The sequence below is a fragment of the Anoplophora glabripennis genome, unplaced genomic scaffold (assembly GCF_000390285.2).
Source record: "Anoplophora glabripennis isolate ALB-LARVAE unplaced genomic scaffold, Agla_2.0 scaffold413, whole genome shotgun sequence".
Classification (NCBI taxonomy): domain Eukaryota; kingdom Metazoa; phylum Arthropoda; class Insecta; order Coleoptera; family Cerambycidae; genus Anoplophora; species Anoplophora glabripennis.
In genome coordinates this window covers 150,903-222,991 of record NW_019416581.1, presented here as the reverse complement: position 1 = coordinate 222,991, position 72,089 = coordinate 150,903, and the positions used below count along the sequence as shown (strand labels likewise).

General features: G+C 31.3%; 8 protein-coding genes across 9 annotated transcripts; 7 read left to right on the top strand and 1 right to left on the bottom strand.

Annotated features, from left to right (window-relative positions):
- Nucleotides 1-23,825: 23,825 nt before the first annotated feature.
- On the bottom strand, nt 23,826-24,248 carry LOC108909086 (cecropin-C type 1-like). The gene is made up of 2 exons (XM_018713321.1): nt 24,106-24,248; nt 23,826-23,953 (listed from the first exon to the last, which is right to left on the bottom strand). The coding sequence occupies exons 1-2, from the start codon at nt 24,193-24,195 to the stop codon at nt 23,861-23,863; spliced, it is 183 nt and encodes a 60-aa protein (XP_018568837.1). The 5' UTR covers nt 24,196-24,248; the 3' UTR covers nt 23,826-23,860.
- A 6,170-nt stretch (nt 24,249-30,418) lies between these two features.
- On the top strand, nt 30,419-31,032 carry LOC108909085 (cecropin-C-like). The gene is made up of 2 exons (XM_018713319.2): nt 30,419-30,568; nt 30,878-31,032. Exons 1-2 carry the CDS (start codon nt 30,479-30,481, stop codon nt 30,968-30,970), a joined length of 183 nt encoding a protein of 60 aa, XP_018568835.1. The 5' UTR covers nt 30,419-30,478; the 3' UTR covers nt 30,971-31,032.
- A 1,035-nt stretch (nt 31,033-32,067) lies between these two features.
- On the top strand, nt 32,068-32,674 carry LOC111691745 (cecropin-C-like). The gene is made up of 2 exons (XM_023455007.1): nt 32,068-32,210; nt 32,520-32,674. The coding sequence occupies exons 1-2, from the start codon at nt 32,121-32,123 to the stop codon at nt 32,610-32,612; spliced, it is 183 nt and encodes a 60-aa protein (XP_023310775.1). The 5' UTR covers nt 32,068-32,120; the 3' UTR covers nt 32,613-32,674.
- Nucleotides 32,675-36,492: 3,818 nt separating this feature from the next.
- On the top strand, nt 36,493-37,033 carry LOC111691744 (cecropin-C-like). The gene is made up of 2 exons (XM_023455006.1): nt 36,493-36,618; nt 36,881-37,033. Exons 1-2 carry the CDS (start codon nt 36,529-36,531, stop codon nt 36,971-36,973), a joined length of 183 nt encoding a protein of 60 aa, XP_023310774.1. The 5' UTR covers nt 36,493-36,528; the 3' UTR covers nt 36,974-37,033.
- A 3,897-nt stretch (nt 37,034-40,930) lies between these two features.
- On the top strand, nt 40,931-41,410 carry LOC108909087 (cecropin-C-like). Its single transcript, XM_018713322.2, has 2 exons — nt 40,931-41,047; nt 41,309-41,410. The coding sequence occupies exons 1-2, from the start codon at nt 40,958-40,960 to the stop codon at nt 41,399-41,401; spliced, it is 183 nt and encodes a 60-aa protein (XP_018568838.1). The 5' UTR covers nt 40,931-40,957; the 3' UTR covers nt 41,402-41,410.
- A 4,388-nt stretch (nt 41,411-45,798) lies between these two features.
- LOC108909089 (cecropin-B-like) lies at nt 45,799-46,352 on the top strand. Its single transcript, XM_018713324.2, has 2 exons — nt 45,799-45,910; nt 46,190-46,352. The coding sequence occupies exons 1-2, from the start codon at nt 45,821-45,823 to the stop codon at nt 46,283-46,285; spliced, it is 186 nt and encodes a 61-aa protein (XP_018568840.1). The 5' UTR covers nt 45,799-45,820; the 3' UTR covers nt 46,286-46,352.
- Nucleotides 46,353-53,361: 7,009 nt separating this feature from the next.
- LOC108909073 (septin-7-like) lies at nt 53,362-54,801 on the top strand. The gene has a single exon (XM_018713307.1). It carries the CDS (start codon nt 53,362-53,364, stop codon nt 54,799-54,801), a length of 1,440 nt encoding a protein of 479 aa, XP_018568823.1.
- Nucleotides 54,802-60,121: 5,320 nt separating this feature from the next.
- LOC108909080 lies at nt 60,122-65,908 on the top strand. Of its 2 annotated transcripts, none has more exons than XM_018713315.2 (2): nt 60,122-60,278; nt 65,369-65,908. In XM_018713315.2, the coding sequence occupies exons 1-2, from the start codon at nt 60,192-60,194 to the stop codon at nt 65,798-65,800; spliced, it is 519 nt and encodes a 172-aa protein (XP_018568831.1). In that variant the 5' UTR covers nt 60,122-60,191; the 3' UTR covers nt 65,801-65,908. The 2 variants fall into 2 exon arrangements, with proteins under 2 accessions (XP_018568831.1, XP_018568830.1); XM_018713314.2 differs by lacking the exon at nt 60,122-60,278 and adding an exon at nt 62,305-62,461.
- Nucleotides 65,909-72,089: the final 6,181 nt, after the last annotated feature.

Here is a 72,089-nt window from a genome sequence, read left to right as displayed (position 1 = left end):
TTAAAACGAGGGCCATCTCGGAGCCATTTGGAGTGTACTTAAGAAAATGAGCATTATGTTTATGTTTTTGAAATCCCGAATGTTGTTTGTGTGCGAATATAACAGATTTAATTTTAACAATGAGCACATTCATTTGTCACATTACGCCGGGTTCTCTCCCCTAATCTCGCATCGCCTTAGCCTAATTTCCAAGCCTGGGGTCTGAAACGCAATGGTAATCTAGTTTATGGTTATTCCTTGGCAGATGGTGTTAAATATTTATGCAACCAAATTTCATGGCCTTGATAAATATCTGCGTTTTAAATTGGAGAGGAGGATTATTCTTGTTGCACAAAAAAATAAGGTGAAATTTACTCCGGTATTGATTTTTCTCTTATTCTGATCTTACCATTTTTACTTGATTTTGGTATTGAACTAATCCGTGGTAATTGTAAAAATCATTAGGTATAACATTACTTGGACAAAAACCGAAGCAAAACACAGGAACGATATGTCAATTAATATAGAGACTGTAAATAAATAACTACGAATAAATTATTTCTACCCCTTACAACCGAAGTGGAAGACCAAGCAATTATGCATAGAATGTATTTTCGACAGTAGGTATAGGAAAAATGGCCAAAAAACTATCGAGCAGGTGATAAGGTATGAAATTGTTGTTGTGGCTTATCAAGTAAGAAAAAAATGTATACATTAAAGAAGTTTCAGTAATATTTACTTATTTAATTTTTTTCCGACACATGTCTTATTAAAAGTAACAAAAACATAGGTAATTGAAATTGAATGAAAAATTAATCAACCTACCCTTCCATTAAAAAAAAGTTGGCAATTGCTGCAACCCCCCACATAATTAAAAAATAGAAAAACCTCTTTGTAATATGCTCCATTGAAAATATAAATTGACTTGTTTCTGGAATTTTGCCACAAACCTTTATTTATTATGTTACAGAATTTGTTCCAGTTAAAGGTTCCACTCTGTATTATCTGTAGACGTATTCCATATATATGCACCCTGAAAGTGGTGAAATAGATGTTCGCGAAAATAGAGTTAAGAAAGGAGACCCATAAATCAGGAATAGTCAGACACAATTCATTTTTTACGACCAAATGACCTTTTCATCCCCAAGCTGACGTTACTTCCAACACATGCGTCAGACCAATTTAAATAACATCTCTATATATTCACTTAAAATTCCTCAGCGACTAAAGCAAACTTTTGATATATGGCGTTCACTTCGCGCACCCCAAAAGTGAAGATTTATTCTGAAAAGTAGGCTTTTATGTTATTCCCGCTAACAAGAGCTGTAGGTAAATAAAATTTTCATCATTCATCAATACGTTCAGCACAGCGTTATAGCCGAGCCAAACAAAAAAAGCGGGAGTCCCTTCCCAATAATTTACGCCACATTTTTTACGTCTCCGTAGACCTGAATGCTTTCACTTGACTTGTTGAGACATTAATACAAGTCCTGTTGCGAGGAAAGTATCATTAAAAGAAGTCTGATTGTATCTAAGCCACTCCCTATTGAAGCAAACAACTGTTTTATACTTTTCTTTAACATTGAAACGTATTCCAAATAAGAATTTTTAAAACCTTTTCACAGATTTTAAGGGGAGGTGGGGGAGCTTATGCGTATCTACCGTGCAAAATGCGGGAATATCAATGACAGAAAAAGTCAAAAGGTCAAAAATGTTCATACATTTTGAAATGGTTTGAAATTAATTTGTTTTTGTTGTTTTTAAATAACTTATTACTAGAGATCGAAAATGTTAGGGCGGCTTCAATATGGCACAGGGTTGGCTTTAGGTCGGGTTCTCTTCTATGCAATTTTATTCAGACAAAAAGTGACACAACCGTTTTCTTATAACTGCACTTTTTACATTATAAGAATATACAGGGTGTTAGAAATTAGTACGTCAACCCGTTAACCACATATTCTTTGAAATAAAATAATAGAACTTTTCTTATGTTACTTTTCATTTTGGAGCCCCACTTTCAAAATTCAGTGTCAAAAATTATTTTTATTGTAACTCCGGTGATTGTAGAGGTATTTATTTGAAATTTAGCACATATGACTTACGAATCGGCAAGTTTTTGTGTATTTTTAAAATATCAAAGCGCGAATGGAGGGAAGGGGGTTGTAGTACCCATGGACCACATATTTATTTTTTGAATACGCCTATGCTTTCCGAATATTTTTTTTAGCTAAAGCGGCCCTTTATTCTATTTTTGCTTTACTCTTGTAAGATTTTTATTTGTGACCTCGTTTACGAGATATTTGGACTTTTTTGGAAATTAAGTTGCCCTTTACAACTAACAAAACAGTGTTAAAATACTTATTTACACCATAAAGGAGGTAAGTATTATTTAGCAGTCGAGGATAATTTTGCGCCCGAGCGGAGCGAGGGCTGGTAATAGAGTTCGAGACAGGTAAATTATACTTAACTGCTGCGTGGTGTAGCATTTTGTACCACAGTTCTTTATGGTTCATGAAATAAAGATTAGATTTTATTTTTTAACATTTCTTAATCAATCCATTTTGACATTATTCGAAATTTTGCTAAGTCGCCTTGGTTGTTTGAATTTTGTTGTTTCTAAGGTATTTATAAACAAAGCTATTAAAAGCAATTTTGCTGGTTTTGAATTATTATTTCTAAATGAGTGATTTTCAAATAGATAGTGCAACAATGCTGCCTGTGAATTTTTATTGACCGAGAAGTCGAAAGTTCGCTACGGACAAGCATATAGAAATTTCAAAGAATGGTGCCAGAACAGGAATACTGGTGTTTCTGAAATGTCACTGCTAGCATATTTCATGAAGAAATCACGAACTTTAAAATCACCGGCAAGGCAAGTTTGTGGAGTGGATACTTGATGATTAAGTCAACTATTTTCATAGAAGAGGACGTGGATATATCAAAATACCCCAAGCTGAGACCATTTTTGAAATGTAACAATGACGACTATACACCTAAAAAGTCAAACGTTTTTACAAGAGAACAGGTCAACGATTTTCTCGTTCAGGCGCCCGATAATACATATTTGCTAATGAAGATAGTGACGGTTTTAGACATTAGTATGTCGTTCTGATGAGTTATGCAAACTTACTTTGGACAACGTCAATTTCAAAGATTTCGATGACATTGGTTACAATTCCAGATTATAAAAATGGTACGTCACGTCACGTACGTTTACAATTACTTCTCGTCTGGGTTCTGTTTCTCACCTAGAAACTCTCAACAAATATATCAATAGTAGATTGGAAATTAAAATTAAAAAAATTATTTTTATTGTAACTGTGAATGTAGATATTTATTTGAAATTTAGCACATATGACTTACGAATCGGCAACTTTTTGTGTATTTTTAAAATATCAAAGCGCGAATGGAGGGGAGGGGGTTGTAGTACCCATGGACCACATATTTATTTTTTGAATACGCCTATGCTTTCCGAATATTTTTTTTAGATAAAGCGGCCCTTTATTCTATTTTTTTTACTCTTGTAAGATTTTTATTTGTGACCTCGTTTACGAGATATTGTAACTTTTTTGGAAATTAAGTTGCCCATTACAACTAACAAAACAGTATTAAAATACTTATTTACACCATAAAGGAGGTAAGTATTATTTACCAGTCGAGGATGATTTTGCACCCGAGCGGAGCGAGGGCTGGTAATAGAGCCCGAGACAGGTAAATTATACATAACTACTGTGTGGTGTATGTGTGACATTTTATCTGCTACCACAGTTCGTTATGGTTCATGAAATAAAGATTAGATTTTATTTTTTAACATTTCTTAAGCAATTCGTTTTGACATTATTCGGGATCTTGCTAAGTCGCCTTGGTTGTTTGGATTTTGTCGTTTCTAAGATATTTATAAACAAAGCTACATAAAAGTTGCAATTTTGCTGGTTTTGAATTGTTATTTCTAAATGAATGATTTTCAAATAGAAAGTGCAGCAAATGCCGCCTGCGAATTTTTATTACCCGAGAAATCGAAAGTGCGCTACGGAGGAGCATATAGAAATTTCAGAGAATGGTGCCAGAACAAAAACACTGGTGTTTCTGAAATGTCACTGCTAGCATATTTCATGGAGAAATCACGAACTTTAAAGTCACCGGCAAGGCAAGTTTGTGGAGTGGATACTCGATGATTAAGTCAACTATTTTCATAGAAGAGGACGTGGATATATCAAAATACCCCAAGCTGAGACCATTTTTGAAATGTAACAATGACGGCTATACACCTAAAAAGTTAAACGTTTTTACAAGAGAACAAGTCAACGATTTTCTCGTTTAGGCGCCCGATAACACATATTTGCTAATGAAGGTGGTGACGGTGTTAGGCATTGTTCTGTCGTTCTGATGAGTTATGCAAACTTACTTTGGACAACGTCAATTTCAAAAATTTCGATGACATTGTAGTTACAATTCCAGATTATAAAAATGGTACGTCACGTCACGTACGTTTACAATTACTTCTCGTCTGGGTTCTGTTTCTCACCTAGAAATTCTCAACAAATATATCAAGAGTAGATTGGAAATTAAAATTAAAATTTCACGCTTTTTTATGCACTATCAAGCAGGTAGATGATACAACCAACCAGTCGGCAAGAATACCCTTTCTATGATTCCCAATAAGATTGCACAGTTTTTGAAACTAGAACATCCTAAAACATATACAGGCCATTCATTCCGAAGAACATCGGCAACGTTACTGGCTAATACAGGAATTGATGTATTAGCAATCAGGAGACATGGTGGGTGGAAATCAGCCACAATTGCAGAAAGTTATGTTGCTGGCAGTTTAAGTAACTAAAATGAAATAGCCAACAGGATTCTTTACAATGACACTTCAACTCCAGGTTCTAGTAGTACGTCGCATCATGCTGTTTTAATGGATCAGTGAGATAATATTGAGACTCCAGTGACTGAAATGGAGCGGTAAAATCATTTTGAGAAAAAGTAAAAGCGAGGGGAATAATTATCCAGATTTTATAAATATTACAAAATGTAATAATTGTACAATTACTGTAAATATTCATTAATAAAATGTAATGTCCATCAAATATTTCTATTTATTTGTACATAAAATATGTATTTATAACTCGAAATCACTTTTTTCCCTAGGGAGGTAAGTTACCTCACTGACCTCCCGTTGTTACCTACGGTAAAATCCACTTACCTCCTTAAAAACAATGTATTAATAGTTGATTTACTACAGTAGGGGCAGATAAACAAATTGTCCCAGGACCAGGCAAAAGCCGCTCAGGAATTTGCTCTTTTTGCATTAAATAGAGCTTATTTTTACGGTAATTTAAAAAAAATAGAAATTACCTACGCCTCTTTGTTCCCAAGACAGCTTTAAAAAATAATTTCTTACTCATAAGGAAAACGATTGTGGAAAATAAATTAACAGTTGTCCTAAACGTTCCACGGATTATCTTCTACGACGATCAATAAATACCCATTTCAAAACCGAAAATGACCGTTCAACATTTACCGAGGCTACCGGCACATATCGAAAATAGTGGAATTTTTTAATAGATGCTATTTTTACTAATGGTGGTAACTACTTCACATTTTAGTAATCCCACTATCCGCGTCATTGTACAATAACATGTACATCTGCCTCTGATGGGAAGTTTCGCATCGATTAATTTATTCAATATGTATCTAGCGACACTCTAATGCCTAGCCTGCCGGTGAACAATGCAGTTTTTTTTGTTGAGGCTCGTTGGCCGTGCATTTTATTGTTGTTTGTGCGTGTGTGAGTTTGACGTTTTGCTTGGTTGAGTATATGACACGCGTTTTTATGGTAGTCACAAGCATTGTGCATCATGAGCATAGAGCGGCACACGGTTTGACCACAAATTTAGCCTATTTCTGCTACTACAACGCGTTTACTGGCATAATATAGGTATATAAACACAAATATAAATATAAACAGTACTACCTACTGTTTATTTATTTGATTGTCGCCACTAAGTTTCCGATGCATATTTATTACCAATAACATACACAACAATACAATGTTTTATGAATATAAAACATACTACGTCTGTATTGCGTCAGCATAAAAACTCATCAGCTACAGCACCCATAAAGCTTAGAAACTAAGGCGATTAAAAGACTACTATTTGTGTTTATGCCACACAAGTCTCTGAAAGAAAATTACCGCTTACTTAGATATACCCACAAAACCATCCGTTCAGAACTTAGCTCCGAGGAAAAAACCTTTTAATTTTAATCCCTACGAACAAGAGTAAACGAGAGGCATCGATTTCGCTACATCATTTATTACGTTTAATGGAACCTCGGCAAATAAGCAAAAAATGTTTACTATCCCAGTGCATTTTTCTTCCCCCTACGCGACCCCGCAATTAGTGCCCCATCGGAGAACGAGATGAAAATAACGAAAAGTAGGCTGAGCGGAGTCAAAGGATAAGCGGATTAGTTGATACAAGGAAGGAAAAGAAATAATCACCGCGGCGTCTCGATGTGGGCTCGTTAATTAGACGTGTGGCCGATTGGGGGCAGCACTTGACGCCGGTGCGCCCGCCTCCTTGATTAAAGGAATGTTCCCCGTTACTTGGTTGACGAATAAGGGGATTTTGGGTGGATAATTTGGACACTTCGAAAAAATTAAGGGTACACTGAGAGAACTGTTCATTTGATCGAGCAAATTAATCCTCAGTCTCAAACATACCAAACCGCAGAATTTTGGCGTTCAAAGTGTTAGATCTGAAAGTCTGAAAAGCTATTGTTATGCCTTCACCATTCGATTAGATATTAAAAATAAGAACAAGCAAATATTTTTTTAATTGTTGATTGAACTTCCAAGAAATTATATATAACGTATAACGATAAGAAAGTTTAATATAATTTCTCACTAATTCTGCTGTGTACATCGTATTTGACTTTTTATAGAGCCACTCTTATATCTCGGTTATATTAAATTAAAACGTTTTGACATTTTAAAACGAAATAATTACATACTTGTAAAACGATTGTTTAGGTATAACCAAATTTAATTTTAGTGTTCGAACGTGAAAAAATTATTAATAGACATTTCATTGCACTTTATGACGAGGAAGGGGTATGTAGAATGATACTATCAAAAAAATAAGTCGAAAGAAGTTGCTTTACGAGTTTTTCCACATTTTTTACTACCCATGTAAATCTAGACGACGTATCGGAAAATTGGTTATTTTGTGTTGTAAGCAATTATATTACCTGAAATTTAATGTATCTAAAGTCATATTTCACCAATTTGTTAACTGTAAAATACAGTTTGAACGCGGAAATACCAGTTTTCGAAAATTGCACATTATTATTGCAAAAAGCGATAGATGTTGATGAAATGTATGTAGTACAGTCATTGAAGATGAAAATGAGCTGTAACCTCCGAATTCTTTGAAACTGCATGGATTTGCATGAAAATTTAGAATAAGGCTCATCTTAGGCTCAAAATCAAAAGTGACATAAGCCCGATTGACGCTTTTTGTTTTTTTAGGGGTAAAAACTACCCCAAGGTGAAACAAATTGAAAAAATTAAGTTTTAAGCATTTTATTGATAAAAATCTTGTTCAAGCACAAAGATTAAATAATGTTCCATGTTATCGAATATGTTATATGATATATTGGATCTTTTCTACCCTTTATTTAACCCTTAAAAACTACCCCTATGCAAAAAATAATGATAAAAAATTACTTTTTAAAGATTTGGAATGATTAAATCGTGCAATTATTTAAAATAAAAGTGACCTTATAGCTAATAAAATAATTTTTCCCTTTCAACCCCTAAAAACCACCCCTGTATTGACAAAAATGATAAAAAATTACTTTTTAAAAGCTTGGAATGCTTTAACGGTGCAATTATTTTTTTACCATAATTCGGTTAATTTTGAAGCTATCCTACAAAAAAGCATTTTAAAGATAATTTCCAGAGCTGTAAAATCGTTTGCATATAAAACTTTTTAAGTCCTTCGTTTTTTAAAGGGAAAGGATCTAAGGGCTCGAGACAGGTCGTTTTTTTCACTAAAATGGATACTTCAAGCGGCGATATCTCCTTTATTTTTTATGCTATAGGAATAAAAAAAACCAAAATATTTGTTGAAAAAAAAGCTACATTTTTGTTGTCTATCATTTTTTACGTATCTTTCATAGTTTCAGAGTTATTATATAAATAAGGCAATTTTTTTTGAATAATGAAAAATACGTTTTCAAGGTTTACCATATATTATTCAAAAGATACGCATTCCAAACCGGTCTAACTTCAGGATTGTATGAAAAACACGAAAACAAAACTAATTGTAAAGGGTCTACGATTAATTATAATTCTGATGGAAATGGTACAGCGTTTACTGGTCATTTTTCCTTAAAAAATATGAGCAACCCGTTTGTTTTTGACGATAACTCCTTCAATATTGCTCTAATTAACTTTTATAAGTGCTCATNTAAAACAAAACTAATTGTAAAGGGTCTACGATTAATTATAATTCTGATGGAAATGGTACAGCGTTTACTGGTCATTTTTCCTTAAAAAATATGAGCAACCCGTTTGTTTTTGACGATAACTCCTTCAATATTGCTCTAATTAACTTTTATAAGTGCTCATTTTGAAGGTCTACAAAAAACTCTAGGAGCGTTATACACGTAAAATTAATCCTTTTTCCGTTATTTGACGTTGAATACATCGATTCGAGTATTCCCATCCAAAACAAGTCCCCTTCCACTAACCATATTTCACTTTGTATAGGACGTACAACACTTTTAAAAGAACGATTTTCTTGTTTATTTATAAGCTACAGTTTTGTTCATTGCACTTTTTTAATAAAATGCGTAGTTTTTGAGTTATTCGCGAAAAATACTTTGAAAAAGTGTTTTTTTTTTTTTCACCCAAAATTCCAAGTTTTCAATCGTGAATAACTAAAAAACATTTGATTTCTCGAAAAACTTCTTCGAACATTTTTTGCTCAAAATTTGATTCTCTATCGATTTCCAGCGTTATTTTTGAAAAAAATTTCCACCCCCGAGAAGGGATGTCAACCCCCAACAGGGTGGAAGCGTCAATCGGCGCTATGTCACTAATGTTCATTGACCTTTTCTCTAACTATCTGCCAAATTTCAAGACTATCGGTTCACTTTCAAAGAATTCGGAGGTGAAAAGCTTCAATGACTGTACTAATGGAAAAGACGTCAATCCAAAAACCAACATGTGTGTGTTGAAGACCGTTTCGATTGGTCCAGGTATTTGTTAATTAATTTCATTCGTTTTTTTAATTACTAAACGTTAATTTTGAGAGTTAATAATGTAGATATATGTTCTAATTGATCCAAAGAAACGTATCGAAAAAGAAAAAAAGTTTAAATTAAATAACTCTTTACAACTAACAATGTAGGACGTGCAAAACAGCGTTACAAACAAATTGTCCCAGGATCAGGCAAAAGCCGCTCGGGAATTCGCTCTTTTTGCAATAAATAGAGCCTATTTTTAGGGTAATTTAAAAAACAGAGAAATCATCTACGCCTCTTTGTTCTTAAGATAACTTTTTTTATAACGTCAATTGTTAATTAACTATTGGACGTATCAAACCGGGAATTTAGAGACAATTAAGAAGGGCCTCAGCAATACCTTTCTTCATATTTTTGACACATTCTTTTTTTAATTAATGTAAGTTCGAAAATAATAGACCAGACCTTCCATTTTTTCAGTTACAATTCTACTGAAAACTATTTAATTCAAACTGAACATTTTAAGCATTTTAAAACCGTCTGAAATAGGCATTATTAGTATTATATGGTACTTCCAAGTTATTTAAATTTTTTCCTAAATCAATCTCTACCAAATTCCCCATAAATAAAATAAGCTGTCCTAAAATAGAATTTAACCGATCTAAATCAAGTTACCTTAGTACAATTTTACTTTTTTGAAAAGTTGCTGGCCTTCGAAGAAAATCGAGGCGGGTAGGTAAACGTGTATTTCTTTTCTACGGCATACAGGTAGCTATGAATATCGGAAATGATTTTATATTTTTTTCCATATTTTTAACACAGCAAATATTTAAGGAATCGGTAGTGTAACGTTACACGTTAGGAGAATATCTAGGATCTAACAGTATATAGTGGGGTATAAATTTTCAAAGTGTAACAAATGTTTGGCCGCGACCGCTGGGCGCAGGGGTAGTCCGATCGTAGTGATATTGGTGTCGTAGGCTGAACCGTTCTTAAGAATCCAAATTATTGTATTAAAATATACCACATTAGCTTCCGGACATCCTGTACACAAAGGTTTGCAGTGACATTTAAAAATGCCTACACCGGAAAACGGAAAATGTTAACCAAACACATAAATATCAATTTAATACCGTGAACGTATTAATGTTAACGTTATATAGTGCTTTTACTACCAAGACTCATTAATTAAACTGCTTTTAACACAACAAAGAGCTCCTTTTAGGCTCTTTAGTGAAACAAGGACCATTAAGGATATAATAATTCAACTCGGGAACCTCAAAAATAAACCCTGCCGACACAGGCTGTCTGAAGGTACCACGGCTTTGGGTTAGACAAATAAATCATCCCCATTTTATGCGACTAAAAGGAAAACTATAAATTTTCCCGCAGTATAAGATTTGTAAATTAAAACCTACTCTGCCAATAGAAAAAAAATTATTAATAGAAAATCAAAAATCGGATACTTCCAGATAAATTGTGAATATGTATTATATCTTTATTCTGATATTTTTTATTCACATTTATGTAAAAGGAAAAGTCCGAAATATATGAAGCAAAATTATATTTGTAGAGCGATACTAGCTCCGGTCTACGATTTGTAAAATAATAATAAATAAATAAAATTAAATAAAAATATCATTACCGCTACCGGAAATATTACAAAACGAAATGATACACATGTGAATAATGAATATTACACATATTACCACATGCTTTTTGAAACATTATGATTAAGAAATGCTGACTTCCTTGTGTGTCAGTAATTTACAGATAATGATTGTACATTATAACAACAGCTAACTCCAGGTAGCAAACCAATTACTTAATTATTCGGATTTTTGTTTTCCTTAAACTCTCTACAAAATTCACATAGAAAAGTGTTCTTAAAATGAAAAACAAAAACCTACAGCTTTCGCCTTTGTTTTGTATGTTGCTTATCCTGGCACTCTTGTTTATTTTTAAGACTAGTTTTTGACGACTGACGCACACTTGTCTGTCAATTATCTCTTGAATATCACTCTTAATGGCCTATTTGTTCTCTTTGACCTTTTTATCGCCTTGTTTCAGCTTTATAGGATCTCTCTTAGATAATCTTCTGTGTTGCAATGAATACTTCACTTTAATTTATTTACAGCCCTGTTTGGTTCTTTAGGTTACTTCAATGTAAATAATTTAATTTTCAAATTTTTGTTTTAGCAACTGAAACTTTGACTGGACTCAAAAAGCACTGAACTCTTTTCTTTCTGAAGTTTTTGAGAGACTGTCGATTATCGCGAAATATTTCAGAATTTTCTAGACCATTCCAGACTATTTATATGTGAAATATTATTTTACAAATTTTACGTTTATAACGAGCGTTCAAATAAAAACGTGGTCAAGTTGGTTCTGAAAATTTGGACGTAGAGCGTAGCGTATAGCAAATGAACTTAAACGTCATCTGTCAAAGCGCTGTATCGCCGAAACTGACAGCTGCTATACAGCTCGTTGAGAAATGAGGTTAAGTTGGTCGCTATAAGCTACGCCCTACGACCAATGTGTCAGAGCCAACTTCGACCACGTTTTTATTTGAACGCTCGTTATAAACATTATTATTAAAACTAATTACAGTTTTGAATTTTAGAGATTTCTTTCTAAATGCAAAAGTTTCTATTGCGATACAGATCTTTCTTTTTCATTATCGCTACCTCACTTTGAGATGTTACTAACATTGCAATTATTTATTTACATAAATACAATCTATATTTCCAAATTATTTTCTTTTTATTGAGGAATTTCTTAATTTTTTATGTCACCGTTATCAAATTTGTTTCTTTTTTTTAGATCTACTTGCAAGTATGATTATTCTACGCTGAAATTATATATTGGATATCTAGATTAATCTTTTTAACATGAAAACTGTGGCTGTTAGTGTGGCTATATAGGAAAAATTTCGGGATTTACAATATCTATATTTAAACCTTATCTACTTGTTTTGGAAAGAAGCTTGTGTGTTATTTTCACTTCTGGAGATAGACTTGCAAATTATATCCTTTTTTATTAACAAAATACATAAGTAAATTTTTATATTTATCACTAGCTATCAAGTTTTTTTTATTTCAAATATCGATACTCGAACGATAACGATATTCAAATATCGTTTTATATTATTTTGCGTGTGTGTTTATTAATTTGACTCTCTGTTAGCTTATACATGTACACATCAATTTTTTGACCATATAATTATTCCTGAATTTATTTACTGGGACGTTGGTCAATAAAATAACTTTTTATTTTACGATCGAAAAATTTTTTTTTAGATAAGTTCTGAATAACCCTGTATACACGTGTTGGTAACTCAGTTATTCCCCATGTAGGAGATAGTTAAATTGAGAAAAATTTTCAAAGTTTTACTGTAATTTTAAATGTTTTCTCACTTATTTTAATTTCGATATGTTACAAATACTAGGATGGCAAAACTGAGATAACAAATTTGAGACACGCTGTATATTTCACTTAATTTTTCAAATTGTGCTTACTTTATACACGCTACATATCGCAAAAACGAACCAAAATTTTTATATTACAATATGCATTTCATATAAACCTTTTTCTTCGGTTATAGAAAATATTTAGGAATGTATCTTTTCATATTACTCATCAAACCATTGCCGGTCCATATACCGTCCCTGATTTTACGATTTGTGACCAATAAACCGAAACGGCGGCGCACTGGGGGCTTCCCCTGCGAATCAAAATTCGCATCGAGTTTGGCAAGTTAGTGGTGCACTTTGTAACCGCCAATTTATGGTTATAGCAAAAAACGCAACGAGGCCGGCGCTTTGTCTGATCTCTGGTTGTGCCGGTCACAGAGGTTCATTTGGGGAAATTAATTAGCCAATTATAAGGGAGACATGGCCTAAGGAGTGCTCCGCAGGAACCGCAGGAGGTGGCAGGACCGGCCGAAGGGCAGGTGAGAAAGCGGTCAGGTAGGGTTCCACTGTGATACTGAGGAAACTGCTCTTTTTTCGATTTTCGGTGCCTGTATTTATTTTTAAATATAATCCCTTGTTAATTGAAAAAGTAATGACAGGAGATGTTATTATTATTATTTTCGAAATGTTGACTGAGGGAAAATTGGGCAGTAAGAGAGTATTGGAAAAATTGATTATTATAATAATACTCGTAGGTTGTGTGCAATATGGACAACTAGTGAATGTGAACTAAATAAAATACTAGATAGTTGTAAATAAAATTCATTTGGAAAAGGTTATGGTTTCTCAAAATGTTGAAATATTTTTCTTCTTTTATGAACAAGCATTGTTTATATCATCAATTATTGAACTAAGCAGAACTTCCAGTAATATGGAAAACTGATACTGGATTCGAAATAAGGATAATCCTGATTAATTTTCAGATAATACGAGTAGAAGCATTTTACTTTTAATTCCAAAAATTTTAAAGAAATCATTATATTCTTAAATTTGTGTTAAACATTAGAAAAGGACATTAGACTACGGTTTTGATTAATATAATTGATATTTTATTAAATCATTATAATGAACTTATTAGTGTTTTGGTACTACTAGACTTTTCTGAAGCTTTCGACAACCATAAAGTACTGTATGCCTAAATATTTTGAACTTGTTGCATTAACTTAATTGTCGCATTACCTTATTGGTAGGGATGGGCGAAAAACATCGATACTTTTTAAACATCGATATTAGGAGGTAGTTATCGATGCAAAACAATCGATTTCTTTTGAAAGCGATATATCGAAGGATATCGATATTGTCTCTAGAAATATCGTTTAATATTCAGAACAAATTTTTGGATAAATATTTAGTTTTAATCCAATTTAGTTGTCTTCAATTTCAATACAACAATACAAAACAAATAATAGTCTACGATCTGTGTGATTTTTTTAGTTTGTGATTTATAGCACAGAATCGTTTGCGTTAGTGATCTGTGGAAAATTCAAATTGTCTAATTTTGTGATGTTCAATGTTCAGTGTTCAGTGAAGATACACGAAAAGAATGTCGAGTTGGTACTATGGTACTTGTAAATTTTTTAGATTTCTTTCTTTACTTACTCAATTTTTACAAATAATCAATCCTGGCTGATCATTTTGTATTGGTTATGGTAAGTAATATGATGTAAATAGAAAATAATTTTGTTTTGTATGTAACAGACCTCAATCTTTCGAAACCAGTTGGATTCAGATCATAGAAAACAAAATTATTGCACTAGTAACACTCATAACTGAACAAATCAAAATATATTATACATTTTTTAGAATTCGGTACTTATTTATTATATTTTTTAAATATCCTGAATAAAAAAGTGTTAAACTAGTCTAGGGTTGTTTTTTTTCGATATTCGAAAAAAGTCGATGTTTTACTCCGATATATCGAGAATCGATAATAAATTATTTGATAATCGATATTACATAACATCGATGTTTTTCATTAAATCTGCCCATCCCTACTTATTGGCTGGCATCAGAAGTGCCTCAGGGTTAAATTTTATGTTCTCTTCTCTCTATTATTTGCACTTCTGGCATCTTTGAATTTGAGATCTATAAATAAAATATAATATGTAGGTGATACACAACTAACATTTAATTTTTCTTTAAATTAAATTGATTATTCAAATATTATTATCAATATGGAGTTGGATAACATTAGTAGAATTAGTAGATTATCCTTCTTAGATCATTTTAATTTGAACTCTAGTAAATCTACTCTTATGGTTTTTGGAAATAAAGATCGTAAACCAAAAGACAAACTGGATATTAACGATGTGAAGTTGTCACATGTTACTTTCAGAGCAATGCACAAGATGTTTGCAAACTTGAAGACAATGTTTAAAGCTATTAAAAGATCCTCTCCATTGTTATAAACGTCCTTTGAGTTACATCAATACCTATTAAAATAATACTTAATCAACAAAACCTTGTCTATTTTGTACGTAAAATACCTAGGATAGAATGTGTGGTCTCTAGAGGCTCAGTTAAAAACTTTGAAAAAATTTAAATGAATAGTTAAGGGATGGTACATGCTTTTTAAGTTTTAATTTTGCATTTAGTAGTGATAGGAAACTATTATGTAAAATATAATTTACTTGTAGCAAAACTTTTGTTACTATTATATGGTGCTACCACATGGAAGAAAACCTAGTAGCTATAATAAAAACGTTAGCTAGGATAAAAAATTAAAACTACTGGTAATACAAGGACGATATTACACTATTAAATAAACGACTAGTAGGTACCTTTTGCATTTTTTTTTGTTACGCGCAACGTAATCTTTCCAAAATCCAATTAATGCATGTATTTTGTCGAGGCTAATCAATTTCTATTTAAGGCCAATATTTCCCTCGGCGTTTATATTTATTTCATGTAAAGTTGCCATCAAATTTATTTACTAACAAGACTATTACATTTGAATAATTGACAGTTGTGTTAGAACCATTTAAAAATATTCTGAGAACTATTACCTTAAAAAATATGAATAAGCATAACTAATATGTAAATTATAATTAATAGGAAGCAAAATAATATTCATGTTGCTAATAATAATTGAATAAATCCTTTAATAAAAAATTATCTAGATTTATATGTAAATAATAATTAATAGGAAGCAAAATAATATTCATTTTACTGATAATAATTGAATAAATTGTTTAACAAAAAAATATCGTGTTTATTATTATGTAAATTCTATGTTTATAGGAATTTATATACAGGGTGTTCAAAAAGTTTGGACCCCCCTCTATCTCAGAAAATACTGATCAAACAAAAAAATGGTAAGGACAAAAGTTGCAGGATTTTGAGTAAGCAATCCAACGGTGACCTTGACCATGACCTTGAAGGTCATTTAGAGGTCAAGTTGAAAATTTTAAATGAAGCCCTATACTTTTGACCCCGGAAATGGTAAGAGAGGAAAATTTTACGTTCGAATGTGACCTTGATCATGACTTTCAAGGTCATTTAGAGGTCTTAGTTACCTTTATTTCATGCTCAAAGACATGGTATAGGTCATTTAATTTTACGCTCACTCAGTTTCCGCAGTCAAGAATATAGGGTCATTTATTAAAAATCGACTTGACTTGTAAACGACCTAAAGGTCATGGTCAAGGTCATATCCGAACGTAAAAATTTCCATTTTTTCCATATATTTTTTGACATTCATCAACCATCAAACCTTAATTGTCTATTCTAAGCTGCATTTTTGTATTGAGTATATAATGTATATTAAACAAATCGTTGATATATTATTGCCCGAATATTTTCAGAAAAGTTATTAAAATAATTATGGAACGATTCCTTTTGCATGCGGTATATATACTTGTTTGTTGATTTAACGACTTATATTTATTTCATTGTTTGCACCTTTCGACCTCAAAATACCCTAAATCCGAGCCTGGCGCCATGCTACAATAGTCAGTTCCACCCCGTCGATTTTATCTTACACCAAAATTTGTCACCGATGCGTTGTGATATTAATTTTCGGTCGCTGAATTATGTCTGAGACATAATTCAGTTATACACTCTTTATGGTTCGTGATTCCGACTCCAAATTATTGGATGTGAAGATTAGAGCTATGGAACATAGTAATATAGACACTATCTTGCTTTATTATAGTTCAGGAACGAATTTATTGGGGATTTAAATATTGCCAAGTTGTCTACACGGTGACACTAAGTTCCACTTTTGAAAAGAATACTTTAAAGTACTTGGCTATATACCTACATATTGTAATATCTCAAAATTCTTATAGAAATGCTCTAAATATAAAATTTTCAAATGTCATGTAACTACCTGAAAAGGTCAGGGCCAATAACCGAATATCAAAAGTCAGTATCAGGGACAACAATGTTGATTGTCCTTGGATAACTAGAAAATTGTCCTTTATTCATTGACATTTATCCCCCAAGGACTAACCTTTGATCTTTCGACGTATTTATATAAATTTGTATTTTTTAAAGATATTTCGAAGGTTCTGGTCAGGTCTGAAGTATTTTGAAGCTTTCAAGATACGTACTTCGACATGTTTAGTGGTTTTTAAGAAGATATTATCAAGTTTTTAGGAATATTCAACGCAATTATACTATATACGACACTATTTTGATATAATTTTCCGTTCTTTGATGTATTCTGAACACCTGTATTTTCAAATTTCAAAATGTTTTTCTCTCTTATGTCATCAATTAAGGGAAGATAGGGGAAATGTGTAAAATGCAAATTAGCGATTAAACAAATTTTTAATGCATATTTACGCATACAATAATATTTTCAAATCATTTTTTCGGACCGCTCTTGACCCCTGACCCACCAAGGTTTATCGAGCGTGAATCTTGACCTGCCGCAATCCTCGGTCATTAACCTAGTTTTTACTGCATTTTTAGCAAGGAATAAACAGATCTTTTTACCTAGGCACATGAATGAATAAGATATTTTTTACATTTTAAATATTACCTAACAAGTATTATTTATTTGTAAATAAAAATAAATACTTCTTGGATGTAAGAGGGGGCAAGCTTTTGCTGGAATACCTTTAGTACAACTCACATAATAAAAGTATAGATCCCTAGATCTGGACGAGGTCCGGAACATTTTCAAAATTGCAAAAATGTTTAAAGAATTTTTAAAAATACCTATTTTCTATTTGTTCGGATCACCGACCTGTACAAAAATTGCGTGAACGATCGAGACGTTTAAGCGCTCAAAATGTTCGTCTAGTAAGAGGCTTTCAACCGCAGAGTGGTACTTTTCAAAAATACAAAATGGCGGACCCTATATGGCGGCCGGAAGCTGGAGAAAACCTGAGTGTACGGCAAAAAAGGGTTGTAAAAAAAAAATTCGTAACGAATTGGGTCATTTTTTAGCTCAAATTGTATCTGAGGGACACCTCTTAAAAGCTGGTGTGGTTGGATGCAAAATCCAAAATGGCGGATCCAACATGGCGGTCACAAAACCGATTTGGTGACTGAATTTTTAAAAATCAACCGATTTACACCAAACTAGGTACACGGGAGTTTTTGAGGTCGCTGATTACGAATCCGAGGTCAGATTTGCAAAATTCAAGATGGCGGATCTATGATGGCTGTCGAAATTTTAGAAAATCGAACGATTACCACCAAATTTGGTATATGGGGATTTTTAGGGTCGCTCATCATGTATCTTAGGTTGGATTTGCAAAATTTAAGGTGGCGGATTCAATATGGCGAAAGATTTTATCCGCCATATTGGATTTGTCATTATTACGACCTCCGAAAACCCCCCATGTACCAGATATGGTGGAAATCGGCATTTCTTGTGATATTGTATAGTGTTTTGAAATCTCTCAAAAATATTAAATATTGAATTTATTGTTACACATTTAGCAATCAATAGAAACTGGTAAACAGCAACGTAGATACTTGAGTATCTCCTTATTTGATTTCCCAATTATCTAAAGACCAGTAAATTTTACGAATACATTACAAGAATACTTTATTGCCACAAATTAAATGTACATTTTAAAAACATTTAAGATTATTTAAAAAACCACGTTGGATTTTATTTTTTTTTTCAAAAAAGGTCCCCTATTCCCCCAATAACTACGCCACTGGAGTGTATTTTGGAATAAGTTATCCATGAAAAAATAGTCTCTACTATAAAAATGTCATCCTCCAAATTTTATCACTCAATATTTTATGCCAGTGAAGTTACAGGAAAAAATCATATAAATATTTGAAACTTTTAACACCCTGTATTTCCGTAGGGAAGCGTCCAATCAAAAATTTTTATAGGGCAAATTTTGGTTATTTTCATCGGTATAATACGCCATTAAAGTTTGGCAAAACTTATCGTTAACACCCTGTATAATAACAGCACTATACTGTTTAACATTTAAACATAATCTATTGGAATTTTATTGAAATATATCCAAAGGAAAGAAATGTGAATTTTACGTATATTTGGTTTTATACCACTAGAAGATTTTTAAGTGGTTTACTCAATAATTATTCAAAAATTACACTGATTAAAGTTTTAACGTTACAAACTCAATTTATTATATAACATTCTATACATATTACATATATATACGTAAATATATTATAGATTTAACACTCTGTACATTGCTATATTATGAATATTGGAATATTATTGGCAGCCTCGCAAATTTATGGGCCGTTATCCGCCGACTAAAAATGTAATAAGCCATTTAAACCAACCGAAATAGAAATACACCGTATTTCCTCCACGCCGCAGCCATAAATTATTAAAGCCAATCCCACTTCTGATCTGCGAGGTAACTTAATATCCCGCTCGCGATATGTTAAATCTTCTGCCCCAATACTATATCACGTTTAGTGGTTGTTCCTGTTATCTGAGGGTAATACCGTAGAACATCCTTCTTAAGGACGTTATTGGTTTCATCTTAAATGGACCTTCAGCGATTTATGAATGGTAATAAGCTTGACGTATTGTTAGCATAATAGGCGGAATGGTAGGACATATTTAGCCTGATAACCCAGTGGTGTAGCCAATTCTTTCGCATAATTCAAATAAGAGATGCCCATCATTCGTTATTTTTATTACCTTATTCGTCCATTTTGCGTCAGTGGAAATGATAAACGACGAGCAAATAAGAAACCGCAATCGGGGTTCTCTATGGCATCATGATACAAATATTTGACTTGGTAAGATTGTCACCCTAAGAGCTGTGACGTCATTGAAATTATTTTTCCCAATTTTCTACACCCATTTTTATGTTTTCATTTTTCGCAACGACTTTTATTAAAAAAGTTTTTTGATATCTCCGATTTAATCAAGTCTGTTACTGATTTTGTCAGAGTTATCGTAGATCTTTCAACGTTTATATTCATTATTAAGGCTGTCAGAACTGAGCCGCGGGACATAGGCGTACGCATTATTTGTTAAAAAGTAACAAATTAAATTGTCTACAATAATATACCACCATAAACACTAACGGATAGGAATTAATTACGTAACATCCGCACGATAACAAATGCAACAGTATACTAACGTGACATGAACATGAAAAGCATTCTGAGGAATCGGCTCACGCATGTCTCGGTTGACACGCTTAGCACGCCATTGTATTGAGGCTCTCTCTGACAGCCCTATTCATTATTGATATAAACCGTGTATTTCTGTAAAATCGTCATATATACTTTTTTTATTGAGTACTCCTTTTGTTAGTAAACGTATTACATTAGCACAAAAATAATTAAAATATGTCAGTAGGGAGTATAAACACTGATAGTTTCTTTTTACAGGGAAGATATGTCGAAAAGCATTTTTCATGAAAGGTATAGAGAGAAATGAAGATGGATAGATTCTTTTTGAGATACATCAATCAAAAATGTAGGTACTTCTGAGTCTGTTGAAATCAAAACATTGGCGAAGGTACCCTGAATATCGCAAAGCATATACTGATGGCCATTGCATGAGGCGCACTTCTACAACTTTATTGGCCAATAAAGGTGTTGATCTTACAACCATTAAACGCATGGTGGATGGAAAAGCTCGTCTGTAGCAGAAAGTTATGTTGAAGTTATAATCTAACAAACTCGATATTGCAAGGAAAATCCAAGGGAAATATAGCTGTTCTTTACAAGAAAGGACATCCGTAACTTGTGCAAATTCTTCACAAACTTCGGCAGATGTTATGCGTTCCGAAAATGATGGCAACAATGCTACAAGGGTTGTTATTAACGGAAAGGAAGTTAAATGTGAAAAACAAAAAACGAAGTCTTTATTCATATAAATGTAAATGTTAATGTTAATAAGTAAATAAATTAAATTTGATTTATTATAGGTTTATTATTTTATCATTATTCTACATTATAAAGTTACTTTATTCAGTATCAGTTTAGACGGTTCATATGAGTGGATAAAAGTCCGATTATAAGGTGATTGTGGATAAAATACATTATATGACGTAGCAAAACAACACGTTGAAAATGAAACAGTGTTTGCGTCTTCGAAATTTGTGCATATTCTGTTAAATAAACATTTGGAATAGAAGTTCTTTGTAGCAGAGGGTGTTAAAGTGTTCAAATATAAATCTTCTAAAAACAGATGATAATAATATGGTATTCAAGCAAATCTTATTTCAAAAGAAAATGATCTGTTGAAATTGAATGAGATATAATTAAGTGCTACATCTATGGTCACTGATATTCAATGCGTAATATTTCAATACGGCCAAATTGGCACTAGGCAAAACAATTTTTAACTGATGGTATTGTAGGAAATAACTATTCTATGAACTACCCCGACCAACATTGAATATACGCCAATATCTAGTACGTCAACTACGATTATAATAAGTTCGAAACCGATATATGTCTGGTGGTTCTGCCTAATGATTCACTAGATATTGCGGGGACAAATTCAAAGAAATTAATTTTATTAAACCTTTATACCATGTATTTAAAAGACGTGGGCTTCAAGAACAAATGAAAATATTCTTAAATTTAAATATGCTTGTTCATATTTAATACGCCATTATTTACGCCCTTTTTAAACAGTAATGCAATACATTGAAATGCAAATTCAAAAACTGCACTGAAAGAAATGGGCTTATTAAATTGTTTATCTAGAATAATGTGTATAGCGCATATTAAAACTTTTATAACCAATATACAACTTTTATTAAAAAAAAGCAATCATCTCCATACTCCTTATTCAATGAGTTTAACTGGAAGGTGCTTAATACACCTTATGCATCCATGAAATAAAGGTTATAATGAATTACTTATACTGTATGTTCCAATTGTATAGTAGGGAAGATTTGTTGTATAAAGACCAGCATCCGAATTTGCATATAACAATTATATTAACAGAATTATTCGTTCTTATACCGAATATGTTTCCGTTTTTAACGTGTAAAACGCGTCTTATAATGGTTAAGTTCGTTGCATAAATCGGTTATGATCGTAAAATTTCCGACAGTCCGCTGTGCATCGACTTACGACTATTACACGTCTAGTAACATGAAAATGGGCAGTATGTGCAGAAATCTGAGAAAAGAACTCCTGAAATTGTTTAACTTCAACTAATATAATTTTATAAATATTCGCTATTCTTATCAAAACGTTTGGTTTATTTTTAAAATAACCTAGATGATTAAGATCTGGTGGACGACTAGGTCGTTCCAAACCATCTCCTTTGTCTCCATTGTCGAAGAAAGTCATTCAACCAGTGGAGGTTTATGGATCTAGATATAGGGTGGTTCTTTTTAAACAGTTATCAGTTAACTTTGAGAACTGCTTAGAAGTTGACTCACGTAGCTCCCATAGTATAAATATACACTTTTTACAGTAAAAACACAAATATAATTTATTTAAAATCGTTGTTTGCTCAGCTTTTTATGAAATAAGTGGTTACGCCCCTGTGACGAGCCCTGGTGGGGTGGGGTCAACATTCGAGGGATTATTATGAAAATTGGAGGGAGCTATAGGGATATAGATTTAAACAGGCTGATCTTTTGCAAACTAACGACGTCTAGATGTCGCCAAAGGCGGGATTTGCCCGGAGTTATGGAGTAGCGAAGGCGAGCATTGAAAATTGCCCATTATAGGAAACTAAGCAGCATATAAATATGTTGGATCCGACGAGATTGCTTCTTCCCTCGCCGTAACGGATATTAACTTTAAGGAAATTTAAGTTTATAATTTGACTTGACGATAATGGTAATAGGAACTTAGTGCGCATAAAAAACATATAGTCTCTACTTTCAAATTTATCAGAGACGATGTAACTGTCAATAAAGTTGGTTCTTTATACAGGGTGGGCCATTTTTATCTATGCACCCAAATTTCGTGCCTAAACGAGATACGTAAAACTGGTTCAGACAAAAATTGTTCAGGACAATGGGGGCCACCTATCTGTACAACTAGTTTTGACCTTGAGATTCAGTTTCAAGGTCATTTGTAGATCAGAGTGTTTTTTTAAATAGGAATTTTTGACACCGGATTCGAAAAGAGGGAGAATTTTGCATCAGAAATGTAATTTTTCTCTGTTGTTCAGACCTTAACACATTTAAATTCCATTGGCCTTCTTAAGGTCTGAACAACAGAGAAAAATGACATTTCTTACAGTGTTCCCATAACAAAAAAACACCGGGACCTTCAAATGGCCTAGAAAATCGATCTTAAGGTCCAAGGTCGTTGTCAAATTTGAGTTTGATCTACTTCTAAAAGGTGCCTTCACAACGTTAAATCTGGCCAAAAATTTGACCTTCTCAAGGTCAGAACAGCAACAACAATTAAATCAATTCTGACGGTAACTCTTTCACTTTTTCTAAATCCGGTGTCAAGAACAAAATTTTCCATTAAAGAAACACACTGACATACAAATGACCTTGAAAATGACCTCAAGGTCAACATTGTTAAGGTGTTAACTCAAATAAACAGCTACCAGGCATAGATTAAATTAAAATGGTCCACCCTGTATGTAAAGGTCCAAAGCACTCCTTAAGCTATGGGTTCTGTCTTTCTTTATTTATACGAAGATTTTTTTAAATGTTTAATAATTTTTAAATGCACCAAAAAATAAAGTATCTACGAATTTTTGTTATTTTATTATTGCACAAAATGAATTTTTAATAACAGTGCCATTTGGTTTATTTTCCGACTTGTTTTGCGACTGCCGCATATCCAACCACTGTGGGAAGACTTCTTTCAGCTGCATTGCGGACATTCTGCCCCACTTTCTCCTAAAAAATGCGATGAAAATAATATTATAGTGGTTTTTACACTTTTTATCAAAAAATATTTTAGTTTTATTTCGAAAGTTCCATGTTTAGGTTTATGGAATTAACACGAAAATAAAAACATATTTTAAAATAGTATATGTATGTGTACTTACCAGTTGCTTAAAGAAATTTTTGCCCTCTGCTTGGCCAGCAAGTGCAAGCAATGCAGTTAAGGCGAGGACGAAGATAATTGTCAGTTTCATTTTAGCGTTTAGTTTTCTTGATTGGAAAGTGTGATGAACTGATAATGGTAGAAAACAAACGCTTGACTGTTATATAGGAAACTAAAGGTTGTGGGTACTTTACCAAGCGCGTGTCATTAATTAATAATAAAATTCCTATAAGTAAAATTAAGAAACAATGGTAAATAACCAGAACAATTGTTATTGGAAAAGTAATTAATATAGAAAGTGAAAATAATTTTTGTATACATTTATTTGAGTATTTTATCACCTGTGAAAAAATACGAGTAAAAAGTTAATTAAACAAACCTTTGCTCCAAAAGAAACAGAGTTATTTTATGATAAGTCTCACAATAAAGAAATAGACAAATAAAAAATACGTATCATAATTCTTCAATTAACCTTTCGAAAAACAGTCTGCCGTCGTCTTCAAAACTAGAAATGATATTTTTTTGAGATGTTCTATAGTTTAAATTGTGTTTATCTTCATCCGTAATTAGAAATATGTATTTATTCTATCATTATTTACTTAATTTTTTAATATTTATAATCAAGGATACAATTACGACAAAGTAATTTGATACACATCTCGTCATTTGGTAATAATAATTACTAGAACATTTTCCTTCTCTAAAATTTTGGCCGAACCCTATTGATTTGAATATGACCATTTTGTTAAACGTATTCGCAAATTTTTAATTTGTCAAATTCAATCTTCTTTGTTTAAGCTTTTTGTTCATCTGTTCTAATGTTTACAAATAGAGAGGATTCTCTAATATAAGTGTTTATTGCATTCCCAAGATATGCAATATACAGGGTGATTCATTAACAATGGGAAAATCGAAAGCTGAAGATACTACACGTGAAATGGTGACCATTGGCGCAAACATGCCTTATCCGAAAGTTGATAGTTTCGGAAATACAGGGTGTTGAAAGTTAAAATTTTAAATCGTTTTTGCGATTATTCTGAAAATATGTAAGTTATGAACTTGAAAATTTGTGAAACTATATTTTTTTAGGCAACGAATAAGATGCGTGTTGTAATTTCAGCATTGCTCGTAGAGGGCGCCACTTACGACCAATTTTACCGAAAATTTAGTTAATAACTTTTTACCCTGTATGTCTAACATGAAACTTGATTCAAAACCTGAAAGAGCAATCATTTTTCCATTAATTGTGTACTCTTGTTTCATTTCAGTATCTCGATCCGTTCTTGAGAAAAATCGCTTTAACGAACACTATGTTTTGATAATACGAGAAATTACAAGCGAAAAAACCAAGTGTTTCTTCGTGTTATTACAACAATTAACAATAAAACAAATGGAATTCGTAATAATGATTTAAAGTCAGTGTTCGAAGAATCCACCGTTGACATTTATACACTTTACACAATGTTTTCTGAGAGATCTTCGAGTTTGAAACAACATATTGGGATTGCGTTTGACTTCGTTGGCAGCGACTTGTATTCTTTGCCACAACTCTTCACACGAACCAATAGATTCTTCCAAATAGAAAAATGAAGATGATTGAAGTCCGGACTTCTGGGTGGCCAAGTAAAAATGTTTCCACGGCTTGAAGAAATTCCACTTTATTTAAGAAGAGACATGTGGTTCATGCACGACGGAGCTCTACCGCATTTTTCTTGGCCAGTGCGTGCGTATTTAGATGTAGTTTTTCCAAATCGCTGGATTGGCCATGTAATCATTTTTGCTTGGCCATCCAGAAGTCCGGACTTCAGTCCTCTTGATTTTTCTGTTTGGTCTCGAATGAAAGATATAGTTTACAAAGAATCTATTGGTTCGTGTGAAGAGTTGTAGCAAAGAATACAAATCGATGCCAATGAAGTCAGACGCAATCCCAATATGTTGTTTCAAACTCGAAGATGTCTCAGAAAACTTGTAAAATGTCAACGGTGAATTCTTCGAACAATTACGTTAAATTATAATTACGTATTTTATTTGTTTTATTGTTAATTGTTGTAATAACACGAATAAACACTGGGTTTGTTTCGCTTTTAATTTCTCATATTATCAAAAAATTGTGTTCGTTAAATCCATTTTTTTCGAAAACGGATCTAGATACCGAAATGAAACAAGAGAACATAATTGATGGAAAAATGATAGCTCTTTCAGGTTTTGAAACAAGTTTCATATTAAATATACAGGGTAACAAATTATTAACTAAATTTTCGGTAAAATTGGTCGTAAGTGACGCCCTCTGTGAGCAATGCTGATATTACAACACGCATCTTATTCATCGCCTAAAAAAATATGGTTTCAGAAATTTTCAATTCCTAACCTACATATTTTCAGAATAAGCGCAAAAATCGATTTAAAATTTTAACTTTCAACACCCTGTACTTCCGAACTTTCTACTAACTATGAACTTTCGGATAAGGCATGTTTGCGCCAATCGTCACCATTTCACGTGTAGTATCTTCAACTTTCGACTTTCCCATTGTTAATGATTCACCCTATATAATGCATTTTATTTTACTAATTATTTGGCTGTGTTTTTGACAAAAACAGTTCGTAAATTATTAGTTGTTTGGAAAACTGTTCTAATGTTGAATGATGCATTTATTTTGTATACCTATGCATATTTTTTATAAACTTAAAAATTTCGTCTTTTGAAGAAAATATAACACAAATTTTTAATCTTCCTACCAGTATGATTAGAATTTAAATTTACATATATGTTGGTGTGAATTAGTTTCCAGCATACACTTAAAGACTTGTTTTTATTAAAATAAACTCAGCAAAAAAAAATGAAGCAGAAAAATTTCGAAATTTTTTTAGTGATTTTTGAGTGTAACTTCGTGAATAATGATTGTATCGAGAAAAAAAACTCAAGCATCACTCGGAGCAATAAATAGAAATAATGCGAAGCAAAAATTTTACATTTTTTTTTTTTTTGAAAAAAATCTAATGTTTCAATTTTTTAATTTCAAAATTTTTTTTCTCGACACTTGAAATATTCAATATAAAATTGTAAAACAGGGGACGCAAAAATATTTTTAAAAATTTTGAAAAATTCAATTTTTGTTTCAAAATTGAATTTTTTTTTTATTTTGAATTTTCTTTATTTTCGATTTTGATTGATTTGATGAGTGTTTAACGCGAAATTGTGAGAAAAATAACGCAAAAAAATTTTTGCTTCATCTTAAATCATTAATTAAGCAATGAGCAATAAACCTTTAATTTATTATAAAATTTTGGCGATTCAGGAAGGGAAACGCTTTCGACCGATCGATTTCAAAATTTACAGGCCTAATGGCACGTATTGAACTAAAAAAATACCTACAAGTATTGGTACTTCTCGTAATATTCGCAAAGTAGTCATTCATTGATTTCTCAAAAAGGCAGAAAAAGTAATTTTTTTGCCCTTTTTCAAATTAACGCCAAGTATAAAAAAAATTTTCAAACATAGCAAAAGGTCCTTGAAGAGAATTGATTCAGGTTTCTGAAACCCACCGTCCGTTCGATGTACAATCATTCTAAAAACGAAAATATTCGAGAAGTATTTCTTATTTTGCACAACATTTTTATAAAACAAATCTGTTTATAACCTCAAATAATGTCCTAATACAAATTTTACAATTTCAGTTTTGACATTTTCGTGTGTCCACTGTAACAGGAGACTGTATCGAAAAATGTCACTCTTTATAAAAAGTTCTGCCTCTCGAAAATATGAGACTGTCATAGAAATATCTTAGATCAGATATGCAGGGTGAACAGAAAGATTTGGTCCAATCCATTATCCTGCTAGATCACCTGACCTTACACCCCTTGACTTTTTTCTTTGGGATGCCCTAAAACAAAATATTTGGTCAAATGATCTGCCACAATAGGGAAGTATTAAAAGAGCTGATACGAGAGGGAATAAATGAATTAAATGTGCCTCAAACTAATCGCAAAGTGTACGAAAATAGTTATTTATGTACCTAGGGAATTATAAGGGCCTTAATTACCGATGGCAAAGTTTGCGTCCCGATGGCGTCCCGCCCGAGGGACAGCAATTGCCTGAGGTTATTAAGGCTCATTAATTCCCGTGGTACATAGATAATTTTATTTCTGACCGATTTCAATAAAATATTGTTTATTTTTAAAACGGAAAAAATGTACCAATTTATTACCTTCCCAGTATATTTGAATCAGGTACCATTGATTATAAGAGTTTTGTTGTTGCTAGGTTGTTGCTATGTTACGTGTTTATAAACAGAATTNTAATTACAGCGTTGGTGAAGTTGAATCTATAATCGTCCTTCTGAGCGGCTGGTTGGGTATTTATACTATTTATTATCAGCTAGCAACTCAGCAGGCGATTTTCCATTGTCAGCAGAATAATAATAGAAACTTATAAGTAAAGAATTGTTATAAAACAATATATGAATAATGTGAAAATATATATACAGGGTGTTCGGATAACACTCGTATCAATCAATAGAAATAATGCGAGGCAAAAATTTTACAATTTTTATTTTGAAAAAAATCAAATTTTTCTTTTTTTTTTATTTCAAAAAAAATTTTTTTAATACACTTGAAATATTCAATGTAAAAGTGTAAAAACGGGGACGCAAAAATATTTTAAAAAATGTTGAAAAATTCAATTTTTGTTTCAAAATAGATTTTTTTTTAAATTTTAAATTTTCTTTTTTTTCGATTTTGATTGATTTGATGAGTATATAACGCGAAATTGTGAGAAAAATAACGCAAAAAAATTTTTGCTTCATCTTAATCATTAATTGAGCAAGAAGCAATAAACCTGCTCTTTTAATTTTTTATAAAATTTTGGCGATTCAGGGAAGGAAAAGCTTTCGACCGACCGATTTCAAAATTTACAGGCCTCATGGGCACGTATTGAACTAAAAAAATACCTACAAATATTGGTACTTCTCGTAATATTCGCAAAGTAGTCGTTGATTTCTCAAAAAGGCAGAAAAAGTAATTTTTCTGCCCTTTTTCAAATTAACGCTAAGTATAAAAAAAAATTCAAACATAGTAAAAGGCCCTTGAAAAGAATTAATTCAGGTTTCTGAAGCCCACCACAAAAATATTCAAGAGAGAAGTACCATTATTTATTATTTTTAATATAACATTTTTATAAAACAAATGTGTTTATAACCTCAAATAATGTCCTAATACAAATTTTAAAATTTCAATTTTGACATTTTCGTGTGTCCACTGTAACAGGAAAAATGTCACTCTTTATAAAAAGTTCTGCCTCTCGAAAATATGACTGTCATAGAAATATCTTAGATCAGATATGCAGGGTAAATAGAAAGATTTGGCCCAATCTATTATCCTGCTAGATCACCTGACCTTACACCCCTTGACTTTTTTCTTTGGGGTGCCCTAAAACAAAAGATTTATTCAAATGATCTGCCACGATAGGCAAGTATTAAAAGAGCGGATACGAGATGTAATAAATGAATTAAATGGGCCTCAAACTAATCACAAAGTGTACGAAAAGTTTATTAAGTTAGGAAAAGTGTGTTAAGGTGGGAGGTAGCTATGTAAAGTAAAAGTCAAAATTAAAATTTTGATTTTAAAATTTGTCCTAATGGACATTGTTTAAGGTTATAAACAGATTTATTTTGTAAAAATGTCGTGCAAAATAATAAATAATGGTACTTCTCTCTTGGGTATTTTCGTGTTTTCTTAATTTTTGAGCACCCTGTATATCTAATCTAAGGTGTTTGTATGACAGTCTAATTTTTTTCGAGAGGCAGAACTTTCTATAAAGAGTGACATTTTTCGATAAAGTCAAAAACAAAAGAGTTTTTCCTCTTGTCAACTCCATCCGTGGACACACTGTATATTCACATGTCAACAAATTTATTGAAATTGGTTGTTTTGTAACCTTTGTTTATAATGACTTTTTTTTCATATTTGTCTTAGAAACCGCTCTTTCTTAAAGTTAGGTAAATTGAAAAGCAGCTAATGAAAATTAGTATAAAAGTTTATTTACGTATTTTTTTTATAACAATTTAGACTATTGGTGGAACTTTTTTATATGAAATACGCAGTACCTAAAAATATCTCTATTACTAATTTGCAAATATCCTGAATACCCCTAAATTCAGTTTCCCAATAAGAGTTCTAGCTGTAATTCACTTTGATGTGTTAATGCTTAACTGAAGATGAAGATGTACTTCGGAATTTCCAAGCGATTGACCAAAATCGGTCTGTAAAATACCTTGCACCGGAACGAACTGTTTGATAGGTATATAACGGACATGTTTTCTACCACTCCATCATAACCAGTCTACAGCATCTCGCAGTAAAGACAGCTAAGCATTAAAATGAAGCTTTCCATCGTCTTCGTCTTCGCTCTAGCTGTTCTATTGGCAATTACTGGGCAAGCAGAGAGTAAAAACTTCTTCAAGAGAATTGTAAGTACAACTATCATATAATTTGTTATTTACCTTTCTTTTTAATAGTTATTACGATGATTGATAAATTAAACCACATTTTAAACTTTAATAGGAAGATATTACAGTAAAATAAAATAGTAAATATGATTATCATAAGCTTCAAATTTATTATAATTAATTATTATGTTCACTATCTTAATAAATAGTTTAATTTAATTACAGTTTTACATATCATTGTTATTATATTATCAAACTGAACACTTTAGCCCCTTACCTAATAAAGATACACTTTAAATTGTTATACTAATAAATGTCTGAATTTTTCAGGAGAAAGTGGGAAAGAACATCCGCAACGCCGCTGAAAGAAGCCTGCCTACAGTCGTTGGTTATGCAGGAGTCGCTAAACAAATTGGAAAATAAATTAGGAAAACAACTTGCATATACATATTTATTTAATTTATTAAACTTAGTGCCATGTATGTTCCTTTATTTATATATTAATAAAATATATTCAATGTAATTATCTTTTTAATTTACTCAGACTTTAATTATGAAAGATATTAAACAGTCTAAGGACTGAGAAACAANATATATGTATATTAGCATTTTTTATTTTATTTTTACTTGTGAAAGGTAGAGGGAATTATAGAATCTATAATGTCCCAAGGGAGTTATGACTCTCTTTATTGATAGCGTAACTATGACGATATAAGCTTATAATATCCCGGTCAGAAATAAAATAATTAAGTTAAGTTAAGCGGAAAAGTGTGTTAAGGTGGGAGGTAGCCATGTAAAGTAAAAGTCAAAATTAAAATTTTGATTTTAAAATTTGTCCTAATGGACATTATTTAAGGTTATAAACAGATTTATTTTGTAAAAATGTGCATAAATAATGGTACTTCTCTCTTGAGTATTTTCGTGTTTTCTTAATTTTTGGGCACCCTGTATATCTAATCTAAGGTGTTTGTATGACAGTCTAATTTTTTTCGAGAGGCAAAACTTTCTATAAAGAGTGACATTTTTCGATAAAGTCAAAAACAAAAGAGTTTTTTCTCTTGTCAACTCCATCCGTGGATACACCGTTTATTCACATGTCAACAAATTTATTGAAATTGGTTGTTTTGTAACCTTTGTTTATAATGACTTTTTTCATTTTTTGTCTTAGAAACTACTCTTTCTTAAAGTTGGGTAAGTTGAAAAACAGCTAATGAAAATTAGTATAAAAGTTTATTTACGTATTTTTTTTTATAACAATTTAGACTATTGGTGGAACTTTTTTATATGAAATACGCAGTACCTAAAAATATCTCTATTACTAATTTGCAAATATCCTGAATACCCCTAAATTCAGTTTCCCAATAAGAGTTCTAGCTGTAATTCACTTTGATGTGTTAATGCTTAACTGAAGATGAAGATGTACTTCGGAATTTCCAAGCGATTGACCAAAATCGGTCTGTAAAATACCTTGCACCGGAACGAACTGTTTGATAGATATATAACGGACATGTTTTCTACCACTCCATCATAACCAGTCTACAGCATCTCGCAGTAAAGACAGCTAAGCATTAAAATGAAGCTTTCCATCGTCTTCGTCTTCGCTCTAGCTGTTCTATTGGCAATTACTGGGCATGCAGAGAGTAAAAACTTCTTCAAGAGAATTGTAAGTACAACTATCATATAATTTGTTATTTACCTTTCTTTTTAATAGTTATTACGATGATTGATAAATTAAACCACATTTTAAACTTTAATAGGAAGATATTACAGTAAAATAAAATAGTAAATATGATTATCATAAGCTTCAAATTTATTATAATTAATTATTATGTTCACTATCTTAATAAATAGTTTAATTTAATTACAGTTTTATATATCATCGTTATTATATTATCAAACTGAACACTTTAGCCCCTTACCTAATAAAGATACACTTTAAATTGTTATACTAATAAATGTCTGAATTTTTCAGGAGAAAGTGGGAAAGAACATCCGCAACGCCGCTGAAAGAAGCCTGCCTACAGTCGTTGGTTATGCAGGAGTCGCTAAACAAATTGGAAAATAAATTAGGAAAACAACTTGCATATACATATTTATTTAATTTATTAAACTTAGTGCCATGTATGTTCCTTTATTTATATATTAATAAAATATATTCAATGTAATTATCTTTTTAATTTACTCAGACTTTAATTATGAAAGATATTAAACAGTCTAAGGACTGAGAAACAAGAATTGTTATGTGGTATCCTTATATGTCATAGATCTGCTAATACCCTGGTTATCACAATCATTTTAATAAAATATACATCGAAATATATCACATAGATTAGTTTAGTAAATGTTATAAAAGATATAATACAGGCGAGAGGAGTTATTTTTGTAAATATCTTAAAAATACAGAGTGTCCCATTGAACATGAAATCTTACATAGCTTCAGTATATCAATAACACAAAGAAGTATTTCAGTTTCATTTTTTCACAATTTAAAATTATTTTCGCTAATACATGGTACCTACCTAATTATTTTTTTTTCAAATGTATCACCCTGTATAATATTGCACTTTCGAATTTCCCCTTGAATTTAAAACCTGCTTTTATAAACAAATATTGAACCTACGTCGTATAATTTTCGTGTTATTTGATGTTTTAAAAAATGGCATTTCTTACAGTTTGCAAGATACCTACTCGCGGATTTTCATAATTTTGTAACTATTTGTAGATTGAAAAGTGGATACCTAATAAAAAAGGAATTTTCAAAAAATCCATAATACATTTTAGACCAAATACGAGGTCTTAAATGTGACATCGTGTACAATTGGAAATAATTTTAAAATTTTAAGAAATTGATTTGATGAAACTTTTATTTAGAACAATTTTCTATATTACTAATGTTACCAGAAGAACACAATAATTAATTTATCCTAAATGGTACATCTTTCATGTACAGAAGCTACTCGAAAGTAAACTTTATAAAATGATCAATGAAAAAAATGTCTAACTTCATCTTTAAACTTGTTGCATACTTATTATACATAGAATCAAATATATGGGGTTTCACAAATATGCATTTCTTTGAAAAACTGATTAAAACTTCAACTTGTAACAAATAAAGTACATGGAATAATTATGTCCCTAATAAAATTTTGGGAATTAATATGCACATATTTACAGACAAGCAAATATAAGTAATAAATAACAAATTTCATAGCAATAGTTGTTTTTCATGTTTTAATAAACAAAGGCAGGCTACATATTTAAACAATAATATAACTAAATGCTGTGTAAACATTGAAGTCGCAATTTAATTATAGTACTTAGATATTTACATTATTTTGATATAAAATAAATATATATTTGCAATAAAAACCATAGTGTACGCAATGGGTAAACTACAGATTAGTCAGATAAAGCTACAGAGCAGTTATAGTCCAGTCGAATTGCTTACATTCTATGCAAAATATTTGCAATACATTTGCGTTCTCTAGCAATGAACATAGAAAGTTGAAATGATTCCAAATTAAATTTTGTTCTGCCATATTTTTAATAGATTTTTTTGTCAAAATCGCAGAAGGTCTTTGAGATATAATAGTCCAGTTTGAAGATAAAAAAAATTATTAGTAGACAATTTATTGCACTTTATTACGGGGAAGGGTATGTAGAATAATAATACCAAAAAACTAACTCGAAAGAAATGGCGCTAAGTTTGCAAATTACAAATAACTGGCAAAATTACGTGTTTTTTCACTTTTTTGTTGCCCATGAAAATCTAGACAACCTATCGGAAAATTAGTTGTTTCATATTGTTGCGCATTAAATTACCTACAATTTAAGGTACCTGTCATATTTCACCAGTTTGATAACTGTAAAATAAAGGTCGAACGCGGACAAATCAGTTTTCGAAAATTGCAAATTATTATTGCAAAAAGAGATGGATGTTAATAAAATGTATAGAAAAGACGTCAATTCAAAGACCAATATGTGTGCCAAACACACATTGAGCGTGAAATTGTTGTTTCAGGCATTTGTTAATTAATTTTGTTCGTTTTGTGCAACTATGTAATTGTTTAATTACTAAACGTTAATAATTTTAGAAGTTAATATCTTAAATATAGATTCAAATTGGTCCAAATAAAATTATCGAAAAAGAACAATTCTAAAATGTTGCTTTTTATAATTAACAAAGTAGGATATCCAAAAGCCGCTCGAGAATTCGCTCTTTTTGTATTAAATAGAGCTTACTTTTACGGTAAATTAAAAAAAAAGAAATCCACCCGCTTTCATGTATATTTTTCTTATTTTTCTTAATTGTCAACCTTTCAAACAATGCAGAAAAGATGAAAAATTCCAGTATGATATTATTTTGAAAAACACTGAAAAATACGATATGCCCTCCATGTTGCCGTTGCTAAGGTAAACAGAAAAAAATTGCAGAACCAAAATTCGTAGGGGGGCTAAACCCAGGTTATAAAAAGTATTTTTCCGACCTACATTCCATGCAAGATGTTTTGAAATATTGATGATTTATTGTAGTTGTAGAAAGGGTTTTATTTATGTCCCCTATAAATTTTATAGCTATAACTTTATTATTGTAAAATACACGCCATTTTGAATTAGGCAGTTTTTAATTTTCTTTTCACCTGAAAATTGACGTTTCTAAATTAAAATCGAAGTAGTCTCTGAAATATGTCTAATGCCTCGGCACCGTCGGACACCCTGTAGATATATGATGTTTTACAAATAGGAATTTTATTTTAATAACTAATACTTTTTACCTAATAAATATACTAAATAACATTGAATGTACAGGGTAGGAAAGTACCGATGGTCTATCTGAAGTTACGTGAAAGCGATAAAGTAAGCCATAGAAATCCATGTGATAGACAAGGATGGGTATAGTGAAGGCGTCTAATAGTCACTGCCCATTTCGCCCTTCCACAAATAAAAAGTGGATATTATTTGTGGAAGGGCGAAACCGGCGGTGACTATAAGACGCCTTCATTACAAGTAAATAAAAATTTAAGTAGGTTATTATAGCCGGTGCTGAGACTCCCCCCTCCACTTTCGACCTTGGGATGACCTTGGGTGACCTTGGGTGACCTTGGATAACCTTGGATGACCTTGGGATGACCTTGGATGACGTCATCCGTGACCTGGATGACATTGATAGAGGTCACGGTGACCTTCACTTGACCTGGATGACATTGGTAGAGGTCACGGTGACCGTCATTTGACCTCTGCATATGGGAGGAGGCATTCGACATTGAATGACCTTGAAGTTACGTCATGACAGTTGGTGACCTTCAAATATCTTATCAATTACCTTGACTGTCCTCTGTAATTGCCATACATAGAAATGATGAATGAATTGAGTTGAAATTGGAATGACGTGTTCGAATTGTAGTGGGGGATTTTCCATATAAGAGAGTAGATCGCCCTAGAGAGACACATTTCGTTCAGTGTCAAACCTAGATAGTTATTGTCTACNAACATTTGACACAATAGAGAACTTAAGGAACTTTCCAATTAAAAAAAAAAACTCATTTAAGTATACCCTTTTGCACTCCTACATACCTCACTACGAGCAGTCGAAGAAAATTTGTATAAAAATTTATTTACGTATTTCTTTTGTAACGAAGTTTACAACAAATATTTATATAACTATTTTTCAAAAACCTTGTAAGTACCAATGTTCTTTTCAAAGTTAAGATAACACTTTGATTTCACTATTTAGATTTCCTGAATAACCTTACGCTCAGTTTTCCTATAATTGTTTTATTAGTGATTCACCTTTTTCGATTTGATGCTGAAGACTGGGATGTACTTGGGAATTTCCAGTCGATTGGCCAAAAGCGTCTGGTAAAAAACCTTTCAGGGTAGTAGGACTATGAGTATAGTTTTAGTATATAAAGAACAAGTTTTCTTATAATCCATCATAACTAGTTTGCAGCATCTCTGAGTAAAGACATCTAAGCATTAAAATGAAACTCTCCATCGTTTTCGTCTTCGCTCTGGCTGTTCTGTTGGCAATTACTGGACAAGCAGAGAGCAAAAACTTCTTCAAGAGAATTGTAAGTACCACTGCCATATAATTTTTTATTTAATTTTCTTTTTAGTACTGATGTAGTAAGATATTACAATAAAATAAAATAGAAATAATTTGCATAATCTTAAAAGCTGTTGTGTTTGTTTTTTTTTAAGTAATTCTATAAATTTATTACACTTTTATGTACATTAACGTTATCCGATTTATTATCAAACTAGGAAACACTTGCCTAATAAAGAAAATACATTTAAATGGTTGTATTAATAAATATCTTTGCATTTTTTTAGGAGAAAGTGGGAAAGAACATCCGCAACGCCGCTGAAAGAAGCCTTCCTACAGTAGTTGGCTATGCAGGAGTCGCTAAACAAATTGGAAAATAAATTAGGAAAACAACTTGCATATACATATTTATTTAATTTATTAAACTTAGTGCCATTAATGTTCCTTTATTTATATATTAATAAAATATATTCAATGTAATTATGTTTTTAAGTTATTCAGACTTTAATTATGAAAAATATTAAACAATCTAAGGACTGAGAAACAAGAATTCTTGTGTGTATCCTTATATGTCATAGATCTGCTAATACCCTGGTTATCACAAGCATTTTCATAAAATACACTTCGAAATATATCACATAGATTAGTTTAGTAAATGTTATAGAAGTTATAACACAGGCGAGAGGAGTTATTTTTGTAGATATCCTAAAAATACAGGGTGTCCCATTGAACATAAAATCTTGCATAGCTTCAGTATATCAATAATACAACAAAGTATTTCAGTTTCATTTTTTCACAATTTAAAATCATTTTCGTTAATACATGGTATCCAACTTCTTCTGGGCGTTACCTAACTAATTTTTTTTTTCAAATGTATCGCCCTGTACAATATTGCACTTTCGAATTTCCCCTTGAATTTAGAGCCTGCTTTGATAAACAAATATTGAACCTGCGTCGTATAATTTTCGTGTTATTTGATGTTTTAAAAAATTGGCATTTCTTACACTTTGCAAGATACCTACTCGCGGATATTCATAATTTTGTAACTATTTGTAGATTGAAAAGTGGATACCTAATAAAAAAGGAATTTTCAAAAAATCAATAGACTGTAAAACTAATGCTTAAACACCATTTAACCATTTTTTTTTGTCAATGCAATTCAACTTTGATGACAATATGATCACATTATTTCAGCACATGGTCTTAAAAATGTATAATAATATAACAATAATTAATAAAAACAAAAGCAGGCTACATACTTAAACAATAATGTAACTAAATGCAGTGTAAACATTGAAGTCACAATTTAATTATAGTACTTAGATATCTGCATTATTTTGATATAAAATAAATACATATTTGCAATAAAAACCATAGTGTACGAAATGAGTAAACTACAGATTAGTCAGATAAAGCTACAGAGCGGTTATAGTCCAGTCGAATTGCTTACATTTTATGCAAGATATTTGCAAGACATTTGCGTCCCCTAGCAATGAAGTTAGAAAGTTAGAATTGTTCTAAATTAAATATTTTAAATAGATTTTTTTTGTCAAAATCACAAAAGATATTTGAGATATAATAGTCCAGTTTGGAGATAAAAAAATTATTAGTAGTCAATTTATTGCACTTTATTACGGGAAAGGGTATGTAGAATGATAATATCAAAAAACTAACTCGAAAGAAATGGCGCTAAGTTTGCAAATTACAAATAACTGGCAAAATTACGTGTTTTTTCACTTTTTTTATTGCCCATGAAAATCTAGACAACCTATCGGAAAATTAGTTGTTTCATATTGTTGCATATTAAATTACCTACAATTTAAGGTACCTAAAGTCATATTTCACCAGTTTGTTAACTGTAGAATAAAGGTCGAACGCGGACAAATCAGTTTTCGAAAATTGCCCATTATTATTGCAAAAAGAGATGGATGTTAATAAAATTTATGGAAAAGACGTCAATTCAAAGACCAATATGTGTGCCAAACACACATTGAGCGTGAAATTGTTGTTTCAGGCATTTGTTAATTAATTTTGTTCGTTTTGTGCAACTATGTAATTGTTTAATTACTAAACATTAATAATTTTAGAAGTTAATATCCTAAATATAGATTCAAATTGGTCGAAATAAAAGTATCGAAAAAGAAAAATTCCAAAAAGTTGCTTTTTATAACTAACAAAGTAGAATGTGCAAAAGCCGCTCCAGAATTCGCTCTTTTTGTATTAAATAGAGCTTACTTTTACGGTAAATTCAAAAAAAAATAAATCACCTACGCCTCTTTGTTCCCAAGATAGATTTTTATGAAATTAATTCTAATTAACTACTAGACATATCGGACCGAGATTTTAGACACAATTATAGAAATGGTTAAACTTTTATTTTCAAAACGTTTTACATTGATAGAGTTCACGTAATAAACACGCTAGCAGCAGTAAAAGTTAACGTTATATTTTTACAAAAAAATTCTTATTGCCGAATCATTTACTTCTTTGACATTCCTCTACTATTTTTGCAATAATTTTAAAATGAAAGAGGTTGGACCCACCCGCTTTCATGTTTATTTTTCTTAATTGTCAACAAAGCAGAAAAAATTCAGAGCTGTATTGAATTTAAATAAAAAAATCCAGTATGATATTATTTTGAAAAACACCTACTGAAAAATACGACATGCCCTCCATCTTGCCGTTGCTAAGGTAAACAGAAAAAAATTGCAGAACCAAAATTCGTAGGGGGGCTAAACCCAGGTTATAAAAAGTATTTTTCCGACCTACATTCCATGCAAGATGTTTTGAAATATTGATGATATATTGTAGTTGTAGAAATTTAAAAATATTTTAATCTATTATATAGTTATATTTGTAATAGGCTTTTTGCCACAAAATCGCAGAATGTTCAAGATAAAATAGCCGCTCTGTAGCTTTAACTGATCAAGCTGATGATCACAATCAGCAGGTTCCGCAAAAATATATAGAGTGTTCCACTAAAATATATAAAGTTAAGATGGTTTATAGATTACTAATTTCGGCATTAAATTTCTACCACCCTGTATGAAATTAAGTCATTTTGAAATTATGGCAAGGAAGCTTAGAGTTTTATTTATGTCCCCTATAAATTTTATAGCTCTAACTTTATTATTGTAAAATACACATATTTTTTAATTAGGCAGTTTTTAAATTTTTTTGGAAAAAAATTAACTTTAAGAATAGGAAACCTTTACCTTTAACCTAAAAATTGACGTTTCTAAATTAAAATCGAAGTAGTCTCTGAAATATGTCTAATGCCTCGGCACCGTCGGACACCCTGTAGATATATGATGTTTTACAAATAGGAATTTTATTTTAATAACTAATACTTTTTACCTAATAAATATACTAAATAACATTGAATGTTATATTTTAGGCAAATGTAAACAATATTTACAAATATATAAAAACAAGTAATTTAAAAAATTAGTTACAAATATGTAACAATCGATTATTTCATATTCTGATAAGGCAAGAGAGAAAACTATTTATTTTTGAATTAAATATGATTTATTTGTCTAAACATGGTAAACCGCAATTTAATTATAGCATTTTGTATATTTAAAATGTGTTTAAGATAAATGAATATCTGCTGTAAAAGCCACAGTTCAAAATAAAAATAGAATTTGTCATTAATGACTAAACTGTGGCACGGAAATTAACGTGCGTACTTGCCTTCGACACAGTCTTCAAGTTACCACAGATTTGAAGTTTTTCCTGTTTTTCGAACGCAAACTTATGTTTTAGGGTAATATCTCACTGATTATTTCAATTTTTTAAGTTTAACGAATGTTTCTCTTAAAGTATTCTGAGTGAATAGCTTTTAATGAAAAAAACATTTTAAAAAATCAACATTTGACACAATAGAGAACTTAAGGAACTTTCCAATTAAAAAAAAAAACTCATTTAAGTATACCCTTTTGCACTCCTACATACCTCACTACGAGCAGTCGAAGAAAATTTGTATAAAAATTTATTTACGTATTTCTTTTGTAACGAAGTTTACAACAAATATTTATATAACTATTTTTCAAAAACCTTGTAAGTACCAATGTTCTTTTCAAAGTTAAGATAACACTTTGATTTCACTATTTAGATTTCCTGAATAACCTTACGCTCAGTTTTCCTATAATTGTTTTATTAGTGATTCACCTTTTTCGATTTGATGCTGAAGACTGGGATGTACTTGGGAATTTCCAGTCGATTGGCCAAAAGCGTCTGGTAAAAAACCTTTCAGGGTAGTAGGACTATGAGTATAGTTTTAGTATATAAAGAACAAGTTTTCTTATAATCCATCATAACTAGTTTGCAACATCTCTGAGTAAAGACATCTAAGCATTAAAATGAAACTCTCCATCGTTTTCGTCTTCGCTCTGGCTGTTCTGTTGGCAATTACTGGACAAGCAGAGAGCAAAAACTTCTTCAAGAGAATTGTAAGTACCACTGCCATATAATTTTTTATTTAATTTTCTTTTTAGTACTGATGTAGTAAGATATTACAATAAAATAAAATAGAAATAATTTGCATAATCTTAAAAGCTGTTGTGTTTGTTTTTTTTTAAGTAATTCTATAAATTTATTACACTTTTATATACATTAACGTTATCCGATTTATTATCAAACTAGGAAACACTTGCCTAATAAAGAAAATACATTTAAATGGTTGTATTAATAAATATCTTTGCATTTTTTAGGAGAAAGTGGGAAAGAACATTCGCAATGCCGCTGAAAGAAGCCTTCCTACAGTAGTTGGCTATGCAGGAGTCGCTAAACAAATTGGAAAATAAAACAAGAGAAGAATTTGCCTATACTTATTTAATTTATTAAAGTGCCAATGTTATTTTTTAAGTTATAATATTAATAAAATATATTTAATGTACTTCATGTTTTTTAATTCACTTGAACCTTAAATATGAAAAATATTAAATAAAGATTTGAATATATTTAACCCTTCGGTATATAATACTCACTGGTCACAATAAATAACAAAATAAATAAGCAAATATAAAAGTATGTACAATATTAAATACATACAAAATTATCGCTAATATTTGAAATATGTCGAAGATACCAAGTTTATTGTAGTTAAATGAATATAACGAGCGTTCAAATAAAAACGTGGTCGAAGTTGGCTCTGACACATTGGACGTAGGGAGTAGCTTATAGCGACCAACTTAACCTCATTTCTCAACGAGCTGTATAGCAGCTGTCAGTTTCAATAACGTTAATGACTATATAACTTTATTTTAAAGAATAATCGTGATAACAATAACAAACAATTAAAGGAGCTGCGGAAAGTGTCCCCCTCCTTGTTATAACAATAAATTAAAGCAGCTGCTGAAAGTGTCCCCCTCCTTGTTCCAAGCACTTTTCACACCTGTTCCTCAAAGAATTAAAGACATTTTCTAAGATGCTCGGGGTATTGTTAATTTCACGAATCTTGTCTATAAGTCGAGCCTGCAGATGGTTTAAATCAGGAATAGGCAGTTCAAAAATAGTGTTTTTAAGGTAAGGCCACAAAAAGAAATCACACGGCGTAATATCACATGACCTCGGTGGAAATTCATGTTCAGCATTGAGACTTATTAGTCGATTTTGGAAAACTTCCCTCAACATATTCATCGTCTCGCCTGCCGTATGTGCCCTTGCGCCATCTTGTTGAAAGTAAAAGTTTGTAATTTCGTTTTCTTCCAGCTGGTTAACAAAAGGAGCGATAATTTCTTCTCTATACCTTTGCGCAGTAAGAGTACCATTAAAAAAAATAGGTCCATAAATCCTCCTTCGATTGAGAGCACACCAAACTCCAATTTTTTGAGCGTGTAGAGGGCCCTCGACAAAAAAGTTATCTGGTTTTTCAGAAGACCACATTCTCATATTCTGTGAGTTTACGTAACCACTTAAATGAAACCAGGCTTCATCAGAAAAAAAGGTGATATTATGAAGTTCACCGTAGTTGTTTAAAAACCATTCACAAAATACAGCCCGTCGCGGAAAATCAACTTCATGAAGTTCTTGCTGACAAGTTAAACGATAGGAGAACAAACGCAAATCTTTTTTTAACACTGTGTGGCAGGTACCGACTGATACTCCCACCATTTGTGATAAAACACGTACAGAAGTTCTTGGCGCATTTTCCATTATTTGTTGGACATTTTCTTTTAATTCTTCAGTCCGCTTTTTAGGTCGGCCGCTTCCTTCTTTTCTTGTTACACTGCCCGTTTCACGAAAAACATTAACACAACGCTGAACTGCACTTTGAAAAATTTTGTACTCAACAACGCCGGGAAATTGATTTTGAAATTCTATGAAACATTCCTCAATAGAATACTTCCATATTCCATCAATCTTGCGTCCATTTCTAAAGTAGGACTCTATGATAAACACTTTTTGTTCTTGAGAAAACACCATTTTAAACGCTTTTTAAAACGAAAATATTCAAATTGATAGCGGCGATATAGCGCTTTGACAGATGACGTTTAAGTTCATTTGCTATACGCTACGCCCTACGTCCAAATTTTCAGAACCAACTTGACCACGTTTTTATTTGAACGCTCGTTATTTAAAGAATACCTAGTCATTTATTAAAAACGTAATCAATTTTATTTTTCTAATTTCTTTCATTTATTTCGAATTCAGACAATTAAAAAATATTAACTTGCTACAGGTACAATGATCCTTTAATTTTGCGCTCCTTCTACGACTATTATACAGGGTCTTTGTAAAAGGAGTGGCACAAATGGTATCGACGATCAAAAGAACACGTTTCGCGTAAAACTGACTTTAGTCAAAAGTTTACCGCTTACAAGAGACAGATCCTCAAAGTTTCCAAAATGAATATCGGAGAGGGGCTGTAATTTCAATCATTTTTTGATAATTTTTGCCTCTTGGAGGAAATTGGCATAATCAGCTCTTCAGTAATTTTTGCTACAACTTTTTGTCTGGCAAAAATTAGATATTCAGAAATACCTATCAGATAATTTGGTTTATTTTAAGAGTTTTACCTGGCTCACATTTTTGCATTAAAACCAACCGTTTATTAACAAAAAATAAAATTCATTAACTGAAATTGAAAGAGAAATTTTGTTTTTTTGCAACATGCTGTTTTTTTGTTTGTAACATATGTTGCCACTATATTGATATATAGTTTGACAGCTCTATCTCTAGTAATAAACGAGATATTGCCCATAAACTCAATATTATTGTTAGTTTCTAGGCAACTCCCTTACTCTCTTACTATAAAAGATAGATCGCTAAATTTTTCTATTCAACTATACAAAAATATGAAATATGAAAAAACTAATTTTTTATAATTTTATTCTATTGCGATGTTCATTTGTTTAATCTTATACAAAATATCGGTGCTTGAGAAAAATTTATAAAAATTTATATTTAATTTTCCTTTTTGCCTCCAAAAATAACAGCTGTAAGTATGGGATGCATAATATATAAAAACATACTGTATTTACATACAGTATTTTTGAATTAGATATATATGAACAATGATTTTTTAACATAATTTGGTAAATAATATTCAAATGCTTAATCATATTTTAGGCTAAGTAACTAAATACTAATGGTAGTTAATTCTTTCATATCCCGACAATGAAAGGGAAACTACTTAAACAGTGATTAAATGTTTCGTGTAAATATTTATCTCCGTAAACATTATAAACCACAATTTAATTATAATATTCCGTATATTTAAAATTTGTATAAGATATCTTGTGTAAAAACCATAGTACAAAATAAAAATAGAAATCGTGATTAATGGCAAAATTAAGTAGACTCATATAGAATCCCCATAAATTATAAAGTTTGAGCTTGTCTATTAAATTGTTGACCGTTATTGTCTGTTAAATTGCATTACATTTTTTGAATATGTATTATGATTTTTTAAGTAATTCCTTACATTATCATAAATAAAGGTAATTTTTTGCGATTGGAGTTAAAACCTAACGCGTTGGAAAAAATTGAAAATCACACTTTGGTTTCAACGGGAAAAATCTGTAAGGAATCACATATAAGTTTCAGAGCAACATAAAACACGTTTTAAAATTCTGATCATGATACACATTTTTTCATATTTTCGTAAAACTTTAAATGTCTGTAACAAAATAATCCTACCTGATGGAAAAAATCTAAAAGCAGATTCGAATGCAAGAGGTGAAATACTACAAGAATGACCCCAAAGGTTTGTGTAACAAAAATCATGTCGATCGGTATTATCAAAACACTTAGAAATTGATAAAATCAGCTAGATATAATACACCTCTTAATCGTTGAAGGCATTTTTTCATTATATCAATTCAAATTTCACTGTTTAATACATTTTTGCATATCATTAAAATTTTTATTTATTGTTATAGTGTACATACAATTGTATTAACAAATAGACTCATTAGTCCATCGTAATTATTCATTGTCGTAATTCACAATCACAATTCTTTTCTGTGAACGAACACTTTTGTTTTAAGGCAATATTAAACTGGTTATTTCAATATCATTAATTCATAACATTCGCCATTAAAATTTTAATTTATCATAGGGTGCTAAGTTCGATATTATTAAAAAGAAATTGAACCCCCTGTATAAAACATTTTTGTTCTGACATTATTTGACTATGACACAGATAAATGTTTCATTTATATTAAAAATTTTAGGACAAACTAGCTCCTGATACAGGAAATATTGAACAACTTTTAATGACAAAAACGTATAAAAAAGTTATAACTTGGCAACTCAACATTTAAGTCCCAATGTAGAGTTATACTTATATAAAGTTATTCCCATTAAAAAAAAAAATATTTACCTATGTACCACACTTCTTTACAACACCTTTTCTATATCTCACTAAATTTAAAATATGTATTTTTCAATGCCGTTGACATTTATAAGGTGATATTTTTTACCAAGAGGTAAAACTATTACTAATTGAAAGTAGACTCTACGATCCCATTTGATAAAAATTGTAACGTATCTAATTAAAATACATTAACCTTAAAAATATGCATTTATTAATGAATTACTCTGTTCTTTATTACAAGGAGTGTAATTGATAGGACAGGAGGCCTAGTTTGGCTATTCCAGGTGAATTAACGAAAGAATCTGGTGAAGTACAGTGACCTGAATATCTAACATATAATGGGCAGGCCTGCCTGTTCTATATCATTACGTGCAGCATCAGTAGTGAAGAGTCAAATTACAAAATGAAGTTGTCACTTATTTTCATCTTCGTCATAGCAATGGTGTTCGCACTCAGTGGTCGAGCTGAGAGCAAAAATATCTTTAAAAGACTTGTAAGTATCAATATTTTAGTGATGAATAACTTTGTGAATAAACGAATTTCTCATCTGTTTTCTCAAAAAATTTACAGTTAGTTTTGTACATAAAAACAAAGTTTTTTACAACATTCTATCATCCAGAAATATATGCAGAAATAATTTATTTTTGCAGAAGTTAACATTATTGATTGTTGTTGAGACGGTTTAATTAACTATTATTTTTCATTTATTTTGACAGTAGTACTATTCGAATTATGCGAAGTTAATAATTAATAAAATGTTGTTTTCTTTCAGGAGAAAGTAGGCAAGAACATTCGTAACGCAGCAGAAAGAAGTCTTCCCACAGTTCTTGGATACGCAGCAGTTGCAGGTGCAGTGGGCAAAAAGTAGAAGATAATCTCATTATTCTATTTATTTTTAGTTATTAAATTGGCATTTATGAAAATTTACAATGTGATATTATATTTTAATGCAATAAAACTTCATAAAATTTATTTTTTTTTGTTTAGAGTATATTGCTTAAATACAGGATATTAAAAATATCACAAGCTTTTGAGAAGATTTTCAAAGAACTGTAACTTAGAGGGAAATGATCTTAGAGATAATCAAAAAAAGTAAATTGAAGCTGCAAGTGTCTAGTTTTCAGATCTGCAGTTTAAAATTTTTTAGCGTCAGCAGCTTTTGAGTAGTCAAAATAAAATCAACGGAAAAGAAATTTGAAAATTTTTGCTCTTTTAAAAAAGGCCTATGGACTTTAAAACATTTTTTTGTTAATTTCATTATAAAACTTTTAGATAATTTAATTATCTTCAATTTGAGCGATTCCGAAGCCTTGTACGATTATTTGTCGCTGAATTACCGTCGATCAAAGCAAAAAATTCATTTTTCACTTTGGCAATCAATTACTCAGGAAATAATGGTCGTACAGAAAATCCAAGTAGGGTTTTGAAAACTGCAAAGTATTCTCTACAAGTCGTAATTATGAGTTTTCGATAAAAAAAAATTTTTCAAAGTGAAAATGTCTAGAAAAAAGGTAAAAAATTACATAATTAGGGATATTTGAATAACTTGGCATAACTAATGAATAAACTAAGAATATTGACTATAACTTTTCAACCTCAAAGTGTCCTAAAGAAACCCTGATAATATCTTACTGGCAATAGTTGCGATATGTGAGGAAAAACTTAAAATTTCAAAGATCCAAAATGATAATTTAAATAAAAAAACCGCATCTGCGTTATAAAACTTTAATACCACTCTGACAAAAAAGCATTATTGAGGCAATCTTTCCAATACAAACTGCACCACAGTTATCAAACTCTGCACCATGGGGACCAAATTTGTGTTGGAATTCTTCAGCAGTTCTTTGCTGTATCTCCTCTAAAAAGTACATTTCTCATAGCTGAATCAACTAAAATTCCTACTCACAAGTTTCCTGTACGATCTCCTCCACTTTATCGTCATAGTTTTTCCTGGTTGTACATAAATATAAGCCACGAAACTCATCACCAACGTAGCGCCACATGCCAAAGCCACTGACAATTTTTGGAGCAAATTCATAAGTTACGAAATTGGATTTTTGTACCTTCCGTTAATTTTTTGGTTATGTGCCTGACATTTCTGACTTTGACAGTAATGGTCTAAGATTCGTTCATTGTTTTCTACACCACCATATCGTGGGGTTGACAGGGAGGGATAGTTACTTTGAGATATGCTATTAAAAATATTAAATAGAGCAAAACTATTATAAAAGCAATCGCAATCATCTTTGTGTGTGGGAATATCTCGGATTGATTTCAGGGTAACAATAATTTTGACACCAAAACCTTATAGCTGTTTTACATTGACAATTTATTCACGAATAAATTGACGAAGTTATTCATGAATTAATTGGTAAACAGTGTGGTTTTACACTGCTACAGACTTTGAAGTTTTTTGACGTATCAGTTCTACCAATGAATCAAAGAAGCAAATAAATTTCAAAAATGTCACCTTTCCACTCATAATTGTAGTGATACAGCAGCGGTACCGTTCTGACACATATTATATAAATATTAGTTTTTGTAAGTAACAAATCAGTATAAACAATGCAAAACTAGTACGAGAAAATCGACGTCTCTCAGATTTTTTTTTTTAATACCGATACTTTCCAGGTTTTAATTGAAACGCCCTGTATAAATTCAGGTAACTAAAATCATATTTTTAGAATTAATTTTACATCAGAGCTAAACAAAAAACTAGGGGAGGACCTAGAAAAACATATTTTTTCTTAAATCTTTCGGAAATATTTACTTTTTCGGACCAATTTCACAACAAAAATACTGTATTCTAATTATTTTAGTTCGTTGCTAAACAAGCGGCAGCAAACAATATAGGAAAGTTAACTTTCCCGAACCATTTCTTATCTATATTTTATACAATAAATATTACAATTAGATTATAATGAAGAAATGTTAGGTATGCATTAACAAAAATTTATTAGTTCATGTTAAAATTAATTAATATTGTTCGCGATTTTAAAAGGTAAAAGCACATTCCTGGATTCAAGGCTTGTTTTTGCATTGTCGTCCGGGATCGCATTACATTTACAAGACCTAAATGCAAAACGTGTCAATCACAACTAAAATTTCTACAAGTTCCCTCACGTTTAATTCTTCAATAGAGAATTAATCACTTTTCAATGTGGATTTTACTCATATTTTCTATGTATTATAAGTAGGTAGCAAAACAATAAAGGAGGGCCTAAAAATACCACAGGTGATTTCAATCAATTCATTCATGACTCATATTCATTTTGTTGTCTCGTTTAATAGCAAAAGCATGCAAGGTTATTTAAATTTCTTTTCATAGCCAGCGTCGTGCTAATTAAATAATGATCGTAAAAATTAGTTATGCTTCATTAGAGTAGGTATTTCACAGTAATTACAGGTATTTACGGTTAAGAATGAAATTACCGATTAATATAAATTTTACGGTACCTACATAATAATACTATGAAAAGGTCCTATTGTATTAATTTGTTTACTTTTTATATAACGAGCGTTCAAATAAAAACGTGGTCAAGTTGGTTCTGAAAATTTGGACGTAGGGCGTAGCGTATAGCAAATGAACTTAAACGTCATCTGTCAAAGCGCTATATCGCCGCTATCAATTTGAATATTTTCGTTTTAAAAAGCGTTTAAAATGGTGTTTTCTCAAGAACAAAAAGTGTTTATCATAGAGTCCTACTTTAGAAATGGACGCAAGATTGATGGAATATGGAAGTATTCTATTGAGGAATGTTTCATAGAATTTCAAAATCAATTTCCCGGCGTTGTTGAGTACAAAATTTTTCAAAGTGCAGTTCAGCGTTGTGTTAATGTTTTTCGTGAAACGGGCAGTGTAACAAGAAAAGAAGGAAGCGGCCGACCTAAAAAGCGGACTGAAGAATTAAAAGAAAATGTCCAACAAATAATGGAAAATGCGCCAAGAACTTCTGTACGTGTTTTATCACAAATGGTGGGAGTATCAGTCGGTACCTGCCACACAGTGTTAAAAAAAGATTTGCGTTTGTTCTCCTATCGTTTAACTTGTCAGCAAGAACTTCATGAAGTTGATTTTCCGCGACGGGCTGTATTTTGTGAATGGTTTTTAAACAACTACGGTGAACTTCATAATATCACCTTTTTTTCTGATGAAGCCTGGTTTCATTTAAGTGGTTACGTAAACTCACAGAATATGAGAATGTGGTCTTCTGAAAAACCAGATAACTTTTTTGTCGAGGGCCCTCTACACGCTCAAAAAATTGGAGTTTGGTGTGCTCTCAATCGAAGGAGGATTTATGGACCTATTTTTTTTAATGGTACTCTTACTGCGCAAAGGTATAGAGAAGAAATTATCGCTCCTTTTGTTAACCAGCTGGAAGAAAACGAAATTACAAACTTTTACTTTCAACAAGATGGCGCAAGGGCACATACGGCAGGCGAGACGATGAATATGTTGAGGGAAGTTTTCCAAAATCGACTAATAAGTCTCAATGCTGAACATGAATTTCCACCGAGGTCATGTGATATTACGCCGTGTGATTTCTTTTTGTGGCCTTACCTTAAAAACACTATTTTTGAACTGCCTATTCCTGATTTAAACCATCTGCAGGCTCGACTTATAGACAAGATTCGTGAAATTAACAATACCCCGAGCATCTTAGAAAATGTCTTTAATTCTTTGAGGAACAGGTGTGAAAAGTGCTTGGAACAAGGAGGGGGACACTTTCAGCAGCTGCTTTAATTTATTGTTATAACAAGGAGGGGGACACTTTCCGCAGCTCCTTTAATTGTTTGTTATTGTTATCACGATTATTCTTTAAAATAAAGTTATATAGTCATTAACGTTATTGAAACTGACAGCTGCTATACAGCTCGTTGAGAAATGAGGTTAAGTTGGTCGCTATAAGCTACTCCCTACGTCCAATGTGTCAGAGCCAACTTCGACCACGTTTTTATTTGAACGCTCGTTACATTTTTCACAAAAGGTAGTAATTATTAATTAAGTGCAAACTCTTTTACATGGCATCAGTGGCGGCTCGTCGTATGAACCAACTGAGGCCGGGCCTAAAATTTGGCTTTCACACCGTATATTTTATTTTTGAAAATGTTTTTATTTTTGAAAATTGTACAAAGCAAAATACAATTTTACCTACATAAGGCGATGTCTAGCCAATGGCTACTCTACTTAACCTTATACAAAATCTAATTGATATTAAATTATTTCGGATGATGTCTAAACGTATACAATGCGTGCAAAAAAGGCATATAAAAATAAAATAAAATGTTACAGGAGCATAATTATTAAAATTACAATATTAAAACTAATTGACAAAAACAAAATTTAGAAATAATGGATATGAAAATAAAATAAGTTGGTCATACTATAAAACCAGACAAAAAAAAATATATATATTTTAATACCTACTTTTCTACTATTAACCTAAATAAGCAGTCAGGTAAAATAATTTACAATTATCTAATACATTTATCAAAAATCAAAATAACAGTATAAAATAATTGTTTGAATATTTCGCCGTCTCCATCGCCACGGCATTACTCCCCACTAGTCCACAGCACAGTGAGGCCAGAAATTCTTTGCTTATAGGCGCGTCACACATGCCTGCAATATGCTAACAGTTCCCCCTCCAAGCGAGGCGGTTAAAATAACGTGATTTATGAGGGAACTGATTCCGGCTCAAAGCTGCTTATAGTTTATAGTTTCAGTTCGCGGTTAATGTACGCGTCACATAGTACGCGGGTAGTGTCTGATGTCAGTGTGAGGGATAGTACAAAGGCTTTAAACATAAGGACAAGACAGGTATTAATTTAAAATAAATAAAAAACAATTTCCTTACAACAAAACAAAGTAAGACTAAATTTAACGCAATTTAATAGATACTTATTACATTATCAAATACCTACATAGGTAGCTAATAACGAAACTATATCAAATATTGTTTTAATTTATTGTTTTATCCCTTGAAACACCTTTTTCAAGTCGTAATGACGTAAACTACTGCTCTGAACAAATTAAAATCATTAATCTAAGAATTTCTAAATTACGAAACGAAGAAAAAATTTAAAATATTTTTAATTATGCGTAAACTATTACTGGACTACCAAGTAAACGGGTCAAAAGTTGCAACGAATTAGAAATATTTTCGAAATATATTTCCCCTTAATTAAGTACTTACTCGTTTTGGGAATTTACATGATTTAAATTTTTTTGCTTTAATAGATTCCTCAAAATTTCCAGAATATGAAATCAAATTTCCTGAAAAATTGTTTGAATGTTTATTACAAATATATTCAAACGTTTTTGAAACAGGTGGGTTGATAAACGAACTTAATATTTTGTAAAGATACTAACAATTTCGTAATTTAGAAGTTCAAAATACGATAGAAATATTATACAAGGAATTTAAAATGGTATTTTCGGAAACATACAAATTGTTTTGCCCACTCTTAACAATTCCTACAAGTGTCTAGGTAGAAAGAAACTTTTTGTGTCTTGAGCGCATTAAGACTTAGAAATACGATGACAAGAGCGCTTAAACAACTTATGACGATAGAAAAAGAACTATTGCAAAGTCTTAGTGCCGATCCTAAATTTTATGAAGACGTTGTAAGCAAATTTACAAATTTAAAAGACGGATGAATAAACCTGTTTTATAAAAACATTGACTATGTTTTTAAAATATTTTGTTAAAAGTGGAGGCAAACGAAAAAGTTGGTGGCGTTGTTTTATATGTAAACAGATAAGTTGGCTGGCTACCTCATGAAAATTTGGTTTATATTTTTTCATATTTTTTAATATTCATAAACCAAGTAGGAACAATTTTGTTAATTTCACAGGTCAACAATGGTCAAGAAGCAAACACACTAATATGCATTCCCGAAGGATTTTCGTGCGCTGAATCCGAATCTGGCCGCAGAATTGCTCTATCACATCAGGTTTTTGAGATATCCTAACCTAAAAGTGCAAAAACACTGTTTTTCGTCATATTTGGGGTTATGCAGTAATGCCATCTATTCTTTTTCAAAAAACTAATACATTGAATCTAAAAGTATAAGGCTCCCTCCTTCGAATGCCGTTGAGTTTGCTCAAATATCTTTTTTTTTTCGTTGCGAAATTTTTAAGTTTCTCAGTTTCTTAAGTTTCTGCTTCCAAAAAAAAGTTAAAGTTTGTTGGTCTGTGTTATTAGGTAATATTAGGTTAGGTTAGGTTGGTCTGTGTTATTAGGTATATCATTTTGTTTTTTTTTTGTTACTTAATTTTATTGTTAATACAATTTTTAAGGTTCTGATATTACTATTAATAATATAATATTTTAATTTACGGTTATAGTAGGGCTATTGGTGAAGACCTCCATAATAAAAAATGACATGGAAATTTATTCCTATTTGTTATTTGATCCTTCTCGTGAACATCAGTTTTTCTATAATATTGTATAAAATTTCCAGATGCATTTAGTCTTTTGACATTGAAAATTTAAAACATTTTACTTGCGGCGCTTTCTTTTTTTCTTTCTTGCCCACCTAGTAAAAAAACCACAGGTCTCACCTATTCACAATGTCACGAGCCGCCACTGCATGGCATACGCCATTTTACTGTTTACTTTTCATAATTATTTTATTAAAATATTTACTGCTTAATCATTTTTAAATTTTTCTCAAATGTCCATTAAAACAGTTTCTAACCAACAGAAATATTTTATTTGTCAATACCAAGAAAAGAAATAACCAGGTAGACGCTCACTAGACCTTTTTCGAGATTTATGACCCCTTTAACATCTACAAAAGAGATTATCGTTATCGACAAACCCTTTTAGGAAAATAACCATAATTTGCAAATATTATTCCGGCTAAATAATTAAAAGGACCCAATAATATCAACCCTTACCTTATTATTAATTTGACGTCAACCGAGTCGAGTACACTATGCAGCCGACATCAAGTAGTACCGAAAGTAAAACGCTACTATACAGATCAGTGTCCAACAGTGAATTTAGAAATAGTGTTAGTTATGGTGTAGAAAATCGTTTCGACATGGATGGTTCAACCGCAAAGACACAAACCTCTGAAGATGGCACAAACGCAACCAAACTTTCCAAAGAAAAATCCACGTCTGGAGATGACATCCATGAAACAAAGGAAGGCTCAAAAGTGGAACAAACCAGCTACGTTGGTTTCGCGAATTTACCCAACCAAGTATACTGGAAAGCAGCCCATAAGGGCTTCGAGTTTACTCTCATGCTCGTCGGAGCATCTGGCTTAGGAAAGTCGACGCTAATGAACTCCTTGTTCCTGACAGACATCTACAACTCTGTAACTTATCCGGGACCTACAATAAGAAGTAAGAAGACAGTGTCAGTGGAAACGACAACAGTGAAACTGAAAGAAGGTGGAGTTAATTTAACATTAACGTTAGTCGACACGCCTGGGTTCGGTGACGCAATCAACAACAGCCTATCCTGGATTCCTATTACTGAGTATGTAGAAAAGAAATACGAAGATTTCTTCGTAGCGGAATCCAAAGTGAATAGAAAACCGATACTCGACCAGAGAATTCACTGCTGTTTGTATTTTATTCAACCAACTGGGCACGGTTTGAAGCAGTTGGATATAGAGTGCATGAAACGTCTGTCCGATAAAGTGAATATCATCCCTGTGATAGCAAAAGCAGACACTCTTACTCCAGAGGAATGCTTTACGTTCAAGAAACAGATTCTGCAAGATGTTGAAGCGAACAACATAAAGATATACAAGTTTCCAGATCTTTCCGAAGAAGATGAAGGGTTTGAATTAAACAAATCTCTAAAGGAAAAAGTTCCTTTCGCAGTAGCTGGCTCTAATACTACCATTGAAGTAAACGGCAAGACTGTCCGAGGTAGAAAATATTCTTGGGGCGTTATTGATATTGAAAATTTGGAACATTGCGACTTCATCGCTTTGAGGAAAATGATGATTTCCACGCACCTCCAGGATCTAAAGGACACTACTAACAACACTCTTTATGAGAACTACAGGTATCGTAAACTTTCTAACCTAAAATATAACGGAACGGATGTGATAAAAAACCCACTTCTTGAATTCGAGGAAGAAAAGCAAGGCCATGTATTGAAATTGAAGAAAATGGAGACTGAAATGGACGAATTACTCGAGAAAAAGGTGCGGGAGAAGGAGAAAGAACTGAGGGATACGGAAAAGCTTTTGAATATGAGGTACGAAGTTACAAAGAAGGCTTTGGAAGAAGAAGTTAAAGAATTAGAAGAAAAGCGGAAAACGTTCGAGTTGGAGAAAGACCTTTGGGAAAAGGAAAAAGTAATGGGTAGTAAGGAGTCCATTGAATCAAAAAGGAAGAAGAGGGGTTTATTTTAAACGATTTAATGCATAGTAGCATAAATATACATTTTATACACAATATTTGTGCGTTTCATTTATATGCTAAAAGAGAAAAACATGATCAATAATATCTTGCATTAGAGTCGTGTGACACTATACTAAAATTAGAACTAATTTTAGTAATTAACTAAAAGCTCTTTAATCTTGCATAGTATCATACGGAAACTGTAACAATTTTTGATGCAATGATGTTGAATACGATACTATGCAAAATTAAAAAGTTCTTAGTAAATTACTGAAATTAGTTGTCATACCACCGTTAGTCACAAAAATAATAAGTTACGTATAGAACATAGTAAAATAAGAGTAGGTAATATTTCCAGGATGGTATACAGGATGGTCCGACGTAAGTATTAAGCGTAAGAGCAATTACTAAGAGGAGTTTTTTAGATATTCTTAAACTTAAGTCAGAAAGGCAATAATTAAACATCAGGTTAGGTTAAGTTAGGTTAGATTAGGTTAGGTTCGTAGACTTAAATTAGAAAGACAATAATTAAACTATTTACAGATAGAACTTAATGGCATTTTCGGTTATACCGGAAGTCGACACCAACTTCGTTATTTTTAATGGGACACCCTATATATTAATGCATTTTCGGATTCTATGTGGAATTTGAGAGTCACTTTATTAAATATTCCCTATACGTAGGAGTTAAATTTGAGATATGTATTAATTTTTAGAAAATGCGACAAAGTAATTTAATAATAATAGTAATATCCCAAAATCTATAACTAATATTTAAAAAAGTGACCCTCAAATTTCACGTAGAATACAAAAATGCAATAATTGTCCTATTTAAAATAACGAATTTGGTGTCAACTTTTGGTATAACCAGAAGCGCTGGAGGGCTCTAGATATTTTAATTGTGCTCGACCCACTTTGCCAAATTTTCAAATTTTTCGGAGCAGTACTTTCTTAGATATCGATCGACGCAGTTCTGGGTATGTCCTGTATAGGGTTTTCATTTATACTTTCAAGCTAGTAAAAGGTTTATTATAAGAATTAGAAAAAAAATGATGCAGTAGTTTTAGACACGAAATTAAATGTAAATAATAAATTTATGTCAAGTATTGTAGAAGCTGATTCAACTTCAACACTATAGATTTGAATACTTTTTTAGGATTTCTGTGAAATAGGGGCTTATAGGTCTCTACTAATAAGAAAAAACCGTCCAAAAGAGTAAGTTGTATTCCAAAGGCTTATGAAAGGGATTATTATCACTTTATTTCAAAAGCTAGTTCGATTAATTAAAAAAATATATTTTTTTTTAAATTTTCTGTTTTACATATTTTTATATAGGTATATTATTTTTTATTCTGTTAATATTTATTAATATTACTTATAGGGAAGCCACTGCATTGGAAAAAGCTTTTCTCAAAAGACAAATAAGGTTTTAAACTTATTTGAATGAAGCCTAATAACTTTAAAATAAAGTACAAATATAAGGGCTAACAATTTTAATCAGTTGTTAGGTCCAGTCCATACATCCTTTGTTATTGGAAATAGATCTTATGTAGGTACTTTATATCACTGTAATCGATCCATATATGTAAAAACATATAGTGTTCCACTTAAAAATGTTAAAATTGGGTTTGTTTCTACACTTTTCGACACTCATTTGTGTATTTTATTCTTGTATGTACAAATTTAGGTCACCAAATATTTTTGAGTAATAGGCAATATAGTAATATAGAATACTCAAAACTTCTTTTAAAATAAAGTCGCGTTCTTAACTATCACTTTATAAATTGTTCAATTTCAAATAACAGTTGTTCGATTTATAGTAAGCTTGTAGGAAATAGTAGAAATCATATATGCATATTTCTACGTACAATTTGTATACCCCCTTTAATTGTTTGATATAATATTTTAACTTCAAACACATTATCTGGTGTAAAATATATTTAAAAAACTAAAATTCGTACAGAATTCTCATAACAGTTACACTAGTCATTAAAACTTCCAGATCTTTTGATATTTTTTGCGAAAACGTCATTAGATCTAATAAAAAAGTGCCGGTAATTTTCAGAGGCAACAACAAAGCAAGTCCGTCCATTTCACTCTCAAGGTTTGCGGTTCATACGCTTGAGTTTACGGTACTTTACGAAATGATTAATTCATCTTAATCACAGCTTTGTCAGTCGTTTGTAGGAAAGCAATCAGAGATTCCGCTGAACAGCTCTGAAAGAGTTGCAGACAGCAGATTCTCAAACGCTTAGAAAAAGGGGATATTTGAGTCCCAAAACACCTCGGTACTTTCTCGGTGGCGATAGGCGTGTATATCGATATAAAATGGTGTTTTTGCACAGTTGGAACACAGTTCAATCACACCTGCCAATAGTACACTGTTACAAAATGAAACCAGTTGTATTCCTCGCTATCGTCTTGGTCGTATTGCTAGTATGCGAACAGATATATGCAAGACCTGGTATCGATGAAGAACTAAAGAATGTGGTAAGGTTTAGTTACTATTTGAACAATAATATAGGTTGCTTAAAGTTTAGTCCACACTGTTAACTTTTCCATGGTCAATTAAATTCAAAATAAATTAATTTCTATGCCACAAAAAAATGCTTATGGTAATAGAGATAAAAACGAATTGTACCCCAAATTATTATTAACTATTTCTTAAATATATTTATAAAAATCAAATAAAATATCTAATTATTTTTAATACAGGCACATTCAGAGGAAATATGTCTCAAGACTTATTTTAAAGGATAATGTTAAAGGCAGTTATTTTTTAGGAAAGGGCAGGTCAAAGGATTAGAGATGCAGCGGAAAGGCTTCTACCTACACTTCAAGGATATGCAGCCTTAGCTCAGCAATTTGGGTTAACCCCCGATAAGAAGGACTGATTTTGGAAATGCTTAATCACCGGCATAATTCAAATTAACTCTATTTATTTTGTAAATTATTATATCACATTTAATAAACATTATTTTACCTAATTTATTTTTCATTTAACCGATCTCAAAACATAAACAATAGTTCAAAACATACGAATGTTTATGTACAATAATATCAAAAGTTAAAATAACTGATAACATTCATTTTAGAAAAAAGGACAATAAAAATTATAAAGTAAAAGTACCTTAGTACCTCGTATTAACCGTCGCACCGTTGTCACACTTATGTTTAATGAATCTTAAATTGCACTGTAAGGACTCTCTTGTGGATTACTTCCCCGATAAATTGAGTACGTAGAGCAAGGTGAACGATTTTACCAAGATTTAAAGGAAATTGAAAAAAATATCAGAGTAAGTAGAGCATAAATATGATGACGGACTACTGTTGAATATCGAAAAGAAAATGTAAGGTTGGAGGTAAAAAGAGAAATAGAAGCCACTGCGCAGATGGTTTGAAGACAAATGAGTTCACTACAAGCGAAAGCGTTAATTTAAAAAAATACCCAACACATCCGAAATCGCATATCTTCCTGGCATAGTCGAGAAGCACCCTTTTTTATTAACTCAGTGGGCATTTTCTCGAAATATGGCGGTAAGGTTCTCGAATCTAGTATACAAACCAATTACAGGACAAAGTTTATAAAAATACATATAACTGAAAGAATAAACCAACACAGAAAATAACTAAAAAATAATAACAATACATTGATGAAACGATCTAACACGAGTACGATTATTCAATTGTCACTGGCATATTTAAACGTGGAATACAAAGTTTTCAAATTACAATGAAAGATATCACATGAGGTAGGTACATATCTTGTTGTAATTACATGTCATTATATACATGGGAGACTTCAATAAAACATTAATATTAGCAATAAGACAACAAAAAGGTCGCGCAATACGACTAGCTAATCTTGCTAAAAAGTATAAGGGGTCTGAATATTAAATATTCATACGCGATCAACGCAAGTAGAATGATGATTTTTGCATTGATTTATGGACTCAATATTTCCCAAGATATATTGGGTGTTCATTTTCAAACCACACCATGAGGATCTCAGTTATCTTAAGAGATGCAAGGCCGATCAAATTAGGCAAAAGTTCTGAAATTTGATGACGAATAACGTGCATTTTGATATATCTTTTTCTTTGTAGATGAGTTATCAAAGAAAAAACTTAAAATTTTGATATCCTCGTTGATTTTTTTTTGATAGAAAACTAAAAGAGATGAACTTTTAAAATTAAACGTTATTAGGACACTTTTTTACGGAAAATAGAAATATGTTGTCGTATATGCCGCCTATCAGAAGGGAAATTTTCACTATTTTCTAATTCACCTCATTCTCCTGATTACGTTGAATCAAATTATATGAAGAAAAGCATGATATGTTTAAAACTTGATTGATTAACTAATTCAAAGAATATATATGACTGCTTCTTGTGAAAATTGTATTTTTAGTTCTATAATTCTTGACGATGTTGACCAAAATTTAATTGAACTATCAAAATAAAAATAGTACAATATACTCACGACAACATAATTGAATTCTCCACAAAGAAATATCCTAAAATCTTTTAAAATATCCTCTTTTTGTTTTCAGAAAAAAGAATAAAAACGGGAACCAATATTCTCGTTGATTTCAAAAGAAAATAGGATTCTTTCTCTTTTCGCTTTACCATTTTTAATTGAACTTGTCTCTCTTAAATAACCGAGATTCTCAATGAACGATTCGAACAACGGACACCCTCAGAATTGTTGTTAGGTTTCCCAAATATTAAATATTCAAAAAGTAATATTTTCTTGCCTATCTGTATCACAATGATAAAATTATCTGTGTCAAAGTATCCCGAAATTTATAAAAGAGAAAAGGTTGCAAAGTATATTGAAATTTCTGCAAAACTTTCTTAATTTTAAACGTGGTAGTAATAAAATCACAAATATAACACTAGTACTATTTTCCTTTTTTTAACCAAATATGCAGTACATTTATTTAAAAATAGTTTTGCAAAGACCACAACATTTTTCGTACGTCATTAGAGTTTATCACAAAAAGGTAAACAAATTGTAAGCCATATATCAAAAGCTGAAATATCAATAATACGCACAATCGCGGGATAACCACAAAAATATGTAATATTTTATATTTTTATAGGAACATTCCCACGTTTACTATCTTTCAGGAATTTTGATAGCAGCAGTTAATGTACGTATACCGTCGGCAATTTTTTATTACGATTACAATGATTGACACATTGCCTTTGTCTTTCGAAAGGAAATATGACTTATTTTGAAGTCTTGCCACAACTTCCGCTTCATCATACTATGGCAAATCCGCTACGTAATGAATTATCTGCACAATTTCGTCTATATAAAAGACAGTATTATCTCCACAAAATCAGTTTCGCTCCATTTTTCCTGCCTAAGCATCTAAATAATAATAACTAGAACAATGTGCCCCAAAATCTCCGTTCTGTCTTTTCTGGTCCTAGCTGGCTGTGCATTGGCAGCACCCAAACCGTTTGATTTGGATGAAGTTGTAAGTATGAAAAATTATCTGATATGAAATATAACCTCAAAAAACTCATGTATATTAATATTCAGAACCATCTGAGGAACGTTAGCGATAGCGTTATTCGAATGCTAGATTAAATTACAAACAAATCGATGAACTGAAACAATGCTCTCTCAAATATCTTTGATAGTTTGCAAAATATGCTGAAAAGTAAACTGGAAATCTCGTTGTTTCTTTCTTAATATACAGGCTGTTTCAGAAAGACCTCCCGTAAACACAGCGAATGATAGTACGACAAAAAATAAGCCTTTTTGTCTTATGAACTTATATGTCTATCTCCTCTTGTTTTCGAGATACAGAGCGACAAATTAAAATTTTTTAAATAGAATTTTTACGAAAATTTCGAAACGGTGCGAAATATTTTTATGAAATTTGATATTCCGGGGTTTTTAAGGATGCCAAATCCGCTAGTCTAATTATTTTTTGTATACTTCATAGAGGGCGCTAGTTATGCTAAATTCGTATTACATTTTAAGTTATAATTTTTTGGAGGTTAGGTTTTTTACCATTCGGGTTCCAATTTCTAATATACAATTTTATTTTCTAAAAATAATGTACTTTTGTTATATAACTTCCTAATCTGAACGGTTTTCGAGAAAAAAGGCTTTTAATTGAACAATATTACGATGTATAAAATAAGTGACTTTTCTCAAAGTAGGCTTATGTCAAAGGTTATTGATAACGTTTACATTCTTAGTAACATTTTAAAATCTAATTAACTTTATATCAAAATTTTAGTGACTATAATTAATCTTACTAACTACAGTCACTAACAATCACTAAAATTTTTATATAAGGTTAATTAGAGTTTAAAATATTACTAAGAATGTATGCGTTGCTTATGAGACATCTATCAATAAGTTTTGAAATAAGCGTACTTTGAGAAAAGTCACTTATTTTATACATCGTAGTATCGTAAGAGAGATTAAAAGCCTTTTTTCTCAAAAACCGTCCACATTAGGAAGTTTTAACAATAGTCCAATTAACCAAGCCTTTAAATCGAAATTTTGCCAANTTAACTAATTCAAAGAATATATATGACTGCTTCTTGTGAAAATTGTATTTTTAGTTCTATAATTCTTGACGATGTTGACCAAAATTTAATTGAACTATCAAAATAAAAATAGTACAATATACTCACGACAACATAATTGAATTCTCCACAAAGAAATATCCTAAAATCTTTTAAAATATCCTCTTTTTGTTTTCAGTTAAAAGAATAAAAACGGGAACCAATATTCTCGTTGATTTCAAAAGAAAATAGGATTCTTTCTCTTTTCGCTTTACCATTTTTAATTGAACTTGTCTCTCTTAAATAACCGAGATTCTCAATGAACGATTCGAACAACGGACACCCTCAGAATTGTTGTTAGGTTTCCCAAATATTAAATATTCAAAAAGTAATATTTTCTTGCCTATCTGTATCACAATGATAAAATTATCTGTGTCAAAGTATCCCGAAATTTATAAAAGAGAAAAGGTTGCAAAGTATATTGAAATTTCTGCAAAACTTTCTTAATTTTAAACGTGGTAGTAATAAAATCACAAATATAACACTAGTACTATTTTCCTTTTTTTAACCAAATATGCAGTACATTTATTTAAAAATAGTTTTGCAAAGACCACAACATTTTTCGTACGTCATTAGAGTTTATCACAAAAAGGTAAACAAATTGTAAGCCATATATCAAAAGCTGAAATATCAATAATACGCACAATCGCGGGATAACCACAAAAATATGTAATATTTTATATTTTTATAGGAACATTCCCACGTTTACTATCTTTCAGGAATTTTGATAGCAGCAGTTAATGTACGTATACCGTCGGCAATTTTTTATTACGATTACAATGATTGACACATTGCCTTTGTCTTTCGAAAGGAAATATGACTTATTTTGAAGTCTTGCCACAACTTCCGCTTCATCATACTATGGCAAATCCGCTACGTAATGAATTATCTGCACAATTTCGTCTATATAAAAGACAGTATTATCTCCACAAAATCAGTTTCGCTCCATTTTTCCTGCCTAAGCATCTAAATAATAATAACTAGAACAATGTGCCCCAAAATCTCCGTTCTGTCTTTTCTGGTCCTAGCTGGCTGTGCATTGGCAGCACCCAAACCGTTTGATTTGGATGAAGTTGTAAGTATGAAAAATTATCTGATATGAAATATAACCTCAAAAAACTCATGTATATTAATATTCAGAACCATCTGAGGAACGTTAGCGATAGCGTTATTCGAATGCTAGATTAAATTACAAACAAATCGATGAACTGAAACAATGCTCTCTCAAATATCTTTGATAGTTTGCAAAATATGCTGAAAAGTAAACTGGAAATCTCGTTGTTTCTTTCTTAATATACAGGCTGTTTCAGAAAGACCTCCCGTAAACACAGCGAATGATAGTACGACAAAAAATAAGCCTTTTTGTCTTATGAACTTATATGTCTATCTCCTCTTGTTTTCGAGATACAGAGCGACAAATTAAAATTTTTTAAATAGAATTTTTACGAAAATTTCGAAACGGTGCGAAATATTTTTATGAAATTTGATATTCCGGGGTTTTTAAGGACGCCAAATCCGCTAGTCTAATTATTTTTTGTATACTTCATAGAGGGCGCTAGTTATGCTAAATTCGTATTACATTGTATGTTCTAATTTTTTGGAGGTTAGATTTTTTACCATTTGGGCTCCAATTTCTAATGTACAATTTTATTTTCTAAAAATAATGTACTCTTGTTAAAACTTCCTCCCTGGACGGTTTTCGAGAAAAAAGGCTTTTAATAATTAAACTCTTATAATATTACGGTGTATAAAATAAGTGCCTTTTCTCAAAGTAGGCTTACGTCTAAACTTATTGATGGATGTCTCATTGACAACGCATATATTCTTAGTAACATTTCATACTCTAATTACCTTTATATCAAAATTTTAGAGACTGTAATTAATCATTACTAACTACAGTCACTAACAATCACTAAAATTTTGATATAAGGTTAATTAGAGTTTAAAATACTTATTACTAAGAATGTATGCGTTGTTTATGAGATATCTATCAATAAGTTTTGACATAAGCCTACTTTGAGAAAAGTCACTTATTTTATACACCATAATATTATAAGAGTGCAGTTGAAAGCATTTTTTCTCGAAAACCGACCGCATTAGGAAGTTCTAACAGGGGTACATTATTTTTAGAAAATAAAATTGTACATTAGGAATTGGAGCCCGAATGGTAAAAAATCTAACCTTAAAAAAATTTGAACTTAAAATGTAATAGGAATGTAGCATAACTAGCGCCCTCTAATATTTAAAAAATAATTAAACTAGCGTATTTGGCATCCTTAAAAACCCCGGAATACCAAATTTCATAAAAATATTTCTCACCATTTGGAAATTTTCGTAAAAATTCTATTTTGTCGCTCTGTATCTCAAAAACAAAAGACATATAATTCATAAGACAAAAAATTCTTATTTTTTTGTCGTACTATCACTCCCTGTATTTATGGGAGGTCTTTCTGAAACAGCCTGTATATTTACTTAAAATAGTGAAGTTGCACTTCTCTTTATTTTTAATTATTTTTTAAATGTGTTCATGGGCACCAAATTTGTTTAANTTTTTTTAATCGATATATGTTAACAGTACAAATATTCAAGAGATCATTTTGTTTGGTTTTATAGCCGGAGTAAGGTTTTTGCAAGTAATTAGTAAAATTTAAATATTCGATTTTTGGTTTTATAAAAGGCTAAAATTCACTTGAAAGTTATAACAAAACTAAATTAAATAAGGTTTTTAAAACGTAAAATTAACCTAATAATAATAATTGACCTAGCGGTCTCGAAAAATAAAAAAGTCATTGGATAATTTATTGTGTAGGATAATTATTTTATTTTTATTTTACAAAAATATTAAGAGCAATAAAAGTATATTAATTTCTTATTTATTCAATTTTTAAATAATAAGTTTTTCGTTATTTTCGACAAGTTCTTGAGTTGAAATAAACGTTTCATCATCAATTTTGGATGGAACATTCATCTGAGCACGCACAGACTGCACAGCATTCCAGGTTCGATGACAAACAGTTACAATTTTCCACTACATGCACAAAAATATTTTTGAAGCATATCTAACGCAGTTTCTCCTTCGAAATGATTAAAATCCAAACAACCATTTTCAATTTTCCATCCATGTGTCAATGGATCAAGAGTTACAATTTCACTATTTGTAGACTGTTTTTTTACTCGCTTTAGACCTTCAATAAAATAATTGACCTATACGAAAAAAATGTATCTTAAAGTAGAAGATCTGCCGATTATTATGTTTTTTTTTAGAATTAAATTCTATTCAGTAGTTTTTGAGAAAAAATTCGGAAAGTATGTCGAATTCGTCACTTTTTTCACATTAAATTGTAAATATCTCGGAAACGAAGCATTTTTCGAATTTTTTTCAAAGGACAAAAGGTGTTTATTTTTACATTTTACAATAAAAAACTGTTTTCAAAGCCATTCGGCGAGTAATTTGTTTTTACAACTTTTTTGTTTATAATTGACTGACCACGCCGAAAAATATAAAAAAAAATATGTAAATTAGAAAAATACACTTTATAAAATTAAAAAAGTTTCATACTGTAGGTTTTTGTTTTAAAAATTTAATCGGTTACCTTCATTTAGAAGCACCTTTCTAGGGGTGAACCGCTCGCCTAATATATGATTCTTCTTTTTCATTTTCAATTTCACTATATAAAGTGACTAAATATATTATAAAAAAATTAACTAATCTAATATTTATTTAAAAAGTATAGCAGTTTATCTGTTTGTTCATCTCGTTAGCCTTGTATCATGCGTAGACTCATGTAACTCATGTCAAATATTAGAGATGGCAGCACTAAATATTTTAACAGAAGAAAGTTGTGTGCCTCTATGCTACATCTTCCCTTATCTCGTAGTACAATTAAATTAGGCATCTATTTTGTACAACATAAAAAATGAATTAACCAAAACATTACGATTTTTACTATTTTTGTTATTCTAAATACGTATATCATTTCAGGGAAGAAAGTTACAAGATTTTGGACAAAAGGCACTTCCAGCTGTTAGAGGAGTGTGTGGATTTATAAATGGTTACCAAGGATACCCTCAGGGATACCCCCAGGGATACTTTCAAGGATATCCCCAAGGATACCCTCAAGGATATCCTCAAGGATATCCACAGGGTTACCCTCAAGGCTATCCCCGAGGACACCCTCAACCAAACTTCCAAGTCCAGGGATACTACCCCCAGGTGTCAAACCCAATTCCAAGGAAATTCAATCAGCAATCTCCCTCGGAAGATCCTTCCGAACAAGAGGATTTGAGCAAATTTGATTTTGCAGACAGCGTGAATATCCCCCCTCCACAAATTCAGGATATCTTGAAGAATTTTGACAAATTGCCGACGTTAAATACGCAAAATTTCAGAAAGGTTGAAAATAATGTTTTATAAGTTACAGAATACGACACAGAATTCTATATTAGAATTAATTTTTGTATACAATATGTACGGGTATGATCTCTAATTCTAAAAATAAAATAAAATATAATGGTATCTTGACTTTCTAGACTGTGATCCTATAGATCAGGGGTCGGCAAGTAATTTTAGGTGGGGTCCGGATACTTTTGAAAATTTTTAACGAGGTCCAGAAAAAAATTCATCTTATTTTTTTATTTTAATTTGGACTCAAATTTCATCTGCTTACTTACATTAAGAACTCAAAACACTCACACAATTGTAAAATACTAGAAATAATGATAAGATTGGCACTTAAACGTAAAAAACATTTTTTAAATAATTTATTTGAGTAATTTATATTTTCAAAAAATTTTTGGCGGTCCAGTATTTTATCTTCCTCGGTCCGAACCTGGACCGCGGTCCGCCAGTTGCCGACCCTTGCTACAGATAGACCCTATATATATTTTTTTATTCGTATAGAAAATAAACTAAAACGGCTTATCGATGTTCTGTGCAGTAGATAGTGGTAAATGGCATGCAGCATTAAATCTTCTTTGTTGTGGGTTTTAACTAAATCACTTATAGACCAGGGGAGATCTGTTTTGAGATGGATGTGAGAGGGGCCAAGCAAATTTTTTCTGGATTACATTCAGTACAACTCACATCCATCTAGATCTGGGCGAGGTCCGGAACATTTTCAAAATTGCAAAAATGTTTGAATAATTTAAAAAAATACCTATTTTATTTGAGTTTTTTCCTTATATCTTGGTAGAATAAGAGGAAAAAAGTTTTAGAATTGAATTTTACAGTGTTAGTTAAAAATGTTTAAATTTATTACCGATGTTGCAAAATAGCAATAATTGATGAAAAAAGGCAAAATAATCAAGTGTTTTGGATATATTTTTTTAATATTTTAATTGCTCCGAGGGTATTCTAATTTTGGTAAAAAGAACTTCAGAGTATAAAAAAATAACACACCAAATTTCATTAAAATCGGTTCCATAATTTTCGCTAATTAATTTTTCTGAAAAAAATTTTCGAACTTTCAAAATGTTGCACAGCCTCAAATAAAGCATCTAGATACTATGAAAATTTTTTCACATAGAAAATTGGTTCTTGAGATATAAGCTGTCAAAGTTTATCAGCATTTACCGTTAATTTATAAACAATTTAGCAATTATCTTTGATCCAGTGGCTTCCGAGTTCTAAGCTGGAAAAAATTTCCATACCCATAAGTTATCGGCAACATAGATCAAATCAGCGGAAAACGCACGAGCGAAAATTGACTCAAAACACGAAAAGTGACTGAATTTGGAGATTTAAAATGCAAAGGTATACGAAAAAAAATTTCATTATCTCGGCTTCTAATGGACTAATTTCGATCCTTTTTTTAATCCGATGTCTCGCAAGCCAAGGAATATCGTAATGCTCTAACTGTCTAATATGCACATATTTTGGTATAAACAAAGTTTATTATTTATGCATTAAATATACTGTATATTTTACCCTATGCTATTGCATTTTTTCAATGAAATTTGTTTACGTATATATTTCAATACTCTGAATATAAATTTATTTAGTTATAATTATTACAATTATTTAAATAATTTTTGTTTAAACAAATTAATTTTTTTATTTGGAAATGAATTTTTTTGTTAAATACAGATAAAATTAAGAAAAAATAGTGCTTTAAAATTATAATTTAAAAAAAAAAACTAAATTGCAAATTGATAAATGTAATCTAATTGTATAAAAATAAAAAAAAAGGGTATTAACTTTAAAAATTTACTGTGGCTGTGCTAATCAACCGATTTCAATTTTTCAGAAACCATTTGAAAGGTTGGGCGGTCTTTTCTATGTGAAAAAATTTTCAAGTATCTAGATGCTTTATTTGAGACTGTGCAACATTTCGAAAATTCGAAAAATTTTTTCAAAATTTTTTTCAAAAAATTATTTTGCGAAAACTATTAAACCAATTTTAATGAAATTTGGTGTGTTGTTTTTTATGCTCTAAAGTTTTTTTTACCAAAATTGGAATGCCCTCGGAGCAATTAAAATATTTAAAAAAAATTATCTGAAAAACTTTATTATTTTGCCTTTTTTTCATCAATTATTGCTATTTTGTAACATCGATAATAAATTTAAACATTTTTAAATTACAGTATATTGTGCAAAATTCAATTCTAAAACTTTTTTCCTCTTCAATATTCTTCCAGAATGCATAAGTTCCAAGATACAAGTAAAAAACTCTGATAAAAATAGATATTTTTTTAAATTTTTTAAACATTTTTGCAATTTTGAAATTGTTCCGAATCTCGCCCAGATCTAGCGATATTTTTACAGATGGTCATTAATGATCGATCGATGTGATCATTAGCGAATCGGTAGTGCCTCTTGCAACCTTTTTTCTATGAAATAAAAATGTTTATTACAAAAAAGAGTGAAAATAAAATTGCCGACAGATAACAAAATTCTCAATAGAATAATTAACAAAATATTTTATAATACCTACTAACTAATTTTAAAATTACAATGTGCGGACGCAACATACATATATGATTAATTTAAAATACTGATTTTGAGAGATATTTTTTATATAACCGAGAGGAGCAAAAATCGAATTTCATTCAAGAGATCATATCGAGCACTCTCAAATCTAATCTTTTTTATACCACTTTATTAAATACTCTTTTGAGGTATTCCAATAAAATTTGTAATAGACAGGTTTTGTGTGGTTTGTCCAATTAAAACTTCCCACCTGCAAAATATCGAAATTAAAAAAAAAACAAAAAAGTCACGTCGATTTTCTTTTCAAGTAGGTATTGGTGTTTTTCAATTCTGCTCTCGACGACTGGTTTCCCTCCGCTTCAATACAATAATAAAATCTTTGCTCCACTTGCGAACGAACATTTCGAAGCATTTCGGGCGATATCTGACGACATTCTTCAACAATTTCTCTATAAATTTTGTTTAGATTTTTCGTTTATCTGTCAATACAACAGCTTCATACCCTATCAGTTCAACTTTTTACCCGTTTTACTTTAAACGAGACAATACTGTCTCGTCTTGCCATATAGAGACAATATCCCGTAAAATCATCACAAAGTCGATTGAATTCCAATTCGTAAAAATAGTTTATACAATAATTGTATAAACAAGCAATTATTGCTGAAATTATGGAAATAATTAGTTTGTTCTACAAGAATAATGACTGTGCGCGGCAGGCAACACAGATTTTTAATGACAAAAACACTTCGTATCGGTATGTCCTGGATTTAGTGCATAAATTTTCGGAATCTGGATCGGATGCAAACAAAAAACATCAACGTGAAAATGTCGTACATAATGAGGATAATTAGGTAGCTGTCTTGGGGCACATCGCAATAGAACTAAATTTGAGTCTCAGGAAACTTGCAAGTACTTCAGGAATTTCTGTACCTATAGTCTGTTTGGAAATGAAAAAGAGTAATAAAACCCCGAGATAAGAACCGGCCATGGGCGTGGTTATATTTCCTTTCAGATAATTATCGGGTAACACTAATGCTAACAGGTAATGGGTGTACATTAGTATATTTTACTGGATACATCACAGGGCAGGAGCCAGTGTATTGTGACAGATCAATCCAGTCTTAGAGCTGAATATACGAAGACGTGCTAGTGCAGTAGAGTAAAATTCGACTTGTGTTTAGTGACTATTGTGCCAGTGGATATAATATTGTTTGGGTAAAATGTCGAGCTTATCAGATTACGTACCTGCTAAACGCGTGAAAAGATGTGCGCTGTCTCAGAATGAGAAGATTATTATATTAAATGTATTTAATGCATTGAAACACCAAAATCCTACCAACAGTGTTGACGACATCGTGGAAAAGTGTTCCAAAATGACAGGGATTGGAAAATCGACTATCTACAGACTTTTAAAGGAAACAAAAAATGAACAAGATACTGTAAATCCCCCAAAATCATCTACAGGGAGGTCAAAAGTCGTTATAGATGATTTCTTCAAAAATGTCATTCGCAGAAAAGTACACTCATTTTATTTTAAAAAAGAAATACCAACGCTAAACAAAATTTTAAGTGAACTTTCAGAGGACAACGATTTGCCAAAAATCAGTAGAAGCAAATTATGGGCCGTCTTACGAGAGTTGAATTTTTGCTGGGAAAAGCAGAACAGGAAGTCAGTTCTTATCGATAAAGATGAAATTATTTGTTGGCGAAGATCCTACTTAAGATCAATTAGAAAATTCCGTGACGAAGGGAGGAATATTTATTATCTAGACGAAACTTGGGTCAACGAGGGATATACTGTAACAAAAGTATGGCAAGATAAAAATGTAAAAAGTTTTCGACAAGCATTTTTGGATGGACTTTCAACAGGGTTCAAGGCACCTTCAGGTAAAGGGCGAAGATTAATAGTGACACATATAGGTAGTGCCAGTGGTTTTGTAGATGGCGGTTTACTTTTATTTGAATCTAAAAATACAGGTGACTATCACGAAGACATGAACGCAGATGTTTTCGAAGAGTATTTTACACAGATGTTGGATCTTATTCCTCCGGGGTCTGTAATTGTCATGGATAATGCCAGTTACCATTCACGGCAGACCGAGCGGACGCCTACGACTGCTTGGAGGAAAGCCGATATAATTCAATGGTTATCCGGAAAAAACATTTCTTTTGAAACAAATATGGTGAAAAAGGAACTTTTGACACTTGTCAATCTTAATAAAGATCAGAAAAAATATGTTATCGATGAAATGGCAACAAATCGCCAAATAACGGTACTACGGTTACCACCTTATCACTGTGAACTTAACCCAATCGAATTAGTCTGGGCGCAGGTAAAAGGAGATGTAGCGCGAAATAATACGACGTTTAAATTAAGTGACGTGAAAATTTTGTTAAAAAATTCCTTGGAACGAGTAACTGCAGATAACTGGCAAAGATGTATACATCATGTACAAAAAGAAGAGGAGAAAATGTGGGAACTCGATAATTTAATTGACGTTACTGTGGAACCTATCGTTATCAATCTAGGAGACGAAGATAATTCATCAGAATATTCAGAGGATGAATTTTAATATACCTACTTTTTTATTTTCTTTATTGTACATTTATACAACACTACATTTACTCACCATAATTTGAATTTTCAAAATACATATATTTTTGTGTGGAATAAAAGTCTATTCATTAAATTTAAATAAATATTTTGATAATAATATTGAATAATTTTATTTGAATTACTAAAAACCCTCTTAACCCGGTTATGATGCTTAAAGTAGCCTCATGTTTTGAAATGCTGTTTTTATATTGTTTACTTATAAGAGAAATGGACCGAGAAATTGAAGCGGCATAGACAAAGACGGATTGTCGGGGATTAAATTTTAGCTACCTGCTACAATTTAGTACAACCCGGTCTCACAAAGTTTTTTTAAAAGTACACCTCATCTATACCGATAATCCATAATATAAAAATATTGAATATAAGCACCAGTACTACATTTATTTACTATTTGCATACATAATAAGCTTTTACTACTCTCTTTCATTTCTAAACAGACTATAGTTGCCGCCGAATCTTAAAAATTCATAAGTATCACTCTTACAAAATTAATTTGGTACAAAAAATTAATGAAGACGATCCTGATCGCCGCTTGCAGTTCTGTGAAGAAATGAGTGATCATGCTCGTAGGAATCCAAATTTTTTGTATTCAATCTGTTTTTCCGATGAATGAAACTGGATGGTCGAGTCAACGCCATAATTGCCGGTACTGGAGTGATGATGCGGTGATCCGCCCATTTTTCATGAAACTTATACGCAGCATCTGAGGAACTTGGGCTTTATAGGGCCTTTATTCCTACCGGGAAATCTGGATGGATGCATGTATCTGAATCTACTGGAAATGAATATCTATCCGATGATTGTGGTAGTATTTGCCAGAAGAGAATGTGCGGTTTCACCAAGATGGTGCTCCACCATATTATGCCCTATCTGTACGTGATTTTTTTAATCGGAACTTTCCAAATGACTGGATAGGATGCAGAAGTTCAATTGAGTGGCCTCCCAGATCGCCAGATCTAACGCCCCTAGACTCACTTAAGGAGCTTCGTCCAAATTGTTGAAGAATGTCATCAGATAACGACTGAAATGCTTCGAAATGTTCGTTCGGAAGTGGAGCAAAGATTTTATTATTGTATGTATAGAAGCGGAAGGAAACCAATTTGAACACTTAATAAATTAACATTATTTCTCTTTCATTCATTGATATTTTGTCTTATT

What these genes read in the sequence shown, in the direction of transcription:
- LOC108909086 (XM_018713321.1), bottom strand. Translation starts at nt 24,195, where the DNA reads ATGAAACTGACAATTATCTTCGTCCTCGCCTTAACTGCATTGCTTGCA. An exon ending in AAAATTTCTTTAAGCAACTG is followed by an intron (nt 23,954 to 24,105) that starts GTAAGTACACAT and finishes CGCATTTTTTAG; the next exon opens with GAGAAAGTGGGGCAGAATGT.
- LOC108909085 (XM_018713319.2), top strand. Translation starts at nt 30,479, where the DNA reads ATGAAGCTTTCCATCGTCTTCGTCTTCGCTCTAGCTGTTCTATTGGCA. An exon ending in AAAACTTCTTCAAGAGAATT is followed by an intron (nt 30,569 to 30,877) that starts GTAAGTACAACT and finishes TGAATTTTTCAG; the next exon opens with GAGAAAGTGGGAAAGAACAT.
- LOC111691745 (XM_023455007.1), top strand. Translation starts at nt 32,121, where the DNA reads ATGAAGCTTTCCATCGTCTTCGTCTTCGCTCTAGCTGTTCTATTGGCA. An exon ending in AAAACTTCTTCAAGAGAATT is followed by an intron (nt 32,211 to 32,519) that starts GTAAGTACAACT and finishes TGAATTTTTCAG; the next exon opens with GAGAAAGTGGGAAAGAACAT.
- LOC111691744 (XM_023455006.1), top strand. Translation starts at nt 36,529, where the DNA reads ATGAAACTCTCCATCGTTTTCGTCTTCGCTCTGGCTGTTCTGTTGGCA. An exon ending in AAAACTTCTTCAAGAGAATT is followed by an intron (nt 36,619 to 36,880) that starts GTAAGTACCACT and finishes GCATTTTTTTAG; the next exon opens with GAGAAAGTGGGAAAGAACAT.
- LOC108909087 (XM_018713322.2), top strand. Translation starts at nt 40,958, where the DNA reads ATGAAACTCTCCATCGTTTTCGTCTTCGCTCTGGCTGTTCTGTTGGCA. An exon ending in AAAACTTCTTCAAGAGAATT is followed by an intron (nt 41,048 to 41,308) that starts GTAAGTACCACT and finishes TGCATTTTTTAG; the next exon opens with GAGAAAGTGGGAAAGAACAT.
- LOC108909089 (XM_018713324.2), top strand. Translation starts at nt 45,821, where the DNA reads ATGAAGTTGTCACTTATTTTCATCTTCGTCATAGCAATGGTGTTCGCA. An exon ending in AAAATATCTTTAAAAGACTT is followed by an intron (nt 45,911 to 46,189) that starts GTAAGTATCAAT and finishes GTTTTCTTTCAG; the next exon opens with GAGAAAGTAGGCAAGAACAT.
- LOC108909073 (XM_018713307.1), top strand. Translation starts at nt 53,362, where the DNA reads ATGCAGCCGACATCAAGTAGTACCGAAAGTAAAACGCTACTATACAGA.
- LOC108909080 (XM_018713315.2), top strand. Translation starts at nt 60,192, where the DNA reads ATGTGCCCCAAAATCTCCGTTCTGTCTTTTCTGGTCCTAGCTGGCTGT. An exon ending in CGTTTGATTTGGATGAAGTT is followed by an intron (nt 60,279 to 65,368) that starts GTAAGTATGAAA and finishes ATATCATTTCAG; the next exon opens with GGAAGAAAGTTACAAGATTT.